The sequence below is a fragment of the Amborella trichopoda genome, chromosome 2 (genome assembly GCF_054954075.1).
Source record: "Amborella trichopoda isolate Santa Cruz 75 chromosome 2, AtrichopodaSantaCruz75HAP2 v2.0, whole genome shotgun sequence".
NCBI lineage: Eukaryota > Viridiplantae > Streptophyta > Magnoliopsida > Amborellales > Amborellaceae > Amborella > Amborella trichopoda.
This window is the reverse complement of record NC_142337.1, coordinates 42,596,278-42,668,366: the sequence shown is the minus strand read 5'-3', so window position 1 is coordinate 42,668,366 and position 72,089 is coordinate 42,596,278. Positions and strand designations below refer to the sequence as shown.

At 39.1% G+C, this 72,089-nt stretch overlaps 1 protein-coding gene across 2 annotated transcripts; it reads right to left on the bottom strand.

Moving 5' to 3' along the window:
• Positions 1 to 26,459: 26,459 nt before the first annotated feature.
• Positions 26,460 to 39,840, bottom strand: LOC18440950 (cytochrome P450 714C2). 2 transcript variants are annotated; one of them, XM_006851083.4, is made up of 5 exons: positions 39,239 to 39,840; positions 37,496 to 37,722; positions 28,008 to 28,255; positions 27,171 to 27,540; positions 26,460 to 27,084 (listed from the first exon to the last, which is right to left on the bottom strand). In XM_006851083.4, the coding sequence occupies exons 1-5, from the start codon at positions 39,513 to 39,515 to the stop codon at positions 26,659 to 26,661; spliced, it is 1,548 nt and encodes a 515-aa protein (XP_006851146.3). In that variant the 5' UTR covers positions 39,516 to 39,840; the 3' UTR covers positions 26,460 to 26,658. The 2 variants fall into 2 exon arrangements, with proteins under 2 accessions (XP_006851146.3, XP_088716222.1); XM_088860096.1 differs by lacking the exons at positions 37,496 to 37,722; positions 39,239 to 39,840 and adding an exon at positions 28,762 to 28,854.
• Between the last annotated feature and the right edge of the window lie 32,249 nt (positions 39,841 to 72,089).

The following is a 72,089-nucleotide window of genomic DNA, read 5'->3' as shown; positions in this document are numbered from 1 at the left end:
TTGAAACGCTCGTCTTGACAAGACCAACATGCTCACAAAATTTGTGAGTGATCCGACTTAAAACGAGTGAGATATAGGCCTCAAAATTCACTCCTCGTGACTGTAAAAGCAGCCACCTTTAATGGTGTTTTAGTGCAAGGTGGCCACACGAGAATAGTATGAGTCCTACCCCTTTTCGGTATTTTTCCCATAACTTTGTCCTGGAGTGCCCGATTATGGTGAAACTTGACCCATGGGGGTTTTCGACTGTGCTGGATCTAATGGTGGTGTTCCATAGCAATTTGACACATCAAAGATATAGTTCTAGTTACGAGGTCCATTTAAGGGTGCTAGAGGCCAATTTTTTTGAAATTGTTTCTTTGTATTCACTGCCTTAGACAAATCTGATGGTGATAGAACTTGGCAAGTCACCTTTTAGAGTGCTTATGAAGATCTCGACCAGTTCTGGGGCTATTCTGAGAATGTCAAAATTTCCACTATTTTGTAAGCTTTATTGACCTGCTTCTTCTTTATTCCGCTTCGGGGACCAAGGTGCTGAAAAATGCATTCAAACAGCTTGCCCCATCGAATGTTGTGCTTCGAGAGAAGCGTGAAGGACAACATTCGGAAAATTTCCTTTGGCTCTTACTTTTTTCTTTCTAGCCACAAGACCATGTGAACACCAAGGAGATTCATGCAATGGTGCAACTAGGATGCTCAGACGTAGGAATGCATTGTTCGCAGGTCCATCCGTGGAGAATTTAGGGGGAGAAGAGAAATTTTTTTAAGGATCTTATCGAAGTCCTCATCCTTGTGCTGACTGTTTGTGATTTTGAAGCCGAGGATTTTGTACGGACCTCGTCAATTAGAACCAGAATCGCTGACAATTGAGTGTCATGTCGAAGGGCATTGTTCCCATTTGGTCTGAGTTTGTTTGTCTTTAGATAGACAGCCAAAGGGACTTTGGTTGGTGCTATTTGCTGCTACACCAGGTTTACTTTTGACAAGAAGGGTACCTATGTGGGTCCCATGCTGCCAGGTTCAGTCAGGGGCATTTTGTTAGCCGGTCTCGAAAGTCTGGGCCTATCTGGTAGGGAGGGATTTTAGCAAAGCGACCTCATGACAAGGCATCACCCTGAAATATCTAGCAGGTTTTGCCCTGCCTTTGTCAGTTTCTTACCTTCATGGGCATCTTTGGTTTATCAAAATGACTTTCTTGTTTGTTTGTTCTACTGAAGAGCCTCTTTTCGATCCTCGTCTACGTTGTGCACCAATTGTTCCTTGGCGAGTAGGGTACCTCAGTTTATCGAGGTCATCAGCATTGGGAACAACCACCCCTACCCACTGTTGTGCAGGTCGTTACATAGCAGGTCCAAGTCATGGCTGACTTAGCCTTCTCGAGGTGTCTTCGACATCGTGGAGTGTATTTGTAACCTCTTGGGAATGATGCTCTTTTTCACGAGACTTGTCTTGTCATCTTATCGAGTATTCTGTCCTTCGAGTCCTTTTCGTAACAGGACTCAGGCTGTCGAAATCCTTTCCTTAGAGCTAGTATTTTTGGATCCTAGTATTGTAACACCAAGGATTTTTTCTCTTTTTTTTTGTTTTTTGAGTGAGGGGTGAACCCGCCTATTGAGGTGAGCTCTGCATCAAGCTGTTTATTGGTCCAAGCATCCTTTGTGGATTTTCACTTGAACCTAAGAAGGGGTGCCGTAAAAATGGTTTTCACCAGCTTCTTTTTATTTGGGGCTCTTTTACCCATGACCTTTCTGCCATGCCCACCCTTATTCTTCCATTTTTACTCACGATGCCCTTTCAAGTTTTCACCATGCCCTATTTTTATTCACGGAACTCATTTGCTCATGCTTTTGTGACCATGCCTGTCCGTCATTTTACTCATGGCATTCCCATGTTAAGGTATGCACCATGCCCGTTATTTCTTTTTTTTTTTTGTACGGGCGAGTTTAAGGTCATGCCTTCGGGACCTATGCAAAGCCTTTTAATGTCATGCGGCTAAGACGTGCACTATAGTTTAAGGTCATATAGCTGGACCATAATGGAGATGGATGACAGTTGGTAGAGGCCATGGAGTGAGTATGATAGTGGTTTTAGCTCACTTTTGTGGAGATGGCATGAGGCTACCTATGAAAGTTGTATGATCTATGGAAGGAATGTGGAAACTGGTGACCCACTAGCTTACAACGAGTATAGGTGGTAGGATGGTTCGCCATATTGTGAGCGCGGGTGAGACTCACTGGGGAATGATGTAGGATCATGAAAGGAATGGATTCACTGGGGAAATAGTAAAGGTGGTGCGCACACACAAATTAGTTGGTTAAGGAAGAGGTGCTTGAAGATGCACGTAAAAGGTGTGTGTGCATATGTGGGGGCGCATTTATGGTCATGCCTCCATGACTTGTGCAAAACAGTTTATCGTCCTGCGGCAAGGATGTGCACTATGGTTTTAGGGTCATATAGCTTGGGCCAAGGTTATGTAGTTTAAAGACATGCAGCCAGAACCACGCAGTTTAAGGTCGTGCAACTGGACCTCTGCTATAGTTTAAGGTCATATAGTTTGGACCGCGGTTATGCAGTTTAGAGTCATGTAACTAGGACCATGCAGTTTAAGGTCGTGCAACTAGACCTCCGCTACAGTTTAAGGTCATATAGTTTGGACCGCGGTTATGAAGTCTCTCGCTACACTTTAAGGTCATATAGTTTGGACCGTGGTTTTGCAGTTTAGAATCATGCAACTAGGACCATTGTGTGGAATGCCGTGTAAGTGAAGCTTCATGGGAAATAGGTCTGTGGATGACGATCGGACTCCCTGGGGGTAAGATAAGTATGACCGATGAGGGATCCAGATGAGAAAACTGACCTTACTGAGGAAGAGGGAACAAATGTTGGTCTTTTATATCCTTAGAGACAGAATAAATAAGCATGAGGCAGACCACTGGGGATTGCAGCAGTAAGAATGACCCTAACTCCACCAGGGATAATAGGCTATATTACAAGTATGCCTCTCCTACTGGGGATGAGAAGTCATGACCTGATTTTGATTGACCTATGTTCAATAGGTCAGAATCAAGGTGCAACCTCACTGAGGATAGCGATAGAACACACACGACTTCGGCCTAGGCTGCGTAAAATATAGCTGGAACCAGGCGCAGCATCCATTATTTCTTGTGACTGCTCAGCCGACGACGAGTCGTCGAAAATGCAATAGGTGCTGAGGACGGCCAAAACTGCTTCTTAACCACTCAGCTGACACTAGATTGTTAAAAACACAACCGATGCTAGATTGTTGAAAACACAGTCGGTGTTGAGGATGGCACGTGCTTTGAACACAGGTGGTGCTGAGTTGTCAAACAGACAGTTGGCCCTGTGGTTGTTGAGACACAATCGGCGCCAAGTCACTTCGACCACATAGCCGGCGCTAGGTATGGATTGATATTTGAGTCATGACCTAAGCCTGGCCTGGTCCTGGTCAGTGTTGCATGGCATTTGATGATGCAGCAGATGAAACTTTACCCAGGCCTCAGGTCAAAGCCAGACCCAGTCTAATTCGTTTTGTTGAAATTTTACATGTGGCGATGAGAGTTGCCTCGGGCCTCGGGCTAAAGCCCGTCCCGGCGCATCGTCATTTGGTTTTCCTTGGATGTGGCTGGGATTCCTAGTTTGTGAGGGGCGTTTGAGGGCAGTGTTTGCTATATAAGGCGGTCAAACCCCACTTTCCCCTCCTTTCACATAAGGTAAAAAAGTTAAAAATTTTAACAGTGAGCAGAGTTTGTGGTGGAAGCTCAGGCAAGCAACCAAGGATTCCGTCAAGGTTTTTACAAGGAATGCTTCAAAAAGAAGAAGTCTGCCACGGATTGGTGAAGGTTGCAAGAAGAAAGCGAGCAAAAGGAGTAAACATATAGCTTTTTTTTCGCTCGAGAATCAGTAAAAAAAGGGAAGCTCACTGGGAATCAGTGAACTCCGACTGTGATTTAGGGAAGAGAAAAGAGCTACTCGAGGGTTTTTCGACGGTTTTCAGTAATTTCTCAGTGAGTGCAAGGGTTTTGCCCAGGAAATAGTTAATCCCTACCGTAGTTTTACGGGTTGGAGAGGCGGGAAGTGCAGCAGTGGGCATTTCCGCTTGCTTTGGAAATTTTTTGAGGGCTTAAGTGGTTTCCTGGTGTCTTTGGTGGTCTTATAGAGGTTTCCTGGTAGGGATTCAGTGACTTTATAGCAATCTAGGAGGAATTCCAATGAGAAATCGAAGGGTCAGGAAACGAAACGGTCACTAAAGGTGGACCGTCGCGAGGAAGGCGAATGGTTTTCCGTCAGCAGAAGGGGAGTTCTAGAGGGAAACCGTAAGGTCTGGGGAAACAAATGGTCACAGAAGGTGAACCGCCGCAAGAGGTGGACAGTTGCGCTTGAAAGGCATGCAACCGTTTGGGAGGCGAAGGGACTTTGGCCTTGAATGAGGAGTCATCTGGAGGTGAATGGCCGCAGTGAAGCACACAGTCGGCACTGACTTAGGACAGGCAGCTGGTGCTAACAGAAGCACAGCGGGCGTTGATGGTTAGAAGCATAACCGGCGCTGACACGGTCGGCGTTTATCCTCAAGAAAGGAAGCCGACGCTAGGAGTTGGGAGCACAGGCAACACTGATCATGGAGGAAACAGTAGGCACTGGCTTCAGATGGTGCTCATCAGCACATGTCGCACGTGATGATGCGCGTAGTGTCGCTCGCATGTGGCAGTGAGTTACATGTGGGATTTGTTGCGCTTGACAATGGTGCTGACATGGGTCGACAAAGGGTGGTGAATGATGGTAAGGCATGGCTTGTGATACATGTTGGAAGCCAAGCCCTCCAGCACAACAGTGAAGTCCATGTTGTTCTGTGGAAGGGCATCAATTGTGAACAAGGTATGCTCCCCATCATAGGCTAGTTCCTTGTCAGAGAAGCATGCCTTGTTTGTTTGATGTACACATCGAATGAATTATGCCTTGTATGTTTGATACACATGTCAGATGAGATCTGGCTTACACGTCAGATGAGATCTGGCTTACACATCAGATGAGATCTGGCTTGTATGTTGATGTACACGTCAGATGAATTGAAGCTGATTCGGAAATGGTTGGCTCCTTCTTTGGGCCTATAACCGTCATCTCTTGTGGTACTCATCGGATGAGTTGAAGCTATATCATCGAGTGCATCCAATTCTTGATACCAAAATTTGACTCTTTCATCTTCGGTTAGTCCTTGATGTATAGTGACACATAATGAAGGAATCTGAATTTCAAGAGGTAAAACTGCTTCTCCCCCATAGACCAGAGAATAAAGAGTGGAATCGGTAGAATTTCATGTACTAGTACGATAAGCCCATAATGCTTCAGAAAGCTTCTCGTATCAGTTCTTCTTCATTTTTTATACCGATTTTCATTAAACGCTGCACATAGTCTTATTGAAGGCCTCAGCCAAGCCATTCGCTCGAGGGTGGTACATAGTCGAGTATCTCCATTCAAAACTAAACTGGTTAACCAAGCGATCAATATGATGACTTCGAAATTAAGGCCCATTGTCCGAGATAATCTAGTCAGGGACCCCAAACCGGTATATGAGGTGATGTCGAATGAAGTCAGCCATTGTTGTCCCAAGAACTTGCTTAAGTAGGACCGCTTCAACCCGCTTAGAGAAGCAATATGTTGCAGCTAGAATGAAGACATGACCCATTGCCGAAGTAGGGTCTATAGGCCCTACAATGTCCATACCCCATTGTGAGAAGGGCCATGATGCCACTGTAGGGTGTAAGGGCTCTGAAGGTTGGTGACCAAGGCTTGAGTGTATTTGGAACACTTGGCAGTTTTTACCATAATTTAGGGAATCAGCAATCATCGAAGGCCAATAATACCCCAATATGTGTATCCGTTCATAGAGCTTAGGACCGGACTGGTGTAGTCCACAAATGCCTTAGTGTACTTCTTCCAACACCTTATTTTCTTCTTGCATGTTCGAACATCTAAGAAGAATACTGTCAAATGACAGTCTGAAAAGAGCATATCCTTCAAGGAGGGTATACTTAGTAGACATTTGACGTATGTTGTTACATTCAGCACGATCTTTTGAGAGCCTACCATGTTTTAGGAAACTAGTGATGGGCTCTATCCAATCTTCTACTAGGTCAATTTCTACGCACATGGGGTTTCTTGGTTTTGAACCTTAGCTCCTTGACTCGTGCCCTTTCTTGTTCATTCATAATTAATTCTTTAGCTGATAGAACTGCACCAAACGGATAAGGAGGGCACTCAGGGAATATATTTCTCTCATCATTCGTGTCGACCTCAGTTCTTAGTTCAATGTGTCTTCATTCTGTCACCCAAACAAGCGTGGGTCCTGATGAGGACAATTGAATTGTAAGCATGAGTTTCGTAAGCGTGTCTGCCTGAGAATTTAGCCTTCTGGGGATGTGACTTGGGGATAGATATTCAAACTGGGCCATGTACGATTTTGCTGTATCGTTATAAGGCTTGAGAGTGTCTTTTTTGATGTCGTAGATCCCGTTGAGATGTCAGATAACCAACTTAGAGTCGCCATAGATCTTGAGTTGTTCCAGGTCTAGGTCGAAGGCTATCTTCAATCCAATTATAAGGGCTTGAAATTCTGCCTCATTATCAGAATCAGCCTCGACAAGAGAAAAAGAAAGCGGCAATATTCCTCCCTTCAGGGTCAGGAATACAAATTTGGCTCCTCCTCGATTAGAATGAAAGGCTCCATCGAAGTACATTTCCCACTCATGAGCAAGCTCTGCATAGAATACTTCTTTCTAAAGAAGGTCGCTTGATAACGGAGTGTGCTGCGAGAAAATCATCCAAGGCTTGGCCCTTGATGGCCTTTTGTGGGATATATATGATGTTGAATTCCATCAATGATAATGCCCACTTAGCAAGACGTCCTGATAAGCATGGGCGTGTCATGAGAAATTTCACAGGATCTGCTTTTGATATAAGTTTCAAATGACCAAGTAAGTAATGACAGGGTTTTGTACTGTGAAAATCAAGGCCAGGAACATCGCCTTTATAGGGGATAATTCTTCTTGGCCCCTTTTATCCTACGACCGAGGTAGTATAACGCAGTATCTTTTCCCTCTTTATTGTTTTGTGCCAACAATGACCCGAGTGACTCGTCTAGAGCGGTCACCAATAGGATGAGAGGCTTTCCCAGCACTGGTGTAGAGAGTACTGGAGGGTTGAGTAAGTATTGTTTAATGTCATCAAGAGCTGCTTGACATCTTCATCCCAGATGAATGGAGTATCTTTCTTTAGCATATGCGTAAAGGGTTTACAATGACCTAAGAGATTTGAGATAAACCTATGGATGTACACCAACTGCCCTTGAAGAGAGCGTAACTCTCACAATCTGGTTGGTGACGACATTTTCTTGGATTGCCTTTATCTTAACAAGCTCCACTTCAATCCCACGATTTCTAACAATGAATCCCAAGAAGTTTCCCAAACGTACACAAAAAGCGCATTTCAGAGGGCTCATTTTAAGCTAATGAAGGCGTAGTCTCCTCGCATTTTACCACCAAGTCATCTACATAACACTCCACCTCCTTGTGCATCATGTCTTTAAAGATGGTCGTCATTGCTCTCTAGTATGTGGCACCGGCATTCTTTAATCCAAAAGTCATCTCATGATAATGCTAAGCAAAGACGTCTCGGTTTGCTTGCAAGAAGGTGGCGAAGTCTTCTTTCTCTTCTGGAGACATATTCGCTGAAATGAAAGTTGGTCTGGGGTCAGCTTCATCTCCAAGATTTATCTTTTGGAGCTCGTCAACTGTGGCTTGACCGCCTTCTTCACACTCTTCTTGGGCCTCCTGCAACTCTTCAACATTGTTTTCAAAGGTCTTTTGATCGACCTCAAGTGCAGAGACCCATGATCTTGGCATCTCCGCCTTCGATAGAGGTCCAGGGTGGATCATAATTTTGGCACCTTCCATAGATTGAGGAATTGAAGGATCTTCCATAAATAGATATCGTTTCTTAGGCTGCATGAGTTCGACTTGGAGATTACAGGGAATTTGAAATTCAATGATTGTGGTGCAAGAAGTGTCCCCGTACGAGTCACACGGTCTTTGAACATGTGTCAAGGGTTCAGCAGAGTCTGAATCATTGCTAGGAAGGTCTTGTGTTGGGAGGTCCTCCTCTTACACTGATGGAGCAGTGGCTTGGGGATCACTTACTGGAACATCGTAAAACTTCTAACACCCCACATCTTTTTTGCGAATATGTCATGGAATCTGGTGCATTCCCACAGGTAATGACCTCTTATCTAGTGATACAGACACCAACAGTCCTCAGTCCCCTGAACAAGGCGTCGGGGTTGCCTTGCAGGCTTCGTTGTGATTATGCCTTCGTGAAGCATTATAACGAAAAAGGCATGAAGGATACCAAGGGCTTCGTCTTCTTCCTGGATGGTTATTACATGGGAGGCTTCTATTGCCCGGAAGGCCTTCTTTAAGTCTTCGAGGTTTATTTGACCCTTCTGGATCAGGGCCTCAATAATATCTGTTAGCGTGTAGTAGTCATCTGTGGGATGATTGATCCTTCTATGATAAGCAAAATAATTCACCTGAGTGTCAATGTCAGCTTGCTCAGAGAACTTGGCTTCTGGAAGCTGAATCATATTCTGTTTCAATAATGATCGAAATTGTTAGGGACCCATTCCTTCTCAAAGGGGTAGACCTTGTTCCTATGCCTTGTGAAATAATCATCTCGATTAAGATTCGCCGGCAGGGGTACTTGATTGTATGGTTGTTGTTGCTTGCTTGCCTGAGGTATTGTCTTTGCTGTGCTCACACCTTTGGAGTGGTCCAAAGTTTGGGAGGGGGCATTCTTTGGATCAGTGACCATGACCACTGCACTGATTACTACTTTCTATTGGCTGCCCCATGTGTTGTTCCATGAGCTACCATAGCCCCAGTTGTGCCCAGAGCTTGCAGGCTGTTATCGTGACCCATCGTGGTGGCGTGATAGACTTTCTATGCAGACTGATTTAGAGATCAACTCTAACATGGAAGTAAGATTAAAGGCTTCGATGTGTAGAGCAATTTCAGGTCGCCTGTTGCGCACACAAGTTTGGACTGCTTCCCTCTAAGGCACAGGATTGGGATGGCGAGTGGCCAAATTTCTCCATCTTGAGTCAAGGTGAGAAGCTCAATAGTTTGGATCTCTCTCTCGACCTCATAGAAGCACTGATAGAACAGTTTCTCCATCTCTTCCCATGTATGTACTGAGTTTGGGAGAAGTCGAGCATACCACTAAAAAGCTGGGTCGTCAAGGGTTTCAACAAACTGACGGAGAAGAAGTCCCCCGTCAGCCGCTGTTTCTCGACATGCTGCTAGAAAGTGGGCAATATGTTGGTTTGCGTACATGGTTCTATTAAATTGAGGATACTTCCCTATCTTGTAATCTGAGGGAAACGGGATCTGGTTGATATATGAAGGGTATGTCCTTTGATAAGGCATCGTACCCTGTATCACTGGGATTTGTCTGTTCTTGAGGCTATGGGTCACCATAACATCAATGTCTGCCTGAGAGACAGGGTGAAGGATAGAATTGTCCTGTGAGGCAGAGGGAGGGGGCTGCCTTGGAGGTGCACCATTTGAGAAATGGAAATTGACCTCACGGTTAGTTGATTGGTGTGCGGCATCTATACGATCGATATTTTCCATCATCATGGACACCATATCTTTCAATTTGTTCATGCGCTCTTCCTGCGCGTCGGAAAGCTCACTTACAACCATTACACTGACTATTTCTCTATGGAGGTCAGCGTCAGTTGTAGCTGAGGGCTTACGAACTTGACGGGTTGTGCACGGTAGATCAATCAGTAGGGGGCAAGTGTGTCTCGACTGGACTCAATTCTTGTATGCCGGTCATGTGAGGACCGGTTCTTGATGGTGCTGGGACCGTGGCTGCTGAGTGGCTGGGTCATCTTCTATGATACTAACCACAGTGCAGGGCTCATGGCCTTCTTCTTCAGGCTTCGTCATCTAAAGAGGGTAGATGGGATTCAGGTGGAGATGGTTATCAGAGCTGGTTGCCCCAAGCTCTCTTGTGGGCTCTAGAGGCACGAGCAAAATGATGAGGCTGGGTCAGGATGTTACTTTTGGGGAAGGTCTTCGAGGAGATGGGGAGTGAGGGAGTTTTAGGTCCCTCCTCACGCCAATCCAGGTTAAGACCAAGGAGATAGATTGTTCAAAAGAAGGGTTGAAAACAAGGTTGAAGGAACTTGTTCCCTAGGGACACTCGCGAATGCGGGGATGAGAAAATCCCCATTCCTGATGAATGGGTTACAGAACCCGTAAGCCATAAGTGATGTGTGAAAACATAAAAGAAAAGCAGAAACTACCCAAACAAGTACGATCCAACTAAGGGGTAATAAGTCCCCAGTGGAGTCACCATGCTGGTTAGGTGCCTCGATCTCGCTCTCTGGATCTGGATGATTAGACGACATTTGTCTGGGGGTTCGAGGGAGACCCGATATTTTTTGAGATCGCTCTCTTAGAAATCTCATTCAAGACCAAGGGCAGGTATTACCAACCAATGAGAAAAGAATTTAACGTGGGTTCAAAACTTACTCGGTCTGGCTCATGAGGGTGCCCTCTTAGATCACGAAGAAAGCTCCGCAATCGTAAAATTGGTTCGGAATCGCCTTCCTAGGCTTGTATGCTCCTATTTTTAACAATCACACACATATGGAAAAGGTTATAAGACAGGTGGGTCAGCAGACCCCACCTTGCCTTCTTGATGAATACCCACAGGCATACACATTCAAAGAAGAAAAGAATAATTAGAGAAGAAAGGTGAGGGAGAAAATAATTTGACTAGGCGGGGAGATCAGCACAGTGACTAAGCTGGTAAGTAACTGGTCTGACATGGTAGTAAAATGGGCTCAGTAACGCAGACTGGCTCAACAGAATTACCACTAGACGTCAATACCAATACTGACTAGCTAGACATGATGGTTAATCTATCGTGTCAATAAAGCAGGCACAGTGAATCTGGCACAACAACATTATGGCTACACGACAGGGCTGCCATGAAATGCTAATCTCAACCCCTCTTAATCAAACGAAAGAATCACAAAAAAAATAGAGCTCATAAAGAAAGAATAAGAAATAACATAAGAGAAGAAGAAGATAATAGAAAGAAGGAGAGGAAGAGAGAGAAAGAAAGAGAAGAGTATGAGAGAAGAGAGAAGGAAGGGTCAAATAGAGAGAGACACAGTCGACGCTAGGCATCACCGGCTGTGTTTAAGAAAAGAGGAAGGAGAAGGACACAGTCAGCGTTAAGCATCGTTGGCTATGTATTAAGAAAAGAGGATAAAGAAGGACACAATCGATGCCAGGTATCGCTGGCTGTGTTTAAGAAATGAAGAGAAAGGACAGATTCATTGTCAGGCATTGCCAGTTGTGTTTCAGAAAAGACGAGAGAGAAAGACACAGTTGGCGTCAGGCATCATCGGCTGTGTTTAAGAAAAGAGAGAGAAGAGCACAGTCGGTAACAGGTATTGTCGGCTGTGTTAGAAGAAGAAGAGAGAGAGGACACAGTCGGCACTAGGTATTGTCAGTTGTGTTAGAGAGAGAGAAGGCAAGAAGGAGAGAGAGGACATAAGAAGTGCTAGGTATCACTTGCTATGTTAGAAAGAGAGGGGGTAAGAAGGACACAGTTGGCATTAAGCATCACCGGTTGTGTTTTTTTTAAGAAGAGAGGAGAGAGAAAGACAAGTCAGCTCTAAGAATTACCAGCTGTGTTTTAAGAAGAACAGAGACAGAAAGGCACAGTCAATGCTAGGCATTGTCAGTTGTGTTTTAAGAAGAAGAACAGAAAGGAGATAGGGATGAGAAGAAGAGAGAGACAGAGAGAAGAAGAGAGAAATAAATAGATATGACAAGAAGAGAGAGAAAAAGAGATAAAGATGAGAAGAAGAGAGAGAAAGAGTGATAGAGATGAGAAGAAGAGAGAGAAAAAGAGATAAAGATGAGAAGAAGAGAGAAAGAGAGATATAGATGAGAAGAAGAGAGATAAAGAGAGATAGAGATGAGAAGAAGAGAGATAAAGAGAGATAGAGATGAGAAGAAGAGAGAGAAAGAGGGGATGAGAGAGAATAAAGGGAGGAGAGAAAAAGATGAGAGGAGAGAGAAAGTTATCTTACCGAAGGTTATTGACCCTTTTATTCCCTCTCCTCGATCTATTTCAAAGATGCAACCACGAGCTTAAGCAAAAAATGAATTCTTCCTTGAATCTTTTAAGAATGAACCCAAGGGTATTTTACAATTTAGCTTACATGCTTATATAAAATTGGGCCCAAACATGGGTGAATGCCCAAAACTTGTCTAGAATTGAAGATAATTACAATTTAATTGAGTTAAAAGAAATTCTAAAAATGGGTGCAAAAGGCCTGTTTTGCCCCGGCCTAACAATGTGTAGAATTCGACAACAGTTCCTGCTGCTGCTCGAGAACATGTGTGATATTCGATGACTGATGCACATTTGATCGAAAGATGATTGTTTTCTTGTAGGGCTCGACATGGCGATCGTTTTTATACCAACTTCGATCCATGAATCATGTTTTTAAGCCATGATCATGAAACTTCAAATTTACTTTAATCTTGAAAATTGTGGATCGATTGTGTGCTCATTTCTTGATGTTTTTCTATAGTTTATTCGTTGAATCACACTGAGCATGCCATCATAATCACGTTGCAACTAACGCAGCTCGATTTCGTTTCTAGATGAAGATTTCGTCGTCTTGAGTTTTTTGTTAGAATCTTCAAATCCGGTGGCCATAATTTACAGCAGCTTCGATGCCTCCATATGTGAAATCCTACTGTTCATTCTATACGGGGTTTGGACATGAGATAACCACGGACCTCATGCACATAATGCAATTGGTTTCGTGCCGATCGGGTACGCGAGCGTCGTGATTTTACCATCGGAGTGGGGCATACTGCTGCTGAATTTTTCATAACTTTCTTCACAGATCAGCAACGTCTTTTTAGTTTTCTCCCTACTCGTGCATCGTCACAAGGCGTACTACATATCAATACACTCGTCTTGACGAGACGAAGATGCTCACAAAATTTGAGAGCAATCCGACTTGGAATGAGTGAGATATAGGCCCCAAACGTCACTGCATGTGACTATAAAAACAGCCACCTTTAATGATGTTTTGGTGCAAGGTGGCCACAAGGGAATAGTATGCGGCTTATCCCTTTTTTTGGTATTTTACCCATAACTTTGTCCTGGAGTGCTTGATTAAGCCACCTTGACCCATAAGGGTTTTTGACCGTTCTGGATCCAATGGTGATGGTCCCATAGTAATTTAACACACTAAGAATATAGTTCCAGTTATGGGGTCCATTACAATGTGCGAGAGGCCAATTTTTCTGAAATTGTTTCTTTGTGTTCACTGCATTAGACTTATCTGATCATGATAAAACTTGACAGGTGATCTTTTGAAGTGCTTACAAAGATTTGGATCGGTTTTGGGGCCATTTTGAAACTGTCAAAATTTCCACTGTTTTGTAGGCTTTATTGGCCTTCTTCCTCTTTATTCCTCATCGGGGACCAAGATGCTGAAAAATGCATTCAAAAACCCCTTATTTCTTAATATTTTCTCTTTTTCCTAATCTTCACTTTCCTTTCTTCTCTCTACTTTCCCTTCTTCTTTCTCTGCTTTCTTTCTTGATCTCTTTTTCTTTCCTCTCTTCTCTCTCCTATCTCTCTTTCATTCATCATAGATGATGGAACCTTTCACTGCACATATTCTCTCTCACACTGTCTCTCTTCCCATGGACGACAGAACCTATTGTCGGTCATGTTCTTTCTCCCCCTTCACTCATTTTCTCTCCTCTGTCATGGACAGTAGAACCCCATCATCATCCATGTTTCTCTCTTTTCTCTCTTCTGTATCATGTAAGGTAGAATCCCATCATCATTCATGATTTTCTCTTTCCTCTCTCCTCTAACATAGATGATGTTACCTCATCGCCATCCATGCTTCTCTTCGTTCTCTCTCCTCTGTTATGGACGACAAAACCTTATCACCATCCATGCTTCTTTCTATTTTCTCTCTCCTCTGTCATAGACAATAAAACCCCATCATCGTTCATGCTTTGTTCTTTCCGCTCTCCTCTATCATGGATGGCAGAACCTCATCACTGTTCATGCTTCTCTCTCCTCTGTCATGAACAGTGGAACCGTATTATCGTCCATGCTGCTTTCTTATTTTTTCCCTTTTCTGTCATGAACGGTGGAACCCTATTGTCGTCCATGCTTCATTCTCTTGTCTTGCTCCTTGATCATGGAAGGCAAAACCCCATTGTCGTCCATGTTTCTTTCTTGTCTCCTCTTGTCTATCATGGACAGCGGAACCCTATCACTGTCCATGTTTCTTTCTCTTTCCTTTCTCCTCTATCATGGACGGTGGAACCTCTTCACCGTCAATGCTTATCTTCTTCTCTCTTCTCTCTCTTCTTTCTTCTCTCTTCTCTCTTCTCTCTTCTCTCTTCTCTCTTCTCTCTTCTCTCTTCTCTCTTCTCTCTCTTCTTTCTTCTTTCTTCTCTCTTCTCTCTCTTCTTCCTTTTCACTTCTCTCTTCTCTTTCTTCTCTCTTCTCTCTCTTTTCTATCTTCTTTATTCTATATTCTTTTTATTCTTTCTCCTCTCTTCTTTCTTCTCTCTTCTCTCTTCTTTCTTCTCTTTTCTCTCTATTCTTTCTTCTCTCTTCTGTCTCCTCTCTCTTCTCTCTCTCTCTTCTCTCTTCTCTCTTCTCTCTTCTCTTTTCTCTCTTCTGTCTTCTTTCTTCTTTCCTCTATCTCTTCTTTTTTTCTCATCTCTCTCTTCTTTCTTCTCTCTTCTCTTTCTTCTTTCTTCTCCCTTCTCTTAATTCTTTTTTCTCTCTTCCCTCTCTTCTTTATTCTCTCTTCTCTCATCTCTTTCTTCTCTCTCCTCTCTCTTCTATTTTTCTTCCTTCTTCTCCCCCACCATTTTTCTACTAATCCTTCTTCTCTTCTCATTTCTCCCTCTTTCTTCTCTCTCTTTTTTTTCTTCCTCTCTCGTTTGACCATGGGATGGGTTAAGTCTAGCACTATCATAATAATCTCATCGTCGAGTAGTATTGCCACCATGCCGGTTTGAGTTACCGTGCCCGTTTTGCTGCCACGACAGACTGGCCATCGTGCCTGGCTGGTTGGTGATGGTTCTGTCGTCAAGAAGTATTTTTGCTGTGCCGGTCTTAGTTACCGTGCCCATCTTGCTACCATGCAAACTTAGTCACTATACTGGTATAGCCCCATCTGTCGAGCTAACCAGTTGGTCAAATTCCTCTTTCTTTTCTTCTCTTTCCTCTATTCTATTCATTTCTTCTCTATCTCAATCTCTATCCTCTTCTTCATTCCTTTCTTCTTTTGAATGCACGATCGTGTGCATTCACCCAAAGACAAGGTGAGGTCTCTTGACTCGCTTGTCTTGTAAATTAACCATGTGTGTGTGATTACATAAATAAGAGAGTACAGGTGAAGGGAGGCGATTTCAAACCAGTTGTAGGACTAAGGAGCTTTTCGTCGTGATCTAAGAGGGCGACCACGTTACTTACGTGATACAGTGAACCTTGTTCTTTCGCTTCTCTTCTGATGCTATCTGCAACGAATAGAAGGGATTCATTTTCAAGAGGTCCAAGGGTTCAGCCAATGGTGAGGCCTTCTTCGTTTTGAGAGGGACCTTCTCAACCCTCTTGTGCTTAATCCAAAGGTTCGAATACAACTCCTCCCAAAATAGGAATTGAGTGTTGGATTGGACCCGGTTAGTGCACCTTAAGCAGATTAGAGTGAAGTCCATAAGCTGAGGTAGGGTATGGTACCTTAGGGTGAGAGTTCTCATGATCTATTTTGAATAGCTCATGTTGGGTTGCAAGACAAGATGATGGTCAGGCTTGGTTAAGAAGAGAGGTTAGCCCTGAGTTCTTCCTAGAGGGTCGGCACATACTGAGGTTTGAGAAGAGGATGCAAGGAGGGTACTCGTAGGTAAGGTCTTCAACTACCAGATAGAAAGAGGCTTTTTTGCCACAGTGCGTGGGTTGTAAAAAGCCAGGGGTTTGTATTGGCGGTTCTTCAAGGGTGGTCTTGGATTCGTGCATGTGTGCATGATGCAAGAGTGTGTTCAAGGAGACCTTGGAACCAGCCTAAGCTGAGACAGAAGGTTCAGGCTTAGAGATGGCATTCTTGTAGTGGAGTGTATGCAGTGAGAGAGCTTTGTGGCTACCTATCGTTAGATGTGCATGCATGTGCTTGGGTGACTCGCATTGAAACTGTCAGACATGTGTTGGCTTGGAGACAACATTTTGGCTGCCCCGAGCCTGGGACCTGTGGGTCCTCAGGAGTGGGTAAGAGGGAACAACCTCTGCCTTCTCCAAAATTTGTGGGAGATTGGCAGTTTGACTACCAGTTCCAAGGTGATGAGAGTGAAGATGTGCCGGTAGTGTACCCACCGATATGAGTGGTGTTGGAAGCACAGGCAGTTGAACCGCTGGTCCTCGTGTGCAGGTGAGAGGGGCTAGCGACCGTCAACAGGAGCAATGGCAAGATGATTTTTTGCTGCAGAAAGAGAGGGTGTGCCTTTAGTGTCCCCCGAGTGCTGCGACTGACAAGTTATCTGCCAATGACTTTATGCATGCGATGAGTGACGGCTTTTGAGCTTCTCATGCATGTGGTAACAATTGACTAGCCATTGTTATCGAGAAGTGGAGAGCAAGGGTCCCGAAGGTATCAACAGCTGAGTATGAGTGGATGGGACCGGATCCCGAGTACGAGCGGCTTGCACGCTTCGTAAAAGAAGAGTGGGAAGAGCGGACTGAACAATTTGGTTCCCTTGGGACAGGTCCATGTGTATGGAGATCATGAAATCTGCAACCCGGAACCCGGACATAAGAGTTGAGTGACTCTATATTCATTTCATTGTGCAAAAGAAAAGCAATGTGATTTAGAAAACAAGCAAAACCAATTAAGGGGTGACGTGTCCTCAATGGAGTCAAAGCCAGTTGGGCATCGATCTCGTCATGGCAGGGGACGCTGTTTGGGACCTGGCCTGGGTTTGCCTTAGTGGAAGGTCATGTGGGGAGTCGCATTGTTTCGGGTATGCGCACGCGCCCATACCAGTGGATGCGGATAGGCATACCAAGGAGTGAAAGTGAAAAGGAGCTCGTGGGTTGGGTTTGTGGATGCGTAGAGACCCTTGTGGGCCCTCTTTGATCAGTTGAACGAAAGCCCCTCGACCGTCTCAGCACAACTTGGAGTTGCTTCCTTTCCAGTCCAATGCTTCTTTTGGATGTTAACATGTTTTTCTTTTATATCTAGAGTCCAATGCTTCTTTTGGATGTTAACACGTTTTTCTTTTATATCTAGAGTCAGGTTGTCCTTAGATTGTCCTGGGTGGTTTGGGTGGTGGGTACAGAAAAGGGGAAAGGCTTGGGAGAGGTTTGAAATGAGTGGTTAGGGTTTTAAGCTAATTGGAAGGGTGGAATGAAGAAGAGAGGGATGACCACCAGAGAATCAAGTAGCCTTCTTACGTGACCTTCCTTAGGAGGTGCTATTGGAGGATAAAAGGTATTAAGAAGGAAGCCTAACGACCTCGAAGGATTCAAGAGAGTGATGTCTGCAGGTCATGCTCAACGAAGAGCCACTTCTAAAGAGCCCCCTAGTGAGTGGAGATAGAGGAGTGTAGAGTGAAAGAAGTAAGAAAGAAATGTAAAGAGGAAGAAGATGAGCAAAGAGGATCAAAAACTGTTAGGAAGGTCACTATGATCGACTTCCTGCAAGATGTCTCACTTTGTACTTATCCGAAAGGTCTTAACCTCAAGGGCCTTGGCATTACCAAGGAGTCATGAGAATGAGGGTGCGGGTTAGACGATGTCAATTCCTGTCAAAAGACCTCACTCCCAACGAGCCCGAAGATGAATGATTAGAGAGAACGATGAGAGAAAGTGTAAAGGAGAATAGAAGAAGAGAGAAAGAGAGAGAGTGGGGTAGAAGAGAAATTGAGAAATAGAGAAGAGAAAGAGGGAGAGGGTAGGGGACAAGAGCGAGAGTGAGAATAGGAGCGGGTTGGGCCATCCCACTTTTGGGAGAGGTGGGGAGAGTGAGGGGGAAGGAGAAAAGAGAGAGAGGAAAGAAAGGAAGAGGCGAAGAGAGAGGGAAAACGAGGAAGATAGAGAAGGCTAGAGAGAAAATGGGGAGAGGGAGATATTGGGGGCAGCTAAGCCACCTCCCTTGAGGGGAGAGAGGGGAGAGAGAAAGAGAGGTCGCCTCCCTGAGAAAGAGAGAGAGAGGGGGGTTGCTCAGCCATCTTCACTTTGGAGAGAGAGAGAGATAGAGAGAGATAAGAAAGAGTGGGGGCAACTGGGCCATCCCCATCTTGGAGAGAGAGAAAGAGAGAGAAAGTGGGCGGTAGCTGGGATGTCCCCCTTTGTGAGAGAAAGAGAGAGAGAGGGAGAGAGAGTAAAGAGTGAGGGCGAATAGGCTGTCCACACTTTAGAGGGACAGAGATGAAAGAAAGAGAGGGGGCGGCTAGGCAGTCCCAACTTTGGAGAGACAGACAGAGAGAGAGGAGGAGGGATGGAGAAGATGGAAAAAGAGAAAGAGGAGGGAAGAAGAAGAAGAGAAGAGGAAAAAAAGGGGAGAAGAGAGAGAAGCAGGAAGAGGACGAAGAGAGAGAAGAGGACGAGAGAGGAAAGAGGTAAAACGGTTTCCTAGGGGGTGCAAAAGAGGGCTCGAATAGGCCGGCTATGTTTACTCCTTGGATCCTTTGAGTGCTCTTGAGAGAGGTTAGGTTTTGTGACATAGGCTTAGGGTGGAGCCTAGCTTGGGATGACTAAAGTGAGGGCTGGCTAAGGTGCGTTAGGGTGAGGGTTAGTTAAGTAGGTTATAGAGTATGGTTGATGGGATAAGTACTGATAGGCGAATATATAGTGTAAGGTAAGGTAGGGAGTATGATGAGGTATGGTGTAAGAAGTGAGGGTGTGGGGTGTATGGAGTGTGGGTGTGAAATGTAGGGAGTATGGGTTTAGAGTATGATGTGGTGTACGGTTGAGTGGGTTGGGATGGTTAGACTAGGTTGTATGGTGTAAGGTAGGGCACGGTGTCTGGTGTAGAGATTCTAAGGGTATTGCTCTCAATGCTAAAATATTCTCTCTCATCTCTCTTGAAGTGAAAATTGAAAGCTCAACACCAGAAACTTAAGCTAGCAAACTCTAGCGTTAAAATTATCTACAGCTTAGGTTATAAATGGTTAAAAAGAGCTTATATAAGATCTCCCCCAAACATGGGTGGATGACCAAAATAATGCCAAATTTCTAAACAATATAATTTTTCTAATTGAAAAGTGAATTTCGTTTTTGGAGTTACATGATCATTTTGCCCCTTCCAACTTTCATGAAAATGACAATACCATCCCTAAAAAGGGGCTTTTTACCTTCCTTGTGGATCAGGGCTCTTTTGGGCACTTTTCGGTGAGATTTTGGACAATCCAACACCGTAAAAATGATGGTTGTGTCGCGATGATCGTTTTGATATCCATTATTGAGCTTGAATCAAATTTTTGAGGTTGTTCCCAAAATCGAGCCAACCCTATTTTGAAATTTTCTTCACACAATCTAGCATGTCTTGCCTTGTTTTTGGTCAATTTCTTCATCACAAATCTAATGGGAGGTCATTGTGATCGTTTTGCAATAAAAACCCCTTAATTTGGTAGGCATTTGATCACTTTTGTAATTTTGGAGGTCTTCAAAATAGGATTCCGGCTACTAAAAAATATGTCTTCTTGCGAGCCAAAATCGGGTGTCTTTCCAACCTTGATCCCATGCAAATCTTACCTCAAATTGAAGTTGTTCGAAACATGGTCATAATAGACCCATATTTAAAGCTATCCGATGTCGGGACTCTAAAATATGGCCACTCGAACGGGAGGATGTTCAACTTTAAAAATTATGCAACATATGAGTTTTTCGAGTTCATCTTCTCTCAACAATTTCTCTCATCTCGGGCATCGTCTCGAGCTGTGCTTTATATCAAAATGTGCGACTCGATGAAATCTATGACATACAAAAAATTTTGCTCGATTGTCCTCTAAATGAGAGATTCAAGGCCTGTACCATTCGATCTAGAAATTGAATGGCACAATTTTCAAAAATAAAAACTGGTATTTTGGGGCAGCATGTGAATAGTGTGAAACCCACCTATTTTGGGTAAGTTGGCCCAAGAATAGTCCAGAAGCATCCAAATAAGCTGAAATTTGGTACTCGGGGGTTTCTGGACCTTCCAAATCCAATGGTAGTAGTCTGATGCTCATCAGAGACCTTGAAGACATAGCTCTAGATATGATATAGCTTTCGGCGTGATCGAAGGCAATGCTGTGAAATTTAAATTTCATCTCGATCTTCTTTATCTTGATCGGATTGAGACGAAACTTGACGGAAACTCTTAAAATACCAAATTCCTCCCTTTTCATGCTTTTGGGGCCAAGGGAATACCTTTACAAAATTGCTAAAAACTTAGGATTATTGGTGTGGACTTTCGCAGCCCACAAGTGTGACTGATACCTATGGGCCTGGATCACAACTGCCTCCTCTATTATTCGACCCGGGGTGTTAGTGTGTAAAAAATACATTCAAACACCAACACTATTCAAGATTTCACCATTGAACCAGTTACCGTAAATGGCAAAGTCCTCCTATAATTCCTCCAAAATGTGGCAAACATGTCGGCCTTAAATGTCACAATCCCATGTCGGATTGCGCTGAAATTTGGGTCTGTCATGTTCCTCGACAAGTACGATCATTTGGTAGAAGCTATGTACATGATCTACAACCAGAGCAAGAGACAACCTAGAGAGAAGTGGGGAAAAGTTGAAGTTTATGCAGAAAAATAGTTTGTGTGCTCTTCATGCTCCAAAGGCCATAAATCGACATCTGATGGTTGGATCAATCTCAAAATTGATGTGTTATGATTGTGATTGATTGACTTTTATTTCATGTAAGAAAAATCACAATCGGGGTCAGGAAAGGTGCTCATCTAAAGCCTAAAAATAAGAACAAATTAATAAAAATTTATAAAAATTAGAAAAGTAGTTTTTCGACGACTTGCCGGAGTCCAAAAAATGGTCGATCAGAGGTTATTTCGCATGACTATTGCTGCAAAATGATCATATTCACATTCCCTTCGATCTACTAACAAAATAAATACAATGAACACGGTATTTCCTAAGTGATCGATCAAAGATGAAAAGTAAAGTTTGTATAAAAGTCGTGAAAGACAAAAATGTCAAGAACATCAACAAATCTTCATGGTTCTTTGTACATATCAAAACGATCTCCTCACTGCAATCCACGTTTTCCCAATGCACATCATCCATTCTGGTGTTCGAGAAGCCAAACCAAGGCCCCACACTGTGTGGATGGAAGAGGCCCCTTTTTATGGATCTATTTTGTAATTATGAGTTTTGCACATGACCTTTTTGTTCATTTTTTCATTTACCCGAATTTTCCCTTTATTTTTGTAATTTTTATTTTCAAATATTTCTCATGAGTTTTGAGTATCCACCCTAGTTCAAAAGAGGAGCTCTATATAAATCCCACCATATGTAACTTTTATAAGAGGTTGGAAAGGATTGAAACGTTAAAGGACGGCTTTGAAAAAGGAGTAAAGATCTCTTTTGCTTCGAGTATTATTGAAACTCTATTACTTTGAAAAGAAGAGAGATAAACATTTTGTGAAAAGAGTTCCTCCCTTTTCCTCTAACTCTAGGTTTACTATCTCTAGTTAGCTTAACCTAATCCCTAACCAAGAATTGCCTAAATGTTAACCTAACCATATTACCTTAACCCAATCATCTAACCCCATCCTATCCCACTCCATATCCATACCCTTAATCCTGCACCATACCTTACACCTCCTAAACCACACCCATTATACTCCATACACACATCTCACCCATCTAGTCTGGGCTAGCCCCTTTAAGGAGTTTAGTCATGCACAGTGCCTGGGCAGGAAGAATTACCTCTTTCATTTGAATAACCCCTTAATATATGAACTCTAAATTCTAATTCTCGAATATGTGTTTTTTTCTGGAGTTTGTGGACAAGCAAAGTGCTACACACCATACTCAAGTCAAGTGAATCTTCTTTAATGCACTTAATATCTGTCATTAAATTACCTTAACATTCTAGTAAAGTAAAAATGAAAATTGTCATCTTATCCTCATTTTTCATTTTTTTATCAACATTTTCAACATCATAAAGTTTTTTTTTTTTAAAGCATTCAAATAATCGGAAACCTTTATCCCCTCTTTGATACTTAAATAAAACATTTTAATCTTTAGTAAAATATGATTTGCAAGATATTTGTTTTTGTAACGACGTCAACTTCATCTACAAATCTTTTGTTGTCTCTTCTCCAACTATATTGAATAAGATGTTATTCCTTAAACATAATCAGATTGTAGTCATAGCCTTAAGGTCCGTTTCCTTCCATCTTCTTTTCCTTTTTGAGCAACACTTTGTATAGTTCTTATTGTACTAAAATATAGCAAACTTTAATTTTCATATCTCAAATGCATGTTGTGTATTAAATTTCTCCACCTCAAATGAATTACTTGTCATCTCCTTAAAAATATTGCACAAAACCCGATGCTTTGATATCACTTACTAGGAATTCAAATACATGAAACCCCAAAAATAAACTAATCACTGTATAATACACATTCAAACCCGAAGCATGTGAAATTGATGACCCAATAACAAATCAAAGCAATCATTTGAAATAAAATTAGAAAAAGTAAATAAGAGAAGGAATAACCAAATTACAAGAAAAGTGCAAAACTAACTACAACAACAAATTTTCTGTTTTTACCACCTAGGGCTACGTCTACGGGAAAGGGGTAAATAAAAACCCAATATGACATGAAAATTTATAATGTAAAATACAATTGGTACCTCAATAGAGAAAACAGGTGAGAATTCCTCACCAAAATACCTATTTGAATTCACCAAAACCCTATGGTTTACCATCGTGATTCTCTATAGTAGATGATCTAAAAAAGAGAGCAACACAAGTTCACATAATATATCCATAAAGAGGGGCAGCAAGCGACTTCTTCATCCCATCCCCTTTCTCCCTTCAACTAAAAAGAAAACCTTACCTTTCTAAGTTAGGAAGGAAAATTTTAATTAGGCCCAAATGCTCTTCACAATTTTTTATATGATTTATTTTTAGTAATTACAAAAGAACCCCAAAACATTTGACAAATGTGAACAATAGCCCCATTCGATGACTTCCTTCCATCTTTAACATTTTTGACAAGAGCCCCAAATTACAATCGGCAGGCGTGGGATCTCCCTCTTCTTCCCACTATCTTTATCTGTACTGGGTGTGGTTTTCATAAGGTCTAATCTTAAACAATCCAATTACTGACCACCTCTAAATTTTATCATAAATATGGTATCAAACATTTTTAAGATGTCTTGAGAATCTACTTCCATTTCTAATTATGAAATTTTAAACTCTAAAAATAGTTAAATCAAGTAAATTTATAAACACATGAAAATCTTGAAAATGGACAGTTCAGATGTGTTGCAAGTTACATTATTTTAAAGACTCAAAATCTTTTTTTTTCTTTTCATAGACATACATCTCGATGTTGAGATGATTAATTAGAGGGTTTTCCAATATCCAAAATTTTTTTTGAGGTGAATCTTTAATTTTACGTTCTAAAATTGCAACCTTATATAAACTTTTCCTTACCTGTATAACTCACAATGCCTAAACCGAAATCGGCATGCTCCATTTCTCAAGAAAAGAAGTGGGCTGTTCTTCCTCGCTCCTGTAACTCTCTCTATCTCTATTACGTTACCCTTACTTCAATACTCTTTCTCTCTCCACTTACCGCTCCTACAATTTTTAACCCAATCCATATACGTTTCTCTCTTTAAAACCGAGGAAGAAGAACGTCTCGATCATTAGAGAAGCAATCACTGAAATCAAACTTAAAGACGTCCATCAGTTGCGATTCCAGGCTTTTGCTTTTCATTTTCACTGTTTTCATTTTTGATGATTCCAGGTTTTTGCTCCCTAAGGGGATATTGGCATTGGCCTAAGTGGCATGGCGATGAAATTCAGGAAAAATGGAAGACTTGTGAGTAGAAAGTGTGAAAGTTAGACGAGGTAATCTAGCACAGTTTATATGGTTTTTAATTTTTCTTTTTGTCACCTTCTAAAACTCCTAGAATGGCCTAAGTACAATAAATTTTTCTCAAAATAAACAAAAAAAATAACTAAAATAGGTTCTCACTTGTTGCCACTAATTAAAACTTCTTTTATTATTCAATAAATAAAAAATTAACATAAAAGTATGGGAGTAAAAATACACACGAAATAAAAAAGATTGTAAAGAATAAAGTAAGATGTCAGAAAATTACCTCAACCAGACTTACTATGTTCCATACCCAATCTCTTCCTTCAATGGTACAAGTGATCAATGGTCTATCTCAAATCTACAAATTCTAGGAAAGCCAAAGCCGCAACTCTTAATAATTATTAAAGCATGCAACAACTAAGACCAAGTCAAGGCCTCAATCCCTTAGGCAATCTATGTGAGTGGGGCAAAGCCCCTCGTGAGCATATCTTGGGGTGTGGCCCCCTATTCTTACTATATTACTAAGAGAGATGACATAGAAAGAAAGCCTAGGGCCTGGCGTAGCACCCTAGGTGAGAGGGGCTAGAGAGAATTAGATGAGAGAGGTGTAGTGATTTGGTAATGGGAGAGTCCCTATTTATAAAGTTTCTAGGGGGTTAGAGTATGGAGATTAGATCCATTCCATTGATCATTTAAGACTTGTGCGGGGAGAGATATGAGCTATCCAGTTAACTATCATGATTCAAATGAAGTTGCTAGAACCTTATCTTTTGGTTTTCTAAACCTAATTCCATCAAATAATGAAACCTAAAAAAAATTATCAATCATACAATTTTCCATAATCTTATTAAACATAATTAATTGCAATTAATCCTCTAAAATTTTAAATCATATATTATTTCAACATATTTGCAAGCCTTTTGTGGCCTTATAACAAAATATAAAGTATGACTCACTATAGGTGGGCCGTTCCACCCTTGGTAGCATCATGTGGGCCCCACATAAATTTCCCACATGATATATTTTATGGTGGCCCATAGCTCATGGTGGGCCCCCATATAATTAGTGAACTATAAAATTCAAAAGGTGATTTAGGAATATTAAAATTAAATATTATTTTTCTTTGAATATTTAAAAACTAAAGATTGAATATCTCTAGAGACTCACAAAAATTCAAATAGTCAATCTTAAAATCATTTAATATTAAAATAATTAATTTCAAATAATTTTATACAAATTAGATCCAATTAGATCTATCGTTGAAGCACTCCATCTTCTATTGTGGACTATAATCCATATTTTCTTTCTCATATTAACACATAGACCACTGTAGAGTTTCATGCTTGGGTTATGAAAGTCACCCAATAGGCAATGGGACACGATCTCAGTTTATGGATTACAGATTCTTCTCTAAAAACGAGTCCTAGGACACACAGACCTAATGCAATCATAGCTCTATGGTGTATATAGGTAATTTCTATATATGCATCACCCTCAATGGTGATTCGCTTTCCCGATACGGCTATCATATGTACATGCCGTGTGATGCTTCAGTGATGAGGCTTTGGCCGTCGTCTTTAACGGCCTATAATGACACACTAGGGTCACACAGCCTCTTGGCTCACTCTCCTAGGCAACTCCGACCTCTTCAAGGAATGAACCCACAAACTTTCATCGGTTTTGTTTTATGCCCAGGTAATAATGGTTTTCCATCTCGACTGTCCTGTCACGTCAACCTAAGTCTGAGTATAGACAAATAGTATTTGCCTATCTTGGTCCACAAGGACTACTGTATTTATGTTTCACTGTATCAAATAGTTGAATACAAGTTCTCATGAGGCTTTTAATTGCTACAAAAACTGAACAGGGTGTACCGATGGGAAGGCTTAAATATGTTTAATGCAAGGGAGCAGTTAAATATAAGATTTTATGAAGCATGTATATGTCCAGTGGTGTGCAGAAATATCCTAGGTTTATGTTAGTGTTGATTTTTATTGATCTCACTGTTTTTTTTTTTGAGTTAATAGAAAAGAGAGAGAGAGAGAGCCGCAAATGTTACCCAGATCTCACTCCCCCAACCAAACCTGAAACCTTCTCTCTCCCTACAACCTCTCTCTCAGATATCCAATCTTTTACTTTACAAGTTTGCTATAAAAGCAATTTGAATGTGAATTTGATATGATATTGGAGATTAGGGTGAGTTAGGGTAAAATTTGTTACAGTGAGGCACATAAGTTCCATCAGTGGCACCAATGCAGAATTGTTATCTGTAAAGATAATTGAACAGCTGTTTAATTTGACAGTTCCTCTATTACATATCACCTTAGAGTAATCAAACAACCCCACAATAAATCAGAACTTTTCAATCTACAATTAACTAAATTATAATTTTAAAATTTTCGTAAACTTATTTTCGAATCAAACTGACCCTTAATGATTATCACTACACTCTCTCCATTACAAGTTGAAGTCCATTTGCAGGTTCCACGACTAGCTGGAAGGTTGGGCTATGACAGTATGTTTGAGAGAGGCTGAACTTGAATTTCGATATTATCAGAGAAATCACAATCTTCAGTTCTACCATGGCGAAGTTTTGGCCCACACAAGTGCGGGAACCAAAGCCAAAAGGATGGAATGCATAAGGGTTTTTGCAGGCGCCAATTATCCCATTCGCAAACCTCTCGGGGTTGAAAATATGAGCGTCAGAGCCCCATATTTCAGTGTCATGGTGCAATGCTGAAACTGGAATCCAGAGGTTGGTCCCAGCTGGAATCCGAATGCCTCCAAATTGCAAGTCTACAAATGCTTCCCTGATCATAAATGCTGCTGGAGCATAGAGACGCATTGTTTCATGCAACACCATAGTCAACTGCATTTCATAGAAAACAATGGTTTAGATGGCTATAGTTCCACGAGAAATCCCAACATATGTAAATAAAAATGATTTCTACTCACAATTTTCATCTGGCGGAGCATCTCAATATTAGGTAAATATCCCTTGCAGACCTCTGCCACTTCATCGCGAACTCTTGTTTGCCATATTGGGTTCATGGCAAGCAGTAGGAGGCACCACGATGCAGCTGAAGCGGTGGTTTCATGCCCTGCAAAATAGAGATTCTTGCAGTTGTCTACAATGAGGTTGTTAATGTCATCAGGAGTAGCATGAGCTTCAACGGCTTTGCTATTCTCTAAGATGGCTTTCAATAGATCGTCCTCAGCTGCAGCCTTCGGTTCTGCCATGCGTTCCTTCAAAGCTTTCAATATTATCGATCTCACCTCTCGCCGTAGCTTCCAAATTTCACGGTTGATCGTATTGGGAATAAACCTAGTAGCCAAATAGCACATGTTGTTAACTGATTTCTATGTCTAAGTAGGTATCATTTCTATTTTAGGAATTTGGCGAGGAAGTGATTTTGATTTTGGGGCCTGCCATGACTCACATAAACAAATCATTAAGCACATGGAGCGTTATTCTTGTACAAAGGAAATGTGGGCCTTGATTCATGTCCCAAATGCTTTAGTTTTCATGCACATAGGAAATAATGTTTTCTGTAAACCAACAAACAATCTTACTTTGGTAATTGGGATTATAGGGAATAACATTTTTTGTAAATCCATAAATAATCTTACTTGGTAACTGGGATAATGAGACTCAGGTTTTCGATAACTCTTATTTCATCCATAAACATGGAAAACAATGCACAGGAATCTAGTGGGCTATTAAACTGAATGAAGCACAAGATTTGTGTTTGCTGGATAAATGGTTTTGTAGTAAGGGAATTGAGAGTTTACCTCATCCCAGGAACTCCAACAAGGAGACCCTGCTTAGCCATGGCCCTTTGAATGCACCTTAGTCGATGATAGATCTCCTGCCCTTTCTCGTAACTACTCCCGAAACATGTTTTTGAGAACACATCGGCGGAGAAGTTTCTCAGATCCTCGTCCACCCTTAGTGCTCCAACTCCGCCCGCTCTTTCAACTCTTCTTTCCCACCCTTCTAACATAGAAATGCCACACTCCACCATCAGTCCAATCATGCTCTGTACAACCATTGAAAGTGAAGTTCCATTGTCAGGAATTTCAAAAACCAAAAATTGCTTTCTTAGTGGTTAGATTTGTTGAGGATCTTAATATATTTGCTTGCAAATTAGCAACATTTCTGAATTTGATAAAAATGGATAGCCTTTGGACTCATTGTAAGACCCGTAGTTGAAAAGGGAAGCATAAATAAGTTCCACCAAACTTCGGGATTTTATTTCCAAGCTCATATGGAAATGACAAGGGAGACATATTAAAAGTAGTATTAAGAACTCGAAGACTTCGTTTGACTTTTAATCTTTCTTTAATTATTTTGCATTGAATCTCAAAGATTTTCACCAAAAACCGACAGTTATCAGTTTGTGTCATTGTTATTCGAACCAGACTCAACAACTGAACGAAATTAGGTTCAGTATAACCAAACTCCTTGCAATTCAGTCCACTAAAACTGGTTTCTCTTAAATGTAGATTCTTCAATGTAAGGTTTTGGAATTACTCAGGGACTGACCAATTTGGACTAGTTAAACCAGTTAGGGGAGTACATCCACAGCAAATAAAACCAGACCCCACATTTTCCTGGTTCAATATCTGGTCTCATATCATTGGTTTTACTCAGTGTTTAAAAAAACGCCGAGTCGAACCGGAGTCGCCCGGTTTGACTCGGGAATCGCCATGGACGGATCGAATCGGCGAAAAAAACGGGAATCGCTCGGTTCTAAAGAGAACCGGACGATTCTGCACAGTGACTCGCCGATTCACTGTACGGAATCGGCGAGTCCGTACAAAGAATCGGCGAGTGCCGTATGGATTTTTTTTTTTTTTTTTTTTTTTTTTTTTTTTTTTTTCTTTTTTTTTCTTTTTTGTAATCCATGATAGATTTTTTTTGTAATACTTGATCTATTTTTTTGTAATCCATGATTGAATTTTTTGTTTTTTTTTTTTTTTGTAACCCATGATAGAATTTTTTGTAATCCATGATCGAATTTTTGTAATCCATGATCGAAATGTTTGTTTTTTTTTCTTGTAATCCATGATCGAATTTTTTGCTTTTTTTTTTTTTTTTGTAACCCATGATAGAATTTTTTGTAATCCATGATCGAATGTTTTGTAATCCATGATCGAAATGTTTGTTTTTTTTTTGTAATCCATGATCGAAATGTTTGTTTTTTTTTTTGTAATCCATGATCGAATTTTTTGTTTTTTGTTTTTTTGTAACCCATGATAGAGTTTTTTGTAATCCATGATTGAATTTTTTGTAATCCATGATCGAATTGTTTTTTCTTTTTTTGTAATCCACGATTGAATTTTTTGTTTTTTTTTGTTTGTTTTTTTTTTGTAATCCATGATCGAATTTTATGTAATTCATGATCGATTTTTATGTAATCCATGATCGAATTTTTTGTAATCCATGATTGAATTTTTTGAAAATTTGTGATTTTTTTTTTTTAATCCATGATCGAATTTTTTTTTGTAATCCATGATAGAATTTTTTGAAAATTTGTGATTTTTTTTTTTTAATCCATGATCGAATTTTTTTTTGTAATCCATGATAGAATTTTTTGAAAATTTGTGATTTTTTTTTTTTAATCCATGATCGATTTTTTTGAAAATTTATTTTTTTTGTTTTTTAATCCATATTATTCAAAGAGAAAATGAGAGAGATGATGATTCTGAAGCCACCCTATCTCAGCCATATTATTCACATATCGAGTCCCAACAGCAACAGTGTAGGGATGAGCACGACAGTGCAGGTGAGCATGAAGGATGGACAATCTTCGGGGATTTTAGATTGGAAACACAACAAAACTCTAACATTTAGGGATTTGGGAATAGTCAAACGCCTGCTAATATCGATGATTCGTTTTTAGATCGAATCAATGAATTGTTAAACAAATTCAATCAATGGCACTAGCGTGACCAAGAAGAAGTCTATCATTTTATTTTTAGATCATATGTTACTAATTTTATGCTTTATTGTAGTCTATATATGTTGATATACTTATTCCATGATAATTCTATGTTTATCCTTTTGTGTGATGTAAATTAAATCCTGAATGGCCGTTCATGCAGGGAAAGAACATATCAATATTCGCATATTCTTTCAAAAACATAAAAATTCTTAATGGAGTACCCTCATTTCTTATTGAATTCCTAAAAAACAATATTTATAATGAATTTTAATAAGTTTTTCGGATTTTTTTTAAGCTTTATTTTGACCGATTCACCTGATTTCCGATCCGAATCGTCGATTCGCTGATCCGAATCGGCTTTTTGAGAACCCGATCCGAGTCACCGATCCGTTTTTAACCCATTGGTTTTACATATTAAAATGTTATTATGGTGAGCGTCATATCTGAGCCAGAGCATCGTCGGTATACCAGCAATTACATATTCAATAGTATATTTCCTATTCGTTTGTTATTAAAGATGAAGATGCAAATAGAATACTACCACTGGAGTGTTGAGTTTATTTAGATATCCCATAATATAACACTTGAATATCTGAATATCTAAGTAATTGAAAGAATAGTGGGGCTATAGCTGCTCCCAGTTAAAAATAACACATATAACATGTACTTTCTCAGCATGCTCATGCCTATGTCATGAGGTAGCACAACAAGTCTCATGCCAAAAAATAACTCAAAGCCCGTTGGTTTCACAATATGCAAAACCTCCCTAAACCACAAAAGGTTCAACCATATTAGTCTCTTGATAGTAAATTTATACAAATCAAGTAATCTTTTCCACACAACATGTGTCAAGGAGGCCTACCACTATGGCCTTCCTATGACATTCCCTACGGTTCATGGTCTTAGGTAATCGAGGTTTCCAAAGAGCTGACTAACACGACACATAGTCAATACAATAAAATATGAGTCAAGAATTATGGGTATTTAAAACCATTGCATAGATAAAAGAGACTTTCTCCCATATTTATAAAATATTTTCAAGACCCAATGATTTTTTTTTTGTCAAAATTCTTGACTTGGTATATTTTCACAAGCAATAGTTAGAGAATAATAGGACGGTTTATAATGTTTTTCAATAAAGACTTAGTGAACCTCACAAGACAATGGGGTTTTCACAAAACCATATTCGTAGACCAAGGTTTTTTAACATAAATGGTCCAATCTTAATTCAAAACAATATCCTTACTCTTCAAACAATATTTTACCATATACACTTTGAATTATTTACCATGTCATGTTATGGCCACCATACAAAACATAAAATCCATCATATAATTTTATCCAGCGAAACACAACTAAAATGTGTTTATCAAAAGTATCTAAATACGCATATTTTCTTGGCAAATGTTTAGAAACTTTCACATGAGATCCTCATGACATGCATCAACCCATATCACCCAACATTATTTAGAGGATGGTTCACCAAGACCGGGTTTTATCATAACACTCCCTTTATGCTACATATTTGAATGAGTCATACCATCTGTCATGTTTGGTACTTAGGTCAAATAGATCTTGATCAAGCCACATCTCTATGTGCCTTACTACCTTAAGTAGTTCACACAAGCACAAAGAGGAAACAAAATACAAGGCATCAAAAAACTAGCTTTTTCAAACTTGTTTGCACCTATCAATTAATATCCATGCACTTCATGCATATGCCCAAAACCAGCCAAGATATAAAAGAAGCATAAAGGATAATAAATCATATTTCCCTATATGACCTTACCATGCATATAGGATAGATTTCATATCTCATAGTGTGTGGTATTGGGGCATATTTGATCTTGGCTTTTCTTGTTGAGGAATTGTGGTAGTCTTGGGAGAGCACACAGCTGATGAGAATCACTTAGTCATCGAAGTGTCCATCTCTTCGGTCTTTAGATTTTCTCTTTTTTATAACATGAAGAAACACTCGTCTTCATGCCATCACTCCAAAAATAATAATTTTGATTCTACCACTGACTTTTGGAGTTTCAATGCTACCACCAAGTCTCTCTACATATCCCTTAATTGTGAAGATGCATTTATATGTTTTATGTTTCTTCTATTTTTTGTAGTCCCCAAATTAAGTACCCCTAAAATAGAGGGTCATATCACCTCAACATTGTATTACCTCTCTTTGAAGTCTTATTGAAATCATAATCATGACACACTATAAAACCTGAATGAGCCTAAAAAGGCTTCCATTACGAAGAATACAAAGATGTGTCTTAACATGTCAAATCTTTCGATTTTCTGCATAGTAGAAGATGAGTATCCTATGAAAAAATATGATATCTCTCACCTCAAAAAGAGTGTCTTTGAAAATTTTTGGAGTATAGAAATAGACTCAAAATCAGTACTCAGTGCCATCCCTCACTCACACCATATAATGAATCGATTAATTATTGACATTAACATCACAATACATATTTCACATAAGAAAATTAGGTTGTCACAGCTCAATAAAATATGTATTTCTTTCAATTCCTTGAAGAATTTATTCCTCAACCTTTTCTGTTGAAATCTAGATTCGTAGCCAAAACGTAACATTATGATGTGAATCCCTAAAGATAAACTTCTTCTTGGAAATAAATAAGTGACATTCACGTCACAAAATATGTTATAATGTATAATTCCAAGAACAACACTACTTAGTAATATTGTATTTTCCTTCTACCCACCAGGAGTTTTTCTTCTAAACTTCTTCTGTTTTAAAGTAGATATAAAAAAGCAACAAATATCCTTCTGCAAGCCCCATATCACTATGTTAGATATAAAAAAGCAACAAATATCACCATATCACTATGTTAAATAGCCATGAAAAGTATAGATATTCACATCTTAATGACTCAAAATAGAAGTTTAAAGACTCATTGTAGGCCTCAAAACATTCTATTAATAATAAAAATAAAATCCTGAAATTCATGCCATTCAGACAGTTTTCGTTGCAGGAAACAACACTTGCACACTCTTTAATAAAATGAGTATATTTTCCAAATCAAAAAGGTTTTCTCATGATTTTTTTTGTTTATTAAATAGACTCATTTTCATGAGGTACAATTAAATGTTACTCATAAATAAAATTATTTTCATGGAACTCAGTGTACAGTTACTGGATTTTACAGGGTCAAAATTGGCACTCCTCAGTTCTTAGTCCATAACTCTTAATTCCCCCAAGATCTCCCACTGAAAGTTTGCAGGAAGATCCAACTCTCAAAAACACAAAATATAATTGAAATATGCACCAAATAAATGTCCAATCCTTTTATTCATATCAGTGGTCCAAAAGAGCAAAAAAATCCATATTTTGCAGAGTGCCTTTTTAGTATCGGAATCATGCCAATAATCTTTTTAGAGGATTTCCATATGAACATAAACCCATGGTCATTGAAATCACGACTTTCAACTCACCAAAATAGTGAAATAAAAGAGATATGGCAACAAGATATCTAGTTTTAATACCAATGAAAGTTTGACAAAGTGATCTAGCGTGGTGCATGTAGATTTAAATTTTTTCAATTTCTCATCTACTAGAACACATACAAATGTCGAAGAACAATAAAACTTACTTGAAATAAACAAATAAAGAACCAAAAATAGTTCTCACTTGTTGCCACTAATTACAACTTATTTTATTCCATAAATAAAATCATCATAATGATTATGGGAATAAGAAAGTATAAGAAATAAAATATTGCATCCCACAAATCAAGATGTCGGAAGATTACCTCGATTGGACTTAGTACACTACACACCAGGTCTCCTCCAATGACACACGAGATCAATAGTCTATCTCAAATCTTTGAAGCATGGGAAAACCTTGACTACGACCCTTAATCAATATGAGAGCAACATGGAACATCACATAAACCACAAGGCCTCAATACCTTGTATGTGTGGTGCATGCCTCCTCTTTAAGGCGTGCCCCTATTTCTAACTCAAGAAATATTTTTCTAAGAGAGAGATCTTAGGGAGAAGAGAGGGAGATAAGAGGTATAGGGATTTATGAGAAAGCGAGCCCCTACTTATAGAGTTTCTAGGGATTAGGGTTTCCTTAGGGTCAGCCATTTTATGGAGAATAGATCCAGATCATTGATCATACAAGACCTGTTGGGTAAGAGATCTGAGCCATCCAATCCTTAGATTAGGCACCATGATTCAAAGGTAGGTCCTAGAACTTTATCCTTCAGCTTCCTAAACGCTATAAGTATTAAAGATGTCAGAAATATTAGATAATCTTTGTTTTATTAGATAATATTTGTCTTATTAGATAATATATGTCTTTGTACAAATCTCTTTATTTATACATATCCTTTTGAAAATTCAATCTTGTTATCCAAAAAATTTCCATAACACGTATCATGTTTAATTAAGAAGATATAGAAAAAGATATCCTCACTATGTGTAGCGTGATATCCATGAGACTCCAAGTGGGCTCCACATGCATATTCCATGTGGATCTATGGTGGGGTGCCCATGGGCCGCCATATCATATATAATTTATGAAAATAAAAAATTGATTTTTAGTATATGACAAATAAATTTTATTTCTCTATGAATATTTAATATTAAAGATAATATTTCTTAATTTATAAATTTATTTTATAAAAAAATATATCTAGAGATTCATAAAAAGTCATATAATCAATTTAAAAATCATTTCACATCAAAATAATTAAAACCCAATAATTTTGGGAATCAGGTACATCTGAGTCTAGAAATTATAATATCACTGAAGCATTCCATCTTGTATTGTGAACTGTAATCCACACTAGCTTTCTCAAACTGACCAAGCAATTCCCATGACACACTGACCATTACAAGGTTTATGATACCAAAGTCTGCCAATAAACTTGATGACACAATCGCAGTCTATAGATTATAGGTTCTCCCCTAGAGAGGAGTCCAAAGTCACACAGACTTGATGCAACTATAACTTTATGGTGCATTGAGGTAATCTCTCGCACATGAACGTGTTTCACCTTCAATAGTGACTTGTTTTTTCGATACGGCTATCATATGTATGTGCCTTATGATGGTTCAATGATGAGGATTTGGCCATCGTCTCTAAAGGCCAACCATCACGCATAAAGGTAACAAAGTCCCTTAGCTCACACACCTGGGAAACACTGACCTCATCAAGAGATAACCTATAAAACCATAGTTAGCTTTTATTACATGCCTAAGTAACAAGGGTTTTCCAACTCGACTGGCTTAGCACGTCAAGCAAAGTCTGAGTATTGGTAAATAACATTTATCTATCTCGGTCCCTCTGGACCATAATTTCTTGCTCCCTTAGTACCATTTTCTCTTGGTCCTTTAGGACCACACTCCCATTAGAGTTATTTGTTGCACTAGGATATTGATTACATGCTCTCATAAAACCATTGTGGTCAGAAAACCCCCAACAGTTTTGGTACTAATGATACCATTTGTTTCAAATATTAGAATTTGTGTATATTTTCGCAATAGAGCTCCACTATTGTTTGGAGAGAAAAAGCTAAAGAGACCTCGACCCTCACACTCCTGAAGAAAATATAGTAGGTAGCCGAACGAAAAGGGCGGCGAGAGGTGGAGAAAGCAAGTTTACGTATCTAAATTGAGAAAGTAGTCTAGGGATCGGGGGAATGCAATTTTACAATAGCACCCCAAAACAAGATATCTATACATTTTATAGATGGATATTGCAGAACGGTTGTCCCGCCCAAATTTTAAATCGACGAGTTCAGAATATATAACTAGTACTCATGTTTTAATTCTAAAGGTTACTTCTTTCTTAAGATTAGTACTCATCATAATTGAGATTTTTATTTTCTAGAATTTTAAATCCAAAATCCACAGGTTAGTGCCCATCATAATTGAGATTTTCATTTTCTAGAATTTTGAATCCAAAATCCACTTTTAAAATAGATTTTAGAGAGAGATCACATTTAAATAGATTGGTCAGCAGACTCATAGAAATCATGTGCATTTAAATTACTTTCGTTCTTATGTTCAACGACAAACTAAATCACAATATTTATGTTTTGTATTTATAGGCCACTCTTGAACAATTTGTAAAATAGGATATTACTTCAAAGTGTCCTATGGTTTATGCCTCTTGTCGATAATCAAGAGCAAGCATATTTATCGGCAGGATTGGAATGGAATCTGAACCATGAGGGGTTTAGTTTAATCAAAAGTTGTTGGATTAACAATTGAACTAGTTAAACTATAATTTAAAAAAGTATATGTAAAATAAGAAAATAGTTAGAAATGTGAAATTATTAAGAAAGAATTCTTCAACTTCTTTGACCGGCTGAACCAGCCAAAATGCGATCCTCAAATAGGTAAAAAATGTCAAATATTGACTTTGACAGGTTTTCGAGCAAATCATATATTTTGTTAGACAGGACAGTATGTGCAAGGGAAAGAAGGGTTCTTATTTGGATTTGTCGTAGTCATAATGATAGGTCTATTACGATCAATATGATCATGTCAACATTACGGCAAAAGGGGTTTTTACCACACCATCAGTGTTATGGGGATCCAGCGAAATTGGCACCTAGAGCTGAATTCATGACATGTTTGGAACATCTTAATCTTCATCCATCTCTGTACAGTTGGATGGCCTAAATCCTAAATCTATGATAATATATTACAAGGATCAGAGAGGTCATAATGTCGGTAAAAGGAGGTCACAATAACTGTTATCTCGTGGATGTGAAATTTAGGTGGCCGGAAATATTTTGCCATCGACTAGCTACGAAATCCTAAAAAGATTTACCCTAACTTCGTGACATACTCCAAACTATTATATTTGGGTGCAGTTTGCATACGGATGCATCCATAGGTGTAGAGGTAAGGTGCACCTTCAAATTTTATCATGGTATATAATTTTGATGTAAAATGTTCTTAAGATTATCTCAGAATATATTTTTATATCTAATTATAAAATTTTAAATTTTAAAAATGGTTAAAATCAAGTAGATCTATAAACATATGAAAATCTTGAAAATGGACGGTGTAGATAATATGTTGTAAAATGCACTATTTCAGAGACTTAAAATCTTTTTATAGTCTTTTTACTTTTAATAGTCATACATCTCGTTGTCGAGATGATTGATCAAAAGGTTTTTCAACATTAAAACGACCTCTTCCGATGGATTTTTGAAGGGCATCCGTAGTTCTGCATTATAAGGTAGTATCCTTATATAAACTTTTTCCATTATATTTTCAGAAACAGTGATTTCAACCTTTTATTAGCTTAGCATAAATAATCCAGTAAAATCTCAATTTTGTATGTACCTTGACTTTGTCCATGTATAACTCTTGGGCAATAATCTTTCGCTGTCGTCTCCAATTTTCTCCATTTGCCATTAAAATGCCTTTGCCAAACAATGCTGCTCTGTGCTTACCCCACGCTCGCGGCTTCCCCAATTCCATGGACGTGCACATGCTCATCTCCTTTATCATATCAGGATCTCCTACGTACAAGAATACTGTAGTCCCCGAGCTGTAAGTAAATGTGGAGCCTGTTTAAGTCAATTTATCAGTTAATTAATTAATCAAGGATATTATGGATCATTTGTCAATTATCAGTTAATAACTTATCAAGCATGTTGAGCAGTACTTTTCATATTTGGTACCTCAATAATATATTTTATATACTATTTAGAATATTGTTTTGATTATATATTGATTATGTCCCGTCGCGATAATAAAAATTGAGCATCTCTTAAGCTCTTGCCATTATCAAATTGCTTATTTCTTAATCTTATGAGATGACACTCGCTTATTTCTATGTAGTATATTAGAGAGTTTTGTCCATTCAATAAGATATTTCAATGAGTTCAACATTTTGTGCTAAGAGCTTCTCGCCAGAGGCGGCTGGGTGATCAAATGGGGAACAAGTAAATTGTTTCAAGTTTATAATAATTCTTTGGAAATTTTGTCAATTACTTATAGAGGATTAACAATTTAACACTTTAATCAAAATTTTTATGTAATTTCAAAACACCCATAAGAATACTTGGTTTTGAGTTGGAATTGTTCCTAGGTATATTACTGGAATAGTTAATCTCTTACAGGTACTTTAATAAATTTCCCTACTTTTTTATGGTTATAACCAATTTTCCAAGTTCTACTTTGATAAATTTTCCTACTTTTTTATGGTTATAACCAATTTTCCAAGTTCTACTTTGATAAATTTCCCAACTTTTTTATGGTTATAAGCAATTTTCCAAGTTCTACTTTGATAAATTTCCTACTTTTTTATGGTTATAACCAATTTTCCAAGTTCTACTTTGATAAATTTCCTTCCTTTTTTATGGTTGTAACTTATAACCAATTTTCCAAGTTCTACTTTTATACATTTCCCAACTTTTTTATGGTTATAACCAATTTTCCAAATTCACATTGGTTTTCTCTTATTTAGAGCGTCAGTGGGTAGAGCCGGAGCAAGTAAATTCAATGCTAGAAATTGGAGCATACCTAAATCAGAAAAGAATAGAAAAGAAAATCACAAAAAATACGTAGCCAAAGACCATGACTATGGAAAATTTGAAATATTGAAAGTAGTGATATCATCAAAAGGAGGCATACTTTCACCGTGAAACAAACAAATAAATAAATAAATAAAATGATAAATATTTTGGAAAGTACATACCCATTACCTTTACAAGGTGGTCACATTAATCTCGACCATTGGATGTGAAATTGGGTAGCTACAATTATTACATTGACCACGCACAAACTTCAAAATAAATTTTTTTGAATTTTGTGACACATTGAAGCTATCAAATTTCACATCGAATGGTTGTAAGCAATTGTGACCGGTAAATTTCACATCGAATGGTTGTAAGCAATTGTGACCGGTAAATGGTCTCATTGTATTTGATCTTTAAATACTTTCTAAATCTTATTTCTTCATGATGATGATGTTACTACCGGGAATGGAGGGTGGGACGTATGTTGAGGCATCAAGCAACCAAACCAACAACGCCCCAAACCCAATCCCCACTGAACAGTTTCCTTTTTTCGCATACATACCGTATGTTTTCTTCCATTGATGGAAATAAGGGAAAAGACGAGGTACATAATCGTGGGGCGATTGCTCCTCCTCATCTGTCTCCACAAACTTCATCTGCTTCATCTCTTTGAGGTTCCCATGAAGAAAAGAGGGAGACCGGGGTCCCCTAATTCCCTGTTTTGAGAGCGTTTCGCGAATTCTTTTTGGCCGCAACCATAGGTTATGAGCAACACACATGATCAAAGAGGAGAAGCTCACTAAAACAAGGGACAATAGGATTTGCAGAAGAAGTTCCATTTTCTTATTTGTGGGGGACTCAGATCCCAAATCCCTTCACCTGTTTAGTAGAAGGACAGTGCCACCACTACTAGGCTAGCTATGAACGCCATTAAAGCTTCTGGGTTTTCCTTCTTATAACCATTATACGTCTTGGTCGTTTGGGACCTCCAGTTACCGGCCAACATTAAGAAGGGAATATTCTATTCCATAGTTTAACAGGTGAAAGGTATAGAATAATACTAGACCTTTTCTACCCATTGTCTTCCATGTTCCCCATAAATCTAAATGATTTTCTATTCCCTTGAATTTTTCCTTGGGAATAATTGATTAATGAGTCTTCCCGTTGACTTTTGTGTGGAAGCACTCATAAATACTCATTAAAATACTTCTAACTACATTAATTAGATGCATTAAATTGGCTTCGTTTTACTTCTCACCGGAGTCTTGGGGGTAGGCTAGGAGATGGGGGACCAGTTGGTAATGGGGTCCATGTTATTTTTTTTTCCGGAAAAACATTAAAAGGCGGTCCTATACCAATGCTATTCCCATCCAAGAATCTTTTTTAGGTATGGATTTAGGGTTGGAAAATGTTTCCCTTGGCACATTTGATTTGTGTGAAAATGTTTTCTAATGTAGTTAAATGTGAGAATATTATCTTATCAACTGATCTTAGCGCATCTTTTCATGCCAATTGACAACTAATTGATATAAAACAATTTCCACACTTAACCACATAAGATAATTTTTTCATATCATTCGAACCAAATGTATAAATTTACCCTTTGGATTTATGATTTTGCAATATAGCACAAATAAAAGAAAAAAAAAAAAGTAGTCTATTATTAGGGTTCGAAATTCATATTTATGAATTCTTTTATTTTTTTTTCTCCTTCATGTTCTTGATCATGGTGGTCCATATTATTGGCCAAAGAGATTTTAAATAGGAAATACTTCTCTAAGATGGATTTTCTGAACGAGAATGTTAACTACATTCCTCAGCTATTACACCCAAACCCCACCTTTCTATTCTTGGTGGAAGTTTTTAACCGTCGGCTGACACACTTTTTCAAATGTGGCCTTCCATCGAGATGGATTTTTTATTCGGAATTTTATAAGTCGATCATCTCAACCACCGCAAAAATGAATCTGTAGAAAAAAGGACAAAGAAAAAAAACACAAAAACAAAAACAAAAAACTTGAACCTTGAAACATACAAATTTAACTTTTTCCTTATTCTTAGGGAATTGATTATGGACTATATTTTACCTTGGAAAATCATTGACCTAAAACAAAAATACATTTATGGTCGACTTAATATGTGTTTCACATTCCAAATCCATATTTGGGTTCGATCTTTGGAAGGGGACCAGGGACCATTATTGAAGTAGACCTCATTTGTACTTTTACTTTTTTATACACTAAAGGCCCATTTGACTCGGTAAAAATAAATCTAGAAAATTCCAAGAGAGAGAGAGACAATTGACTGCTTGGGAATGGGGTTCTAGGTGCTGTGATTGATGGTAGTGAAAATAAAACACGGATACGTGACATTAAGAGCTATTGTGTACCTAAATTCATATAAATAAGTAATAGAAACAATATGGAATCAAAGCAACATCGTGGAATAAAAATACAGCGGCATGCATAACAAATAATACAAGGATTTAATGTGGTTCAGTCCACGAGAAAATAGTACGAGACTTTTCTTACTTCTTCGATAAAAAGAAAATGAAGTTTAACGCTCCAATTTATAGAGCTTTATTTCTCTAAAATAGGGCTCAAAATAGGGCTCCAAACATCTTACAAATGGACAGTTTTTCTAAAACAGGGCCAGTAGCCAAGCTTCAAGAACCCAACAAAACTTCTTCTTGTAGTACTTTCTCTCACTAGAAATCGAGGGCCAAAAACAGGGTACAAAAATACCTACAGTGGGTTCTCTTTCTCTTCTCTTTTCTCACTCTAAAATAATGAGATTCAAGTCCCTTATATTTGGGAGCTTACAAGACACCACAACCTTTAGATTAGATTCAATCTAATGGCTTCGAAATAATGAAGAAATACCAAGAAGAAAATATAAAAAATGAAGCTCACATGTGTGATTGGCTTTACACATACAATAATCTCCCACTTGAAAATAAATCACAAGCTTATGAAAGAACCACCAATGTACTTTCCATCTTCTCGAGGTTACGTCTACTCCAACCCAAAAGCCTTCTACATATCTTAGTCTGTTCAATTAAGACAACCTTTGCGAATATATCAGCAATGTTCTTCTCATTGTGGATCTTTTGTACCAACAGATCTCTACGCTCCAGGGCCAACCGAATGAAATAGTATATGTCCTCTATGTGTTTTCTCTTAGAGTAATAAACTGCATTCTTGGCCAAATAGATAACACTATGGTTATCACAATGAATGATGTATTTATCTTGTTTTACTCCAAACTAATAAAGTAACCTCCTCAACCAAATCATATCCTTTGCTACCTCTGTCAATGCCACATAAATCCACTTCAGTTGATAACAAGGCTGCAATATGTTTCAACCTTGACATTCTGCTGATTGCACCACCATCAACCTTGAAAATGTACTCAGCGGTTGACTTTCCATTGTCACAACACCCTACATAATCTGCATTTAGATAACCAAAGACTTCCATTGATGAGTTTTCAAAATTCAAACGTACAATTCGTGTCTCTTTTAAATATTGAAGGATCCATTTAACTGCTTGCCAATGTTCCCAACCTGGATTAGACATAAATATGGAAACATCTCTCACTACATGGGTAATATCAGGTCTAATACAAACCATCGCATACATCAAACTACCTACGGTAGAAGTATATAGAACATTCTTCATCTTACTTTTATCTTCCCCATTCATTAGAGAGTTATTTTTAGACAACTTAAAATGTGCAGCTAATGATGTGGAAATAGGATTACAGTCAATCATATTAAAGTTCTCAAGATTTAGAAATATATTCAGATTAACCTATACAAAGCTTATCTTGCTTTCTATCCTTTGGAAGTGCATGCCTCATGTCTCTTGGTTGGTTCAAGATCCTTGGTGGAAAAATGATTAGATATCAAGCTTCAAATACTTGATTTCATTCAGATCATTGCTAGCAACAAACATATCATCAACAGACAACAACAAAAAAGTAGAAGAATCACATGTTGAATCCTTAAACTACACACAATAATCAAATTTGCATTTAGAATAACCTTAACCTAGCATAAAAATGTCAAATTTCTTACATCATTGCCTAGATGCTTGCTTCAAACTATAAAATCCTTTTCTCAACTTGCAAACCGAGTTAGGGTTGGTTTTGTTTCCAAGCCTTCAAGCTGACACATATAAATTTCTTCTTTTCACGATCACTATGCAAGAAGTCAATTTTTATATTCATTTATTCAAGCTCCAAATTCAAGTTACCAACCAAAGATAAAATATTCTTATAGAGCTATGCTTAACAATAGGAACAAAACTTTCATTAAAATCAATACTTGATTTTTGCCCGTAGCCTTCCACCACAAGTTTGGCCTTACAAAAGACCATTTGCCTCCCATTTAACATTCATATACTCACATATTCTTCAATGCTTTCTCAGTATGTGGAAGTTCCACCAACTTCCATGTATTGTTTTTATCCAAAGCACCAATCTCCTCATCCCTTGCCATTTACCACTTTCTAATATTAGGGAAACAAATAGCCTCCGGAAAAGACTTAGGTGTTCACCATTAACAATTACAAAGCATAATATAAGGAAGAACAATACGTTTGTATAAGCTTGTGAGGATGTGTGGATCTTCACAATTTTGACATAGATGTAATAGATAGTCTTTCTTCACCTTCAATCAACACAATGTTTTCCGCATAACTAACATCACCTTTATCAACACCATCTTGAGCTCGAATTTGAGTTTTTTATTTTTGCCGAGGTGAAACAATGGAGTTTTGACTTGTATGCCTATAACATGCCTTTCTTGCTTTGACTCTTCTTCCTTGTGTGAAGTAAATATCACATTCTCATTAAAGAGAACATCCCTGCTCCTTATGGTCTTCATAGCAGTAGGATCCCAGATCCTATAACTTCTATCATCACCACCGTATTCAAGAAATATAAATCTTTTTAACTTGACTTCACTTACTCTAGGCACTTAAACAAAAGATTCACACCCAAATGTTCTCAATTGTTCATATGATATACTTTGACCTCTCTAAAAAATTGAAGGTATTTTGCCATTCAAGGGTGTACTAAGACATCTATTGAGCAAATATAGAGTTGTATAAATAGCTTTAACCAAAAATTGCTTGCCAAGACTTGATGGTGAAAAATATGCTTCTTACTCTTCTAATGATGGTCCAATTAATTCTCGCAATAACACCATTTTATTGTGGTGTTATAGGAGCAGTCCTTACCATTCGAATGTCATTTTCTATACAAAGACATTCGTGCAATAGTCACCATCATTATCAGTTTGCATGCATTTATTAAATCTTTATGGTTTTTTTTCAATCTTGACTTTGAAAATATTGAAAACTTAGAATACTTTATCCTTAGATGCCAAAGGAAACAACCAACACTTTTTAGAATAAATATCCAAAAGGGTGAAAAAATAAGAAGCTCTACTAAGAGATTTGACATTAATAGGGCCACAAACATCAGAATATAGTAATTCTAGTGCTTGATTTTTTCTATTAGAACTATTTCTTTTAAAACTAATTCTATACTGACTACCCATGGCACAATGATCACAAAAATCAAGAAATGAATGTTTAGAAATGGGAATAAAATTTTGACTTTGCAATACCTTCATATCATGCTCACTGAGATGATCTAAGCGACTATGTTAAATCTACATGTCCTCTTATTTACTAGTAGTAGCAACGATCTTCTCTACATAATCATTCATTTGATCCGTGCCATGAAGAATATACAAACTTTTATTGTTTTTCTCCTTTAACATTGTCATGCAACATCTTGAGATCTTCTGTGACCCATTTTCAAAAGTCACTATGAAACCAGAGATCTAATTGCCTTGCTGAAATGAGATTTTCCTTCAAGTCAAGAACATGCCTCTTATTTCTGAATATATACTTCTATCCATCTGATTTCTTAATAACAATATTTCCAATTTCCAATATTTTGCAAGCGTGTTCACCACTAAGATAAACAAAGCCACCATCCACATTTGGGTATGATGACAAATTTGATATTTCTAGGTAAAAATGAAATGAAGCATCAGAGTCCAAAACAAAAGTATCTATAGTAGACAATGTTGTGCATGCAACATTAAAAGTGACCCCATCTTCACCATTCGCTACAACACTTATTTTCGTATGGCTCTTGCCCTTTTGCTTATTCTACAAAGCATAACAATCATTCTTTGTGTAATCTGGTTTCTTGCAATACCAGCAAGTAACCTTCTTTCCCTGTGACTTAGACCACCCTTCGCTATAAGTGATACACCTACTAAACCCAGAGGGTTTATCTCTATGTTGTGTTCTTCCCCTATCTCCTATAGTCATTGCTTGATTTGATTCAATAAGCATTTGCGTAAATGTTTTTCTACTATCTTCATTTAACAATAAAGCAACAACATCTTTCAAACTAAATTTGTAACCCATTGTATTTTGTCACTGTGGTAACCAAGGTATCTCAATTAGTAGGTAAAGAACTTATAAAAAACAAACATAAAACTTCTTCATCTAAATTAACATTCAGAGTCCTCAATTGTGCAAAAATAGAATTAAAGTCACTCACATGCACTCCAAATGTGGTACCTTTTATCATTTTTAAAAGAAATAACTTTTTCATCGCATGCATTTTATTTGTACCAGTGGGTTGTTTAAAAGATTGTTCTGAAAATTGTCAAACCGTTGTAGATGTTTTATATTGACAAACTTCAAATAAATTTGAGGGTGAAATACATGATCTAATGGCTACCAAACATTTTCAATCAAAAATATCTCATTCTCAATCTTCCATTCCAACAAGCATGACCTATTTTCCTCAAAGTGGCCGATCTAGTTCTTTCCCAATAAGATAATCTTCCACATTGGCCACTTTGATTTATTTTTTCAAATTCCATTGCCCTTGTCATTTTAAAAAATTGCAGCAAATAAGCACAATAACAAAGCCCCTATTGTGCATCCAAAATGATATAAACTAATACTAGATGATGTTGAAAATACAGTAAGCGTATGTGAATATATGGTGCTGAAAATACAGTAAGGGTATCCAACGTGAAGAGTTATTGTGCATCCAAAATCGTATAAACTAGTAATAGAAACAATATGGAATCAAAGCCATATCCTAGAATGAAAATACAACAGCACGCATAAATAAATAATACAAGGATCTAGCGTAGTTCAGTCACAAAGCGTGACCTACATTAACGGGAGAATGGTGTAAGGCTTTACTTATTGATTCCATCGAGATTACAAGAGAAAATGCAATTTAAAGTTCGAATTACAACAACTTTATCTCTACAATGAGGCCTAAAACAAGGCTCGAAATACCATACAAATGGACACTTTCTCTTTCTAAAATAACGCCAGTAACCAAGCTTCAAGAAGCCAACAAAAGCCCCTCTTCTAGATCTTCCTCTCGGCAGAAATTAGAGCCCAAAAACAAGTACAAAAATACCCGTCGTGATTGTTCTTTCTCTTCTCTTTTCTCACTCTAAAACAATGAGGTTCAAGCCCCTAATACATGGGAGTTTATAAGACACCACAACTCTTGGAATAGATTTAATCCAATGGCTTAGAAATAATGAAGAAAAGCCAAGAAGAAAATATAAACAAACGAAGCCCACATGTGTGATTTGGCTTCACATATACAGCAGTAGCAGTGAACAAGATTCATTTTACAAAAATAAATTGTTTCACCAATTTCTTTGGAAGATCTTTTTCCTAAAAATGATGTATTGATGGAGATGAAAGAAGCACTCTCCACGAAATTGGGTGTCAATGTTAGAAAACATTGGAGAGTTGTCGTTCCAAAGGAAGAATATCTTGGAAATTAATTTTTATAAAGCCAAATCTGCCCCATGTAAGCCTAGGTTTTATCTACATACAAAACATTTATTATTTAAATTTAGTATTATAGGTTTGGCTCTTTGAAACAAACGGTAGGGGAAATGAAAATTTTAAGATTGTTGGAGCCACCCATTATAGTTTGGAAAAGTATAATGATCACGCCATTTGGACACTAGAAAGGTGCACAAGCACCGTTCTAATAATTTAGATTGACCGCGGGCTGATCCAAAATCATACTTTAATTATTATCTTTTTCTTTTTGTATTTGCAAGAAAATTGTAGTGAATAAAATAATTAATTGAAAATTGTCAAATTATTGTTGAATCATTCAAGGTTGCTTGGTTAAGTTTTTCCTTCTTGTTTTGTTGTTGTTTTGATGGTAGTGGTTGTTGTCATTATCGTTGTCATCACCGTCATTTTTATTATTATCACTATTATTTTGTTTATTGGTTGTGGCCTTTTGCGAGACATGGAAGCCCCAATCACTGTATGAATAAAATTCTAGAAAAATAGAAAATCAAATATGAAATCAACTTGTGATTGTCCATAGTTCAATCCAAACTGTTGAAAGGTGATTATGCACCCTTCAACTATCACAAGATGTGGATGAAAAATACCAAAATTAAATAAAATATTCACACTTGCTCAACACTTTATACAAGTGGGTTATACATCATTATTTAGAGCATCCATATTTTGGATGAGAATCATTGATTCAATAAAAGATTTCATTACAACTACCTTTTACAAAAATAAATAGATTACAATCACACAAGATTACAACGTAATAAATCCAAGGCACGATCACTAGGATCTCCACTGATACTATCTGTCTGTATCCCCCCTCAAACTGATCAAAGAACACTTGGTCAATTTACATCTTAATAAATAAAAACTTTGGTAAGGCCATATTTTTGCGAAGATTTCATTCAAGTGATCCTAGCTTGAACTATGAAGATCTTTGAATTACCCGAGTCAATCTCTACATGATTGGTACGAGTGTTAAACAAGTGGTTTATGACCATGTAGGTCGTAGTAATGTTATTGTAGTACGTAGACCACGGAACACCAACTGCAATTTCACAAATAAAATTTGTCGCCCATGGTGATTAAGCAGCAACAACAACTATAGCTTGATATTCAGTCTCAGCATTATACCAGCAACTACAACCATAGTTTGATATTCAATCTCAGCATTATACCAGCAACTGATGATTGTTTTTTGGCATTCTAAAATATCAGATTACCTGCTATGGACATAGAGAAACCAATAGTGGATCGACGATCATTTGGATGTCCAAGCAAGTCGGCATTGGAGAAGACTGTAAGAATAAGATGGCTACGGTGACAAAATACTAGACATAGCCCAAATTACCATTGGATTACCCACTTAACAACAATCAAAGTACCATAGTAGGCTGACGCATGAGTTTAACACATTGTTGATTGTAAAAGAACTATCATATCTAGGAGGTGTAAAATATTGAAGTATCTCAAGAATATACTCTATAGATCAGGCAAAGGATTGCCTTCACCAATTGAGACTTATACCCTGAGGGTCCCATACCAACTGACTTAGATTGAAGTATATTAGTGCTCGGTAATAGATTGACCGTGCATGCATTTTGAATGAGATGAAGTTTACAAGAACTATGAACAAACTAAATATTTAGGACATAATTTAGGGTTCTAAATCCTTTATTTCAAATTGACATTGAAGGAGATAGATAAAGTCATGTGAGTTGGAAGAACAATTTTTTGTAAGAATGATGTAACCTACGTAGAGAAGTAGAATAAGAAAGGTCCCTTAGTATCGGTAAATGAACTATTGATGATGCTGAAAAATATAAAGGGGTGTGAAACGTAAACAGGTATTGTGCATCCAATCCTCATAAACATGCCATGTAAATAATATAAAATCTCATACAATCTTAACAACAATATAATAAAGTATGGGACAACAATCAAGCATCAAAAGACACAAGAGTTAATGTGGTTCAGCAAGAAATCATGACCTAAATCTATGGAAGAACGGTGCAAAGCTTTACCTACTAATTAAAAGATGTTACAAGAGAAAACACTGCTCGAAAGGTCCAAATTACAACTATTCGGCCCTGCACGGGGTTCACGTGCAAGAGAAGGGAAAGATGGCCATGCGATTGTCCGAGAGGGGGAAACGTGAATGCGAACCTAGGCACCCCGACCACCCACGCCTAACCGCGGGTCCGTCAAAGCTTTCACCCTTCTCCCTCTCTCACTTGTCAAAATAAATTCTAAGCTCGCGCTTAGGCGCGGGTTCGTCAACTTTGCTATACCGCTCTCGTCAAAGGCTCCCAGCCTATGTCTAGGCACTGGCACAGTTACTCTTCCCTCACTTCACTCTTTTCTAATTTCTTACACTAGCCCATGGTTTAACCATGAGCTCAGCACACAGTCGTGCACACTCTACACATGGTGAACAAAAGAACTATTGTAAGGCCCAGGATTTTTTTGATCGTTGATTCTATTTACATTCTGAATCGTTTCCTACTAATGCTTACCTTAGATTTCTTTTTCGATTTGTTGATTATTTGTTTATTAACCTTTGTCTAGTGTTTTGAGTGGTGCCGTGTTTTGTAGGGATCGACTTTTCGACAGTATGAAAATCGCTTAAATCTGAGCTACTATTAGAAAGTCATGATCCGTGCCCCGATTATTTTTCTGTACGCATCCCAACCTGCCGTGCATGCATCCCAATGCATGCACACACTCTTATGTGCACGGATCCGCATAACAACTCACCCATCTTATTGCACATGATTACATCATGTATGCCCTCCACACAATGATTACACACATGCACTGTCTCTCCTCTCACATGCTCTCTCTCTTCATGTGTTCCCTATGCATGCTCATGCATGGCCTCTCTCTCCTCATGCCTGATCACTTAAGTGCCACGTGGCTCATGCATGCTTCCACTCCCATCTTTGTGTTCCTCATGCATGACTTCTCTCTCCGCATGCATGATCACTTGATTGCCATTGCACATGCATGCTTTCACCCCCCACACTTATATATATATACCCCCCACGCACTCATAAATTAGGTTTCACTCTCTCTCCTCATCCCTTCACTTGCCCACATGCCTCTCTTTCCCCTTAATATTTCTTCTTCTTCCTTAACCATTAAACCCTCATACCCCTCATGTTGAGATCTTTTATCCTCCCACCATGAGCTCCTTCACCTCTCACCACCTCTCATCAGCTAAAGCCCCTTGACCCAAGCCTTAACCCTGCCACCCTGTGGATCTAAACTGTAAGTGGAATCTTGCAATTTTGAGTTCATGCAACCCAACATGTTTAGAATGATAGAAAATTTCATATAATTAGTATAGAAAATAGGATTTTCTTTATATTATCCCATGCAATAAATTTTGGGGTAAAATTCATGACTCGAGTAATTTAAATTGCATAAGTTTGGATTACACGAAATTGGGGAATTTTTGGTTTGTTTTCATTTGAATAAAATGCATGCTTGTTTTCCCATTTCAAATGTGAAATTCAAGTGTGTGTGTGTATGTGTGAGTGTGTCGGTGTATGCTTACTAAAATTCTTTTAAAGGGTATTCTGATTTCTAGAATTGTGGTCCTTGTATTAGAGATTGTAAGGGTAACTTAAACCTTGCCTTAGACCATAAATTTTGGTGGGTCAGTAGAATGTTGAATGTATTTTCACATGGAAAATACCCCTTATTAATATCTCATGTAATTTGTTAGCTACTAACTATTTGCTAATGTATGTCATATTTGTAAAATGAAAATCCAGGGATATAATATGTTTTTGTGTGAAGCGTTTGACTGACCAAACTTACTAGAAAGAGATGAAACCACTTTTAAATGTTTGATAAATGAATCTAGTTTAAAATTTATTTCGACTCATAATAAAATTCCTTATGTTGTAAACGTTATGGTAATTTTTCTAGTAGGAGGTCACCCACCCTATATTTTCTGTTGTGCAAAACAAAAATTTCATTCAAAATCAAATAGTTTGATAAACTTTAGACTAATATTTGGGATTACTTACTATATGAAAGCTGCCTTGTTATGAGTCTAGATTATCAAGAAATTCGTTGTAGGTTTAAATGATCCTTAAATTTATTGATAACCCCTTAGAGGTGGATATTGTTCTTCTTAGAAAACTAAAAATATGACATAGTGATGTCTGTTACATTGATATGTAGCATGTTATTGTTTTTTGAATTGATATGCATGATAATATGACATAGTGATGTCTGTTATATTGATGTATAGCATGTTGTTAACAGAGTAATATTTCTTAAATTGATAAGCATGATAGTATGACATGGTGATGTCTATTACACTGATATATATCATGATATTGATGTGATAATGTCTTTTGAATTAATATGCATGGTAATATGACATAGTGATGTATGTTACATTGATATATATCATGCTATTGATGTGATAATTTTTCTTGAATTGAGATGCATGATAATATTACATAGTGATGTCTGTTGCATTGAAATAGAGCATGATATTGACATGATAATGTCCTTTGAATTGATATGCATGATAATATTATATAGTGATGTTTGTTACATTGATATATAGTATGTTATTGACAGGATAATGTCTCTTGAATTGATATTCATGATAATATGACATAGTGATGTCCCTTGTGATAATATGTATAGCATGCTCTAGACATGTTGATGTCTCTAGTGATGATATGAATGGCACCAATGAGGTGTGCATGATGTGATATGCAATTTCATAACATGATTAGAGTGTATTGCATGGCCATGATTGACACCAATGAGGTGCGCATGATGTAATATGTGATTTCTCGACATGCTTTGAGTGTATTTCATGGTCATGATTGGCACTCGTGAGGTGCACATGATGTGATATGTGATTTTTTTACATGCTTTGAGCGTATTGCATGGCATGACTTGTGACCTCCCTGACTCCCCATGATAGGATGGGAGTAGGAGTAGGAGATGTTTGGTTGGTCGCTCCCCCATTCATAATGATTAGCACCCAGACGGTGCAAACTCTTAGCCAAGTGGATGTAGGGAGTAGTGTCTTGCAAGGCCTATGCTTATCAAAAGCCTCAAAGCCCATTGGGGACCGTGTGTGTGGGTGAGGTGCCACACCTTGAACGGAAGCGGGTGACACTTCTCCTGTGGGATAAGGTAGAAGTACGAACCTTGAACTTGAAGTTAGTGCTTCTACTGCAGAACTTCTTTTCTTGTGATTGCATGATGATGAGGCGTTTTCTATATTTTATGCTGAAATGCTTTGATCGATCCTTATGCTTAAGTGCCTTGATCAATAGGTGATATATATATATATATATATATATATATATATATATATATATATATATATATATATATATATATAAATCACAAATTATGTTATATCGGTTTTGATTGGCACCTGATTACATCTATGCTTGACTTAACGTTAATAAATTAGAACTAGGATTGCTATAATGTTAATTGTGATAAATGCTTACATGAATGGTGATACTTGCGAACAGAAGAGTTATATATATGTGGCATGAATGAATTGATATATGTATGAAATCGTGGCATCAAGTTTCCACTTACTAGGCTATGAAGCTCATCCCTTATGTAGATAGTTAATTAGCACTGATGGAGACTTGCGCCAGGAGACCGTCCTGGCAGATGCCAACCTTGTCAAGACTTTAGACTTGTATATGTTTTTATGACAGTTTGGCTTTGGGCTGTGGGCCCCTTTTCATTACGTTATAATATGTATTGTAAATTTTTCATTTCTGTGTATTGGGTGTATGGACCTCGGTATGGCCATGATGTCTTTTGTAATGTTCTTGTTTTTCTTATGAGAATTCTTATGCTTATCTTAGTTTTTGGTGAATGCTTAAACCTTTTTAGATGAGTATTAGGATTCTTTTCCAAGGTGTTGTGTGCTTGTTTGATATCGGCTTTGATTCGGCCTCTGTGTCCTATCCCACGCCCTGTGGGCTCGGTGCTACCTTTGTGGGCCGGACAGGGTTGGTAGGGGGTGGGGTCGTGACAACTATGCTTCTTATTCCACCTGCACATACTAAACCCTCAGTGGGTAGGGGGTGGGGTCTTGATAGTATGACCCTTGATTCCGTTCAATAAAATTTTTGGAATCTAGGGGTATTTTGATCCTTAATGATTTCAATCCCCAGCGGTGCCATATCCTTGGTATACCTGATCCCCATTCGGAATATATTGAGATATACACTTACACTGAGATTTCAGAAAAAATAAATCTAACTCATGCGTTTCATTGAGATTGACACAAAAACCATGGGACTCTTAAGAAAAACAAATTCCATTCTTTAACCCTTTTCTCATCACAAACATTCCTAAATAACCCCTACTCACTTGGGCCTCAATTTTAAAAACTCTATTATTCCAATGGAGCTATACCAAAATTACCCTGCAGGCATACCATTGTCAATGGTCCATCAACTCCCAAAAAGACTATTCACCTCAATGGTCCATCCTTCCTAGAGAGTCACCGTTCTTAAAGGACAACATCCTCGGTGAGTCACTATTGTCACAACAAACCAACATCCCAAATAGACCGGCATCCCCAGGAGGTTATTATTACTAATAAACCATAAAGGATCTATCACTCCGTTGATCCTTGATCCCCAGTGATGAATCGCCACCCCAGTAAATTACTACCCTAGTGGTGCAAGTGTACATTATACTTAGGGAGATAAGCGTTTCTCTACTCTAGAGATACAATTCTTTTATCCTCGTGGAGTTTTCATGCATCAGCTAAACTACTGGGCCATTTTGAAACCCCAATACTTGGTAAATGGGGAATCATTCATCACCTTGCAAAAATCTAAAGCTATCGCCAGTGATGTTCAAACCCCCAATAAAAGCTTCACTTATGGTATTCGTTGCCCCCAGTGCGCTTTATGCCGATATAATCCCTTTGTCCCATGCATAGTTAAGGAGGAGGACTTCTTTGAAAAAACAAAAAAAGAAGCCAAGCATGACGAGTATCCGATGAGGATCCTCATGAGTAAAAAAGAGAGCTTCAAGTGGACATAGCCATGAAGCTATGGGTAAAATTGTAAAAAATAAAAATTGGGCATGGTGAAAAGCCACCTTGAGTAAAAATGGGAGATGGGCAGGGCCATGAAGTCATGAGTAAAGGTGTTCTAAAAAGATGAAACCGGGCATGGTGAAAACCCGAAAGGGCTCCATGAGTAAAAATATAAATAAAAGGTGGGTGTGACTTTGAAGTCACAACCTAAAGAGCCTCAATAAGTGGAAACCGCTCTGCGGAGCCACATCTACCTAGTTCAGGTGAAAACATGAAAGGGTGCCAGGACTAACAAATAGATTGATGTAGATTTCGACCAAAAAGGTGACTTTAACTGATTAAGATAAAAGTTTGATGGTTTGAAGGTACTGGGTAAAAATCAGACTAGCGCTTCTCATGAAAAAGGATCCTAGAAGGTACTGGGCGAAAGTAAAACAAGCCCTTCACACGAAAAAAGGTTCTTAGAATGTACTTGGGGAAAATCGGACCAGCCCGTCTCATAAAACATTTCTTAGAAGGTAGTGGGTGAAAATAAAACTAGACCTTTTCAAGAAAAAAGTCTTAGCGACACTGGGATCAAGTCCACCAAGGGCCCTCAGTTGTTGCAATAAAAGAAATCTTTTATTGTGGGAACAAGCCCTAAAAATGGGCACCCACCAATAAATGGAAAAGTTAGAAGGTACTGGGTGAAAGTCAAACCTGCCCCCCTGTAATAAAGGCTCTAGCTGGATTGGTAAAGGTTCCACAGCTGGCCCATTAGAAAGTGTTGTTGAGACGGAATGGTAAGCCCTCCTACAAGGCACCCGGTTAGCACACTCTCTTAGAAAAAGGGTTCTAGTGGCATTGGGAAGGAAGCCCTTAAGCAAGGCCCCCAGTCCCTAGAATCCACTTCGGTCATCCCCCAGGGAAGAAGCTTAGCATGGTCTCCCCCTCAAGGATTGTGTTGATGGCGATGATCGAGAAAAAAAATATTGTTGAGAGGTAATAAAGATGTCTTAGTAAGGATTCAAAAGTTGAACTTTGACAAAGTTTTGTTCCAAATGCTACAATTCTCGCTTCTCTCGAAGAGTAACATTCGGTTGAGAAATTTTTTATACATTATTTTTAATGTACTATTATCCCCAATACTAATAAGAACAGATTAGTAGCAACTTGGTCTCGCCGATACCCAAAACACCGCCAGACCATGGGAACACTACAATAAATAAGCCTAAAATTGGGTGACCTTTAAAGAAGTATCATAATAGCTTCAAAATGAATGAGAGTTTAATTTGGGATACCCTAAGGACACTTACAAATTTTTGTCATGTTCTGATACATTTTGATATGATCTGCACGAAACTTGGTTTTCAAATGCAGCTCCTGTCATGCTAAAAATAGACCCTACAACTATAACCCTATTTTTTGGGTCTCAAAATAGTACCAGACCACCTCCATTAGATCTATAACATAAAAAAACCCCCAAGGATCAAATTTCGGCTAAATCGGACCCTCCTGTACCATTCTGGGCCGAACTTACAATAAAAGGGTTGGTTTTACACTATTGTGGTGCAACCTTAGCGAACAAGTTTTCTTTTATGGAAACTATGTCTTCTCATTTTGAGATGATTTTCAAATGATCATATCTTTCTCTTTTTAATTTCAATTAAACTCAAATTTGGACATGAGCTAGATCTTGACGACTCGATCATTTTGGTATAACGCACGCATCTTAGCGTTACCCGAGATGAGAGAATTTCTAGAGAGAAGATGTTCTAAAAAACATGAAAATTCAGAAACATCCAAATCTTTGAAAGTCAAGTCAATATCTCGTTGTCGAATTAGCACGATTAGAAGCCAAATTATACAAATTTCGAGGTCAAAGAAAGGTATATTTTTTCGGTCGCCTGAATCCCATTTTTTGGGGTGGTAAATGATATTTCAGGGGTTTAGATGGAGACGGCCTCTGAATTGTCTTTAACCTCCTTCCTGGCCTAAACCGTGTTTGGTCAATCGGGGCTGGGGTGCTTCCTTCATGGAACATCAGCATGTGGCATGCTTCATAATTTGAAGAACTTTTCCCCTTTGAGTTCCTCCATAATTTCCCCAAGTCGGGTTTTGCTGGCCACTGGGGCTCTTTCTTAGGCTTTGGTTTTAAAATCTGATTGAACGTCTCTTCTGGAGTGTGGCAGGATCTACCCTTTCTGACAACAAAGGCTATAGCATCCGCAGCACTTAAGAATCCAACCTTTTAAGTGACCGTCTTTCTTATTTGTTTGCTTAGTCATTTGTTGGTATTGCAAAGCTTGAGCTCTTTGTTAAGGGTCTCGAAATCTGAGCACTCCATGGTGAGTTCAGAGAGAGGGTTTAACGGGGAAGAAGGGTTCAAAGAGCCGGGAATGGAGAAAGGGAGAGAGCTTTCAAGGTCAATACTTGGACTGAGCTTAGGAAGGCTTTTAACATTGTCATTATCATTGAATGGGCTCGAGTTTCTTTTAATGTCATGACCCTTGTTGGATGATTGCAGGGGATCTTTAAGGTCTTTACCCTACCTAGACTAATGAAGGGTGATTTTAGAGCCTTCGCCTTTGTCAGATTGTTGTGGGGTGCTTTTAGTATCCTCACCCATGTCAGATAAATTTTCAATTGTCCTCATGGTTATGTATTGATCGCCTTCGTTAAAAATAACTTGCCTTAGGGCGAAATCATATAGGGTAGGAAGGAGCGCTACTTCGATTAGGCATTGAGGAGGCTTTGATGTGTTGGGCCAAGCCCGCGGGCCCCTTTTATTTTTCTTTCTTTTCTCGACAGAACGAGCCTCCTGAGCATGGGGTGTGAGTGCTCATTGGCATGGCGAAGGGATTTCCTCTTGAGACTCTTCGTCTTTCTGCGACCATGATATACTTTCCATGGTTCATGCATCCTAATAGGGATGAGAATAACTGGGGCTTTGGAGGTACTAGGGACATGAATTTGCATCTGTTTGAGCTTTTAGTGTGGCGAAATTTTGACTTCACGAGTCTCTTTTAGAGGTGAGGATAGTGTGTCACCCACGACTATCTCATCACTTTTTTTGAACCTCTCTAAAATAAATCGGAATCCTTGACAGTGGTACAAGTCATGTCCTTTTAATCAGTGATATTGGCACCACAAGTCTTGGCCTTTTCCTTTCACCTGTTTTAGATTCTTGGGTAAGGTCACAATCATTTCTTGTTGCACCATCACATTGAAGAGGACGGGGAAAGAGTGGGGAGGCAATTTAGTTGTGAGGTCACTGCAGGTTGGTTCCTCTTGGACCGTGATCATATGTGAAGCCTCAATAGTCTCAAAAGCTTTTTTAAGACTATCCAAATTGATTTGCCCCTTTTGAATTAAGACTTCAACATGGTCTTTGAGTTAAACACAATCCTGCACGGGGTGGCCCAACATTCGGTGATAGGTGCATAAATTATGTGAAGGACTAATCCTGCCTGGTGTGGCCTCCTCATAACAGGAAGAACCACCATTCCCTATTCTACCAGCATCTTCAAAACCCTATCTTGTGGAAGTTGTACTGCTAGGCCAATTAGTGCTCAAATTGTTCGGTCCGAAGAGATTTGGCATCGAGGGTACCTAGTTGTAACTCTATGCTCAAGGCTGGGGCTCTTCTTGATTCTTAGGCGGTAACCCCTGGGAAGTGTTTAATGTTTGGAGAGAAGAAACATTAACTGGGGGCTTATGGTGAAGGGGACCTCCTTCATTCTGTAATTTCGTTAGTATATGGTCAATTTATGGCTGATCGAGACACTGTAGAATGATGCCATCGAAGGACTTCTTGAACGGGACATCACTTCTTACTACGAATCCCATAGAAAACCTTTGAAGGGATTTTTTATCCTCTTTGGTGGTCCTTCGAGGTATAACCCATCTTTCAGTAGGGACAAAACATCGTGGAAGCATGGTTTTGCATTAACTAGCGCATTCGAAGCCACAAGAGACACTTCCCCATCGTTCTCATTTTCTTGCTTGATTTCTTCTTCGATTCTTAGCGGGGAAGGATTATGTTTGCTCCTGATGTAGAATGACAACATGGTGATTTTTGAAGGAATATCAACCAATGAAGCAAGGGTCGCAAGGGTGTCGACGAACATATTATTTTCCCTAGTTACGTGTTGAAAGGTGATTTTCTTAAAATATGGGATCATCTTTTCTACCTTTTCTTGATAGGGTTTGAGCTTTTCTTCTTTCACCTACCAAATCCCTTGAACTTGATTTATGACGAGTAAGGAGTCACCAATTACTTGTATTTGCTGGATTTTCATTCCCATAGCATTCTCGAGCTCGACTATCAAGGTTTCATATTCAACAATGTTATTGGTACATGGGAATTTAATCTGATGGTTGTTGGCAATAAAATCTTCTCGGGTGAGCATAGTATGACTTCTTTACCTGATCCATACTCATTCTTTACACCGTTGAAGTATAGCTCCCAAATTGAGTCCCCAATTGTGAAGAGGTTCTCATCAGGGAGATTCGTGTTGACGGGAGTGTTATCTGAAAGTGCGTGTTCAGCTAAGTGGTCAGAAATGGCTTGTCCTTTGACTGACTCTTTAGTGACATATTTGATCTTGAACTCGCTTACTAGCATTCTCCACTCCACCAAACGTCCGTTAAGGACTGGTCTCTCCAATAGGTACTTGAGTGGGTCTATTTTTTATATGAGCTTGACTGTATGAGATAAGACATAGTGTCTTAATTTTTGCATAGACCACACAAGTGTTAAGCATTGCTTCTCCACATCCGTGTATCTTGTTTTGTAGTCCACCATGGTTTTTCTTAATCCACCATAGTCGTCATATTGTCCTAACATTGCCCCCATGGTCTTGTCTTTCACATAAATGTATAGGAACAAGGTTTATCTAGACTTGGAGTACTAAGGATGGGAGGTTTGGTGAGGTACTCCTTGATTTGATCAAATGCTTCTGCGCATTCATTATCCCATATAAATGGGGTATCCTTCTTAAGAACCCTATTGAATGGTGCGCACTTGTTTGCCAGTTGTGAAATAAAACGCCTTATGGCTTGTTTGCGATTTTGAAGCCCACCTCAATGCCCCTTTGACTTACTATAAAGCCTAGTAATTTGCCGGATTCAACTCTAAAGGCACATTTTTGCAGATTGATTTTGAGTTGATGTTTCTGAAGTCTTTCGAAAATGATTCTCGGGTTGGTGAGATGATCAGACCTAGTCTTCGACTTGACCAGAATGTTGTCGACATAGTCTTCCATGATGGTATACATTAAATCGTGGAAGATACTAGTCATTGCCTACTGATACGCTGCCCCTGCATTTTTGTGGCCAAAGCGCATGACACTGTAGCAGTAGGTTCCCCATTGCGTTATGAATGAAGCCTTGGTTTGGTCTTCTTCTGCTATGAGGATCTGGTTGTATCCTGAGAATTCGTCCATGAATGAAAACATCTCGTGCCCCCCAGTGTTGTCGACCAAGGCATCTATATTTGGTAATGGGAAATTGTCTTTGGGACATGCCTTATTGAGGTCTCGATAGTCGACACACACTCGGATCCTCCCGTCTTTCTTGGGTACGATCACTATATTGGCCAACCATTCTGAGTAATCGATGGGCGTAATGAACTTTGCCATGAGCAGTTTGTCAATTTATTCTTTGATAATGAGCTCAAAGTGGGCCTTTTGACATCGAAGTTTCTACCTTACAGGCTTTGCCCCTTCGTTGAATATTAGGTGATGTTGCACTAATGTGGGATCTAGCCCTGACATATCATCGTATGATCAAGCGAAGACATCACGATAGTTCTTGAGATAGGAAATCATATTTTCCAGCTCCTCAAGAGATAAGAACGCTCCAATCTTAGTTAACGTTGGGTTCTTCTCAGTTCTTAGGTTCATGTCGATCGCCTCTTTGATGATAGCCGTTGGGTCGCCATCTAACCTCTTCTTGAAGTGCTCAACCTGAGAAGTGAGTTCCTCAGGTTGAGGGATTTCTTCAGACTCTTGGCTCTCTTGTTCTTCAATTTGGTCTTCCAATTCATTATGTTGGGTATTATGCATTGTTATTGGGTTGTCTTAAGTGTTTGTCATTTTTGAAAAATCTTTTTGGTTATCATCAATTTTATGATGTTTTGAATTTTCAACGGTTTTTGAAATAACATAAGAGGTGTCCCTTTTGAGACTCACGAGAGGAATGTTGGGGACTGGATGCGTAGGGTGGTTAGATGGCTACCCTGCACCTATCCATTTTTTGGCGCCGAGACTTGAAGGTGCCACTAGTATGCTTCCAGTGTCGAGATAGGGGAGTGATTGACCAGTTCTGTTCCTGGGTTTGTATTGGTGGATGAGCACGACTGATTGTGTTAGAGCCGATTGTCCATACCTTCAAATCCAGGTCAGCAAAAAGGTCTCCAATTCCCAGTTCTTGTGTGTGCTAAGATGTGGAAGAAGAATTACTCCCCGTTGGGAATTCAGGGATCATCTTTAGCCGTTTTGAAGGACGGGCATCGAGAGGATCGAGGCTCTGAATGCCTCCAGATACAAAGCCTGGATGGCATGAAGGCTTCATCCGGCTTTGCAATAAGGTGAGAGAACACCCAAGTCCTCTTCGATCACCGTTTTTAGTTTTGCCCTGGGGTGATTCAGAGATTGCCTCCGTTACACCCTGCCCCTGACTCCCCAAGCCCTGACTTGGTTGGAAGCCTTGGGAGAAGAGCATATGCTAAGCCTCAAGGAACCCGAAATCATATCGATGTTGACATTGGATGATGTCCTCCATCGATGCGGAAGTTCGCAAAACTTAAGGAACAAGGTTGCCTACCTCTAGGAGTAAGGTGGCACAATCCACTTACTCGAAGGAAGCGAGCGGGATTTCTCCGAGCTCGGCCCCCATGAGTAGCTTCCCGTTATGTATACTATGATTGAGAAAACAAGGGGGTTCAACATATACCTTGGTGATGCCATTTTTAGTCAGAAATTTGATGCATTGATGGAGTATAGAGGCGACCATGAGGTTTTCATGCAGCCACGATCTTCCTAACAGCATGTTGAATGAAGGTTTTATGTCCAAGACATAAAACTTTATCACTTAGACAGTGGGGCCGATCTTGAGTGTGAGAGGAAGTATGCCTTCAGCTTGTCTCATGGTCCCGTCATATGCAACGATAGTTAGTTGATATGGCTCGAAGTCATCCGGCCTTTTGCCTATCTACTTCACTGTTTTCATAGGGCATATGTTTAAGGATGCCCCATTATCAACATGCACCCTTCGTATCTCATATCCTTGCATGAAAATGGTGATGTGCAAAGGTTGGGCATAAAAGCGGTTGAAGCTGACTATTATGTCATCATCCGTAAACACTATTAGTGTTGGTGTCATTAGTTGGTTGATCATTCTGCAGAATGGATTTGATTGTGTGTTGCTTGGAATCTGTGTCTTGGTGAGGACCTTTTTTGTCACGACCCTACCCCCTAACCCCTACTATTCACTACAGAGGGTAGCGAGCTGTGGGTTCGTGATCCAAGTTAGCGAAAGCTACTCAAGACAGAGTGGCGCATTGCTTTGATAAAACAGTAAGTCAAGCAAACCAAGAACGTGAAGAAAATCTAACACAAGCACAAGAACTAGGAAAAATGAGAACTAAGATTTATGTCATTACATAAACATCTTAAAGTAGTACATTTGTTCACGGAAAAGAAGGCCTAAATTACAAAAATACATAGTTCCAAAAAGACAACCCAAAACATGGCCCACTGCCGATAAACACATACAAAAAAGGTCTTCTTCACAGGTACAAGCCTTCGTCGACCAGATCGATCTCCCCCAACCGGCAGACCTGTAACCTGCGACGTTTACTCTATAGGGATGGAAAAAAAAGAATGAGCTATAAAGGCCAGTGAGAGGATCTAGAAGTTATGCATCTAAAACATATCGATTTTGGCATTATAAAGAATTCTTTTATCTATAAGCAATCATAATGGAAAAATTATCATGTTAGCAATCTTTCCAATACATTCATCACAGATGGCATATCACATGTCATGATTATCATAAAACTACTATCACTGCCAGCATTCACAGTCACACATTCAATTGTTAACCATTCACTCCTTAGATTCACCTACTCTCAAAATAGAAGCCCTATTCATCAAGCCAAGCCAATCCCATTGTTTGAGACTTTTACCATTACTTAGGAGAGAGGGCAATGATAATGAGTGTCTCATTTGGTAATTCCCTTGCACTCATACACACAGTCCCCAGCGTGCTTTGGGACTTTTGATAGGTACTTGCCTTGCAAGACACAGTTCAATATTTACTTCTCACTGAATTTCAGGGAGCACGACCCACCCATTACACTTTCCACCTAACTCCCGTCCTATCATACAGGGAGTTAGGGAACATTGTCGGCCTTACTCTCTTATTACGTCACATCATACCACCACGGGTAACCCATGCGTGGCGTCATTGAATCACTTCACTATTATCAAACACAATAGAGGGTCATGCTTGGAGCATGCTATAAGATCACTCTTCACTTAACATTCATCACTCTGGCACTTTTGCCTCTCACAGTGTCAACACATCGAATTTCAGCACTCATTAGATGGCATTCACATTTAGCACATGAATATCACGTGGCAGTCATTATATGGCATTCACACTTAACACATGAATAGTTCATGACATTCATTGAATAACATTCTCATTCATCACTTGAATATCACATAACACTCACTAAATAACATTCTCACTCATTACTCGAATATCACATAACACTCACTAAATAACATTTTCACTCATTACTTGAATATCACATGGCACTCACTACATAGCATTCACACCTTAACATGCACAATTTCTAGGAAGTTATGTCAATAGTGACGTAGTCCCCTTAAAATGGGCATAACTTTCAATCTAGGGGGTTTTTCAAGAAAATATTTCCATGCAAATTTTAAGTGTTCCATAAACCTTCCAATTGGTGGTGGTTTGAAGGAAAAGGGGATCTCTTTTGGTCAATCTAAATTGGTGGCAATTGTGACATCAGTTTTGAGTTTCCATAATTGCTACCCACGGTGACATAACTTCGCATTTAATCATGTAACTCTGAAATTAGGAAGAAATTCGAAAAGTGCTCAACATTTGATTTCATGCTTACACATAAATCTTCAAAATGACTATGGTTTAGAAGAAAACGAGCATCATTTGGTCGTTTAAAATGCTTGACAACAGAAACATCAATTCTGCAATTTATTAAAACTGTCCACAGTGACCTATTTACATAATTGAGAGTATAACTTCCCATTCCTGAAATTTTTTAACATGGTTTTAACATGAACATTATAGTGGACACACACACTGTTCAAATAACGGTGATTTGAATGTATTTGGACCCTTGTTGGTCTTTCAAAAGTTTTGTGCAAGGTAGATGAGAGTGGTGGGAATTCTGCTGTCTATTAATAGTGACATAGTCCTACTTATTGAAGTATAAATCTTAACATGTGCAAAATATCACGATTTCACAAGAATAAAAGTTGTAGTAGAAACATGCTTTCATTCAAGACCGATTTGAGCTCATTTGGACCCTGTTTGGTCAATGAACCATTGCATACAAAAACACCTATAGTTCTAGGAAATTCATTTTCCCCGTTTTCTTTATTATACTCTTCATACATGGATAAGCATAAACCATTCACAGCAATGTCCTTCAACCCACCGTTGATAAACGATCACCATCCACTTGGCAACCAATATTACTATTCACAGAGGTTATACAATCATGGATTCAAGCACACAAGATTCAAGGCTCCAAGCTTATTCTTACACACCCATACATCATGCATAAAACATCTATGATACACACTTCCAAATCCACTTACCTTAGTTGCACAAAGCCCCCCAAAATCCTCCTCCCACCTTCTTCTGTCACTTTCACACTTGCTGCTCCAACAGTGAGCTAAGGGAGCCTTCTCCACGCCCTTCACTTGCCTCAGAGAGGGAGAGAGAAGGAAAGAATGAGAGAGAGAGATAGAGTGGGTGGAAAATGGCGTGAGGGGGAGGGAGAGGGCTTATATGCTTTTCAAGCAGCAGATGGCAGCCCATTGGGGACAAGTGGCGTGCAGCTGGCCAGGTTGCGCACACGGCAGCATGCACAAAACAAGTGGAGTTCGCTGCCCATGCACGTTACATAGTCGACGCTACGTAACTAGTGATATGCGCACGACATTCCTCCTCCACACGCACTACGTTACTCCTCCATGCATGCGACGTTTCTCCCTTACGCGCGCGGCGTTTCTCCCTTACATGTGCGGCGTTTTCCCTTTCTCTTCTTTCACGCATAGCGCTGCCTCCTCTCACCCCTCCAACGACTTTACCCCTCCTCACTACACAGCTGGCGATGCTTTACTCTCCCCGCTGTGCAGGTGACTTAGAAATCTCTTAGGTCGTTACATCATCCCCCCTTTAAAATAGATTTTGTCCTCAAATTTTTTTGAATTACTGAGGGTACTTATTTCGAATTTCATCTTCCCGCTCCCAAGTGGACTCTCCTAGTGAATGGTGTTGCCATAAAACACGAACCAGGGGCATTTCTTTGTTATGCAGTACCTGTACCCTCCGATCCAAAATCTCTATTGGTTGTTCAATGTAAGACAAGTCTTCTTGGATAGAGATTGGTTCATACCTTATAATATGGAACGGGTCAGGCAAATATTTCCTTAATAAGACACATGGAAAACATCATGAATATTTGCTAGTTCAGGCGGTAGGGCAAGTTGATAGGCCAAATTTCCAACTCTTTCTAGAATCTCGAAAGGTCCAATGAATGTGGGCTCAATTTCCCTTTCTTGTCAAACCTCATAATGCCCTTCGTTGATGACACCCTTAAGAAAACCCGGTCGCCCACTTAAAACTTAAGGTCATTTCTTCAGTTATCGGCATAGCTCTTTTTTGACTCTGTGCTATCTTGAGTCGTTCTCGAATTAGGGCAATCTTTTATGTGTTTTCTTGAACAATCTCTGGTCCCAAAAGTCTTCTATCACCGACTTCAGTCCAACATATAGGGGAGCTGCACTTCCTCCCATATAGGGCTTCAAAATGCGTCATTTGTATGCTGACTTGGAAGCTGTTGTAATAAGCGAACTCTATCAAGGGTAAGTGGTTATTCCAGCTTCCTTTAAAATCGGTTACACATGCTCGCAACATATCTTCCAAAGTTTGGATGGTTCGTTCTGATTGTTTGTCGGTTGGGGGATGGAAAGCAGTACTAAAAGTATGTCTTGTCCCCAGGGCCGACTGTATACTAATCCAAAAACTCGAAGTGACATGGAGTTGTAGACACCCCATTTTTCATCTACCAAATTCTATGGTTTTTTGACATAAGACTACATTACCCTAGTAAACCCAAAATCCATAGTATACACAGCCTAACCTGTGACTCGGAACCAGTCTGCCTGCCAGGAACGTTGAGAAAACCCTGTTTTTTACCTAGAATCTTGCAAAATATGTGTTCTACCAAAAAAACCATTAAAAATAGTAAACATATCCATTTTGATCCAAAATATCTCTAAGAGCTTCACAAGAGGCTGAGCAACACACCTGGAAAGAATAAAAAATCAATTTCGAGCATTTTAATTTGGGCGACACTGGCAGTATCACCCAACCTAGACTGGGCGACACGTCTGGTGTCGCCTAGATTTGGGCAACACTACCAGTGTCGCCCAACCCCTTTTGCCCCAAATCATTTTTTTTCTCCGTTGGGTCATTTTGTATGATTTTTTTGTGCGACACTAGGTGTGTCGGTCAAATCTGTACCCTAAAAATGGATATCTTTTACCGGGGTTTTGTTGGTGATGGAAATATATCCTTCCCAACAGATTCTGGGTTTTGATATATCTCATTTTCATGGCTATTTAGGGAAAAATGAAGTTAGAAATGAGGAGAAAAAAGAAAAAGAGCTACATGAGAGATTAAAAACCTTAGAGCAAGTAAAAAACCCTAAGCCTGTGGAACCTAAACCTTAAACCTAGGGCACAACAAACCGAGTTCTAAAGCCATTTCTTGGGCACTACAACCCTTTTACACCAAAGACTTACTGGTCAACATTCAAATCAGAGAGGCAAAGAGGATGCCGGTGCTAATATGAGAGAGCACTAAAAGACTCGGGAGTCCCGTGCCATCCGGCTCGATTTGGTATTGTTTCTTCTTCTTTTACTATTTTGATTCTGTTTTATTTATTTTGATCTATTTATTTTCTTTAAAAATCATGTTTTGATTCTCTGGATCATGCTGGCTTTGCCACAAGTTTGAGAGTTGATCTGCTTATTTCCAGGTAGATCGGACCTCAGATCTGAATTCGGTTCATCCCACTTTCTCTACCACATATTTTCATCAATTTAAGGCTTCAAGATTTGACAGATCTTCGTCGGAAGATGTGTCATATTTTCATCGTAAACAGTTTGACGCCCACTGTGGGCCATTCTGAGCTTGATCCAAGCACCAAAATATGGTTTTTATTCACTGTTTCTTAATGATTTTAGTCAAAAAAGGTCCAAAATTTGGCTGTGACCAGGATCCAGGGTTTCAGTGCTACAAAACCTGATTTTTTGAGGCAACACGAGCAGTGTTACCTGGGCGACACCACTAGTGTCTCCCAGATCCAGGGCGACACTCCCCGTGTTGCCCAAATTTAAAATTTTCAGAATCTTCTAAAAATTTTTAGATGTTCTCTAGGGTCTCTTTTTTGACTGATCAAAAACTTTCAGATCAAAATAAAATTTTGAAAAATACTAAAAACATATTTTACTTGATACACATCTGTTATTTCTATGCTGTTCTGCTTTACTCTGTTTTAATTTATTTCATCATAAATATTTTCTTTCCTTCTTCTTAAAAGGTTATTGTAGCCTTATTTCATAAATTTTAACAATATAAAAATAAATAAAAAATAAAAAAAAATAATTTTTTTGGGCAACACTAGCAATGTTGCCCATCCTACATAGGCGACACCACCAGTGTCGCCCAACTGCATGTTTCCTAGAAAACTTCAGGGACCCCACAGACCTCTTCCAGTGTCTTTTGGATTCTTATCCACCAAAGTTTGGCTCAAAATAATTTTCTAAAAAATATATAAAAAATATTTGCTTCAAATAGGTCTATGTTGTTTTTGACTTTTTTATTTTATTCTAGTTTGTTAATTTTGACTGAAATGATGTTTTCCCTAGTTTCACCATGCTTAATTTAACTGTGTTTCATCAAATTTAAAAAGATAGAAAAATAAAAAACATAAAAAAAATACATTGAGGGTTGCTTACACCCTCCCTGAATCGTGTTCCAGTCACTCTCGACTCGGGCCACGCTCGACTCGGGCCACGCCCGACTTAGCATGGACTGTGCCTGGTCTCACTGTTCTGACTGTACCTTCTTAAGGGTTTCTTATCCCTCCATCTATAATGTGCTTCGAGCGAGTTTTGCCTCGAAGCGCGCATCGCTAGGCAAGATCAGTGCTAAGTGCTCGCTTCTTTTCTTACTTGTTTTGTGTGCCTACGTGCTTGAAAATTATTTTTGATTGTGTGCTTCTTTACACACTCCAGAACACACTGAACGGGGAATACCCGAGAAACCAGCAAACAAATATTTTGAAAACCCCCAAAATATGCCTTAACAGCGTGAGGGGAACCCAGTTTTGAGAGTCGAGGCGGCTGAGATTCGAGTAACTTTAACTGTGAGCGCCCTTCCATAATATTTTACCTTAAAGCAACTCCGTGTATAGTAGGACCTGGTGAACATCCTATAATAGGAGGCTAGGATCTATGTGGGGATCTATTTTAGCCTAGCCGCATTTCAATAGTTAGGAACCCACTCTCAAGCCAAGCCTACCTATAATCTAGGTCAACGTTTTTGTCCAAATCGGCTTTTGGTCCGAGCTGAACCCTCTGGGTCCAAATCTAAGCTTGTACCCAGCTTAGCCTAGGTCCGAACCAAGTTTCACCTTAGTCTAAACTTAGGCCACCTCTCGGTTTGAGCCGAAGGCTCGTGCTTAGCTCAACTTTGATCCAATCTAGGTCCATACCGAGTCTGATCATCAAAACTTTATGGGTCCAAGTTCAGGCTTATACCCAGCCTAGCCCAGGATCACACCCAGGTCCGAACTTAGGCCCCCTTTTGGTCCGAGCTAGGGGCCCATGCCTAAACCAACCTTGATCCAGTTTGGGTCCATTTGATCTATACAACTCTCTAGGTCCAAGCCCAGGCTTGCACCCAGCTCAGTCCAGCTCTGAAGCAGGTTTACAACCGGTTTGAACTCAGACCCACTCTTGGTTTGAGCCGAGACTCGTACCCATCTAGTCTAGGTCTTAGTCTTGGTTCTAGCATAGGTCTAAGAATAGAGTTTTCTCTAGAGCTAGACTAGGCTTACTGTAGTTCAGGATCTAAACCAAAACCCATTGAGTTTAACAACTCTAGGTTCCAGTCTTGTCTTAGCCTAGGACTTAGTTAAGGTTTTGCCCCTAGAGTCAGGCTAGGTTTGCTCTAAGCCCTCGAGTCTAGATCTCACCCTAAGTCTAGATTCTAGAGCCCCACTAGAAGCAATAACCATGTCAGTCGCTCAAGGTGACCATGATGATCGCTCCATGGCCGACCTAAGCCTAACCTGCTTAAACCTAGGGACCAGTATGTCGCGATCCCTTGGGATTATCGACAGACCTCAGGTCAATCCATTATCCAATGCCCAGATCATCAATTAGAGGTAGAGTCACAAGGGTCCACTCCTAATCTTAAGATTTGTGTGGTTCGAAAAGCTACTTCAGCTCAAAAGACTCTGAATAGTCAAGGGGTCCGACCTAGGGTCGTCCTGCAATGGCTCTTAGGTAACTAAAGTAGAAGTCGAGTGATGGAAGAAACTCATGCAGCATCCAACGCCGATTCCCACAACTTGAACCGAGATCCCCGAGGCACAACGATCTCAAAACCAAGACCCACCTACGTCTTGGGGATCTAACCCAATCTCGAGTCACCATAATACAACTCATGATGTCTTGAACACTGTACGAAGTAGAGGTGTCAATCTAGATCGACTGTTAGGTTATATGGGCATCCAAGCTACTCTTAAAAGTCTAGTTGACTTAGGTTACACCATTCATGCCCTAGCTCCTAGGTCGATGCCAAACCAAGTTAATACCCTTAGCACAACCCGAGTCAGTTTATACTTTAGTCAGTCCCTCTAGTTCGCACAGTCCAACAAACCGTGCAATTTTTGCCATCGATGATGACACCTATGGGTCAATATGCCCCTCAGGCACAAATGTATCAAACTGCCCCGGTGACTATGGCTCATCAATCTCAGGCCCATGCAGGCCAACATGTACCAACGACCAGTGGGCCCATTTCAAGTCACGAATAAGAGAAGGTGGTGTAAATGGCATCTAAACCATGCTCATGATACCCAAAACTTCTTGTACTTGAAACAGATGATTCAAGGGTTAATCAATAGGGGGGACATCACTATCGCACCTAAAAATCAACTTGTCGAAGAACCTAATCAAAAGATGGGTATCTTCGCAAATCCTCTCCCTAAAAATATAGTCACAATGACCAAAAAGCCGGGAGCTCAAGACATCTCAAAAGAGAACATCATCATTAACATGACTGAGAGTGGAGACGTAGAAGATGATCCTAGTCCATTCATATTTGCTTGTGATCAACAACACTATATCAAAACTAGACTTAGGGCACAATAAACCCTAGATCTACCCTTCTACACCAAAGATCTGCTGGTCAACATCCGAATCAGATGGGCAAAGAGGACCGGTTGTGATATGGGCGAGCCCTCAAAGGCTCGGGGACCCCGAGCTATTTGGCCCGGTTTGGTATTGTTTCTTCCTATCTATTTTTTATTCTTTTACTGTTTTATTTATGTTTTTCTTATTTTGATCTGTTAACTTTGTCTTAAAATTGTATTTTAATGCATTGGATTATGCTGGCTCTACCATAGATTTGAGAGTAGTTCTGCTCATTTTTGGGCAGATCTGAATTTGATCAGTCCCACTTTCTCTACCACTTATTTACATATATTTTATTAGTTTGAGGTGTTAAAATTTGAGAGTTCTTCATTGGAAAATCTATCATATTTTTATCATAAACAGTTTGGCGCCCACCGTGGGGCTATTTTGAGCTTGATCCAAGCATCAAAATACAATTTTTATTCACTTTTTTTCATTTTTTTGAGTCACATAAGATCCTAAAAAGTCATATGTGACCAGAATCTAGGGTTTCAGTGCTCCGAAACCCTGCTTTTTCTAGGTGACATTGCCAATGTTGCCCAAATTCAAAGATCTCAGAAACCTCTGAAAATTTGTGGATCTATTTTGGGGTCTCTTTTATTACTGAAAAAAAAAATTCAGATAAAAGAAAATTTCAAAAATACAAAAAAAAAAAATTTCAATTCAATCTAGGCTTTTCTATTTTACATTATTTTAATTTATTTCATAGTAAATATTTGTATTTCCTACTTCTTTTAAATTTAAAATAGTCTTATTTCATCAAGATTAAAAATATAAAAATATAAAAATCAAATAAAAATAAAATAATGTTTTTGGGCTACACCAGTCGTGTCACCCACCCTGCAAGGGCAACACCAGTAGTATCGCATGGGCGACACCACTCATGCACCCAACTACAAGTGTCCTAGAAAAATTCTGGGACCCCACATGACCATTTCAAGGACTTTTGAGTCTCTGTTGACCAATTTTTTACCTAATATAAAATTTTTAAAAATATAAAAAAATAATTTGCTTCAGATATATCTATTCTATTTCTACCCTTTTGATTTTATTTTAGTTTGTTAACTTTGAATGAAATCATATTTTTCTTTATTCCACCATGCTTAGTTTTACTGTGTTTCATCAAAATTAAAAAGATAAAAAAAATAAAAAAATACATTAGGGTTGCTTACCCCTCCAAACCTAGACCCACTATTGGTCCTAGCCAAGAATCGTGCACAATCTAGTCTAGATCTTAGTCTAGGTTTTAGTAAAGGTCTAAGCATAGAGTTGCCTCTTGAGCTAGATAAGCTTACCCTTGTTCAGAGATTGAACCAAAATCCATTGAGTCTAACAAGTCTACGTTCCAGCCTAGTCTTAGTCTAGGTCTTAGTTAGGGTTTTTGCCCCTATAGTCAGACTAGGTCTGCCCTAAGGCATCGAGTCTGGATCTCACTGAGTCTAGGAATCATGACCCAAGATCATAGCAGAGCAAGGTCCAACCCTATGGCCCCAGCTCAGTCTAGATCCAGAGAACCTAGTCAGTCTGAGAGGCACTATCACAATGCTCCGTCACAAATCATCCGTAGCACTCTTGTCTGTGAGCCGACTCTCGACCCACATAGAACCAAACCTAGCCATCTAAACCGCCTTCAATGCCACCCTTTAGAAGTCATGAGCCAACAGGTTGATAAGGTTCGTAATATCCTAAATAGTCAACTGGTCAGGCCGGGGGCAGGCCTCCAAGACATAGGGGTTAACCTCAAATCCTGTCGGCACAATAAGAATAAGGTGTCGACCCAAATCTTTGTGTCAGCTGATCTCAGTCGTGTGAACCCCAATGGTCAGTTAGCAGCCCAACATTCCAGTCTTGGCAATCAGCAAGTTAGTGGGCAAGTTGGTTCACATACAACTAGGGAAAGTCTACCTAAGCAATCCATCACCAGTGAAAATCAAGGTTTTGACCTAACTCGATATAAAGACAATCCTAAAGTGCATACTTACTTTCAAGGCTTGCTCAATAAAGGATACATCATCCAGCACATTCAATCCATGAAAGTCAAGTCAAAAGCTCATGCCATAGTCTAAGTCCAACATTTTGGCTCAAACCAGGATAATCCTAAGGCTGTTAGCCTGCCAATCCAATCCACTACGGGCCAGAGGTCTAGTTCTAATCATCACATGAGCCAAAGACTACCTGGAGGCAAACTCAATCTAGCAGTACCTATGGCATTCCTTCACTCTTTCAGTCTAGTGATGCGATAAGAGAATATCATAACCCTGGGGATAGATCATTCAACCATGGTCAGAGTCAAATAGACCTAGGCACCCGAGGTCAGAGGTCTAGTCGTCATAGCAGCTTGAGTCGTCCATCCCAGTTAAGTGATGATCATATCTCCCAGGCCTCCTTATATGGCCAAGTTGTGCAACTTTCGAGTAATACGTATGCTCTGACCCAACTCAGCTCGGGTGAGTCTACAAGCCGACAATCGGTACTTCAAGTTCAACCTCACGCTCAGTCCTTGGGGAAACTCGCTACATGGGCCAAACAGCCAGTTTATACGAGCCACATACCATAAAGTTAGGTTCAACAGACCATCCAACCGAGCCAGCTCACAGTTATAGCGACGACTCAATTCGCTTGTATGAAACACCTTCAAGACCCTTTAGAGAAAATGAGATTATGGGATTTCTCAACTCTTAAAGCTTGTGTACAAGAAATTCT

Coding starts and splice junctions, on each gene's coding strand:
- LOC18440950 (XM_006851083.4), bottom strand. CDS start 39,515: ATGGAACTTCTTCTGCAAATCCTATTGTCCCTTGTTTTAGTGAGCTTC. Junction 37,723..39,238: donor TCAATGGAAGAAAACATACG/GTATGTATGCGA, acceptor TGACTTAAACAG/GCTCCACATTTACTTACAGC. Junction 27,541..28,007: donor GTTGGAGTTCCTGGGATGAG/GTAAACTCTCAA, acceptor TTTGGCTACTAG/GTTTATTCCCAATACGATCA.